The sequence below is a fragment of the Ovis canadensis genome, chromosome 21 (assembly GCF_042477335.2).
Source record: "Ovis canadensis isolate MfBH-ARS-UI-01 breed Bighorn chromosome 21, ARS-UI_OviCan_v2, whole genome shotgun sequence".
Lineage (NCBI taxonomy): Eukaryota > Metazoa > Chordata > Mammalia > Artiodactyla > Bovidae > Ovis > Ovis canadensis.
In genome coordinates, this window is record NC_091265.1 from 21474179 (window position 1) to 21546267 (window position 72089).

At 41.5% G+C, this 72089-nt stretch overlaps 1 protein-coding gene and 1 pseudogene across 1 annotated transcript; both read left to right on the top strand.

The window, feature by feature from the left end:
* Positions 1 to 25193: 25193 nt before the first annotated feature.
* LOC138427100 (tripartite motif-containing protein 64-like) lies at positions 25194 to 30360 on the top strand. The gene is made up of 6 exons (XM_069566378.1): positions 25194 to 25604; positions 26101 to 26196; positions 26859 to 27102; positions 27896 to 27905; positions 29188 to 29285; positions 29861 to 30360. Exons 1-6 carry the CDS (start codon positions 25194 to 25196, stop codon positions 30358 to 30360), a joined length of 1359 nt encoding a protein of 452 aa, XP_069422479.1.
* A 6478-nt stretch (positions 30361 to 36838) lies between these two features.
* Positions 36839 to 44070, top strand: LOC138427268 (tripartite motif-containing protein 43B-like; annotated as a pseudogene).
* The last annotated feature ends 28019 nt before the right edge of the window (positions 44071 to 72089 follow it).

The window sequence follows — 72089 nt, forward strand, 5'->3', positions numbered from 1 at the left end:
AGTGGGTTGCCATTTCCTTCTCCAATGCATGAAAGTGAAAAGCGCAAGTGAAGTCACCTAGTCGTGTCCGACTGTTCACGACCCCATGGACTGCAGCCTACCAGGCTCCTCCATCCATGGGATTTTCCAGGCAAGAGTACTGGAGTGGGGTGCCATTGCCTTCAGGGAAACTTTATTTGGCTGCACTTGTTTAGACGCACTGAGAGGGTTAAATTTATGTGTCAACTTCACTGTGAGTTGAGATGCCCAGATCACAGGTCAAAGATTAAGATTAAGGAGAATCTGTAAGGGAACTCCTGGAAGAGATTAGCATTGAAATCAGTAATTGAGTTAAGACATCAGTTCTCACCAATGCGGGTGGGCATCACTTTATCCTCTGGGGGCTTGAATGGAAGAAGGGCAACTGTTCTCCCTCTCTCTCTTCTTGGTCATGAATACTGGAGCTTCGAGCTCCTGAACCTGGAAACTCCAGTACATACACAAGTGGCTCCCTGGTTCTTAGAACCTTTAGTTTTGACTTAGAGCTACACCATCACTTCCATTGCTTTTCAATGTTACGATTAGGTCTGAATTATATCACAGCCTTTTCTAGTTCTCTAGGCAACAGATAGAAGTGGCATGGCTATCAGTTCAGTTCAGTCACTCAGTCGTGTCCAAATCTTTGCCACCCCATGGACTGCAGAATGCCAGGCTTCCCTGTCCATCATCAACTCCCAAAGCCTACTCAAACTCATGTCCACAGAGTTGGTAATGTGATTCAACCATCTCATCTTCTGTCATCCCCTTCTCCTCCTGCCTTCAATCTTTCCCAGCATCAAGGTCTTTTCCAAGGAGTCAGTTCTTTGCATCAGGTGGCCAAAGTATTGGAGCTTCCGCTTGAGTATCAGTCCTTCCAATGAACATTCAGGACTGATTTCCTTAGGATCGACTGGTTGGATCTCCTTGCAGTCCAAGGGACTCTCAAGAGTCTCCAACACCACAGTGGGACTATAGAGTCTGTAATCATGTCAGCTTCTTCTGAAACTATGTGTGTGTCTGTACCAGGTGAATCTTGAACAACACATGGTTCAACTCCTCAGGGTCACTTAGACGAGTATTTATTTTTTTTAACAGTAGTTAAAAAAATCATATGTAGTTGGCTGAATCTGAGGATGATGAACAGAAGATAGGGAGAGCTGACTGTGAGTTATATGTAATACATAACATATATTTCTTTTACATTTGAACATTCTGATGTCTGGGCAAGCTACCCTTGACTTTTCTAATAGGAGGAGAGACTGGAACTGTAATGGGAATTATCAACCTATTCTGATATGACCAACTACCCAAACTGATATAAATCTAGAATGTGGTATGGAAGTAAAAATCCATGTCAATTTTTTTTTTTTTTTTACTATTTTAGCATTTTACTGAAAGGACTTTGAATGTCTGGTCACAATTCAATTATATCTCCTCTTATATCTTTCCTATAATCACTCCTATAATTGATTATATCGATTATAACTCCTCCTCCATGACAGGTATGGAATGGTGAGAAGCAGTCTCAATCTTGTTGGCAGTGTGCAAAACATCTTATAGAACTGAGGACCTCACCTTTGGCAGTGAAGGACACACAAAGGCAAGAAACTGTGACTTATACACTGACTGGTAGAAGCATAAAGAATACCCATGCCCAAGGTCATGGCCCGAGTCAGCAGGGAGAACCCTGCAGAGAGCTCTTCATTCCAATAGTTCCTCAGATGCTGTGTTACCCTCTGTGTGTATTAATCCACTGAACAGCCTAAGAAATGAGCAAGGAGGTAAGAGTTGCCCCAGGAGGCTTACATGGTGGCCCAGATGGCAAAGAATCTACCTATTGTGCAGGAGACTGGGGTTCAAGCCCTAGATTGCAAAGGTCCCCTGGAAAAGGGAATGGCTACCCACTTCAGTATTCTTCTCTGGAGAATCCCATGAACAGAAGAGCCTGGCAGGCTACAGTCCATGGGGCCCTAAAGAGTTGGACATGATTGAGTAACTAAGCGCACATGCACACACAGAGAGAACAATATATCATGCAGGATAGCAGCTGGTTTTCCATGAGCATCTCTTTACTTATCTTTTAATTAATTTTTATTGAGCAGATTTGCATTACAATGTCATGTTAGTTTCTTGCCTAACAATGAAATAAGTCATATCGATCCGTTTATCCACTCTCGTTTTAGATTTCCTTCCTGTTTAGATCACCAAGAAGATAACTTTCTTCCTGACAGTTTCTTTACAACTATCTTCCCAGGGGTAACTGCAACATGTGGGTGGCCAGCATGCATCCAGGTGTCATATCAGATTCTAGAAGCACATGTCCAACCCCTCCCAGAGTCTACGTTTCCCCTGCAAACCCCACCCCCGAGGATCGCTGTTCCTTTTCACATCCACATTGAGCACACGTCTGAAACCATGCTGTTTTCCCTTCACGATGTCCCCATGTTTTAGATTTCAGTTTCCAAGCACGCAGAAGAAAGCTTCTGATGGAGCCAGTGCTCTAGGCAGGGACAGTATAGCTGTGTAAAATGGGCACCACGTGATGCCCTCACCACAGGGAGGACAGGGCTGAAGCTAAGCCACATGGCCCTGGGACATCCGGAGTCTCTCAGAATCTCCAACAGCGGAGCCAGAAGCTCGGCAAGTTTCTCTTGCAGGCAAATACCCTGAGGTCTGCAAACCTCCTGATGGGCAGGATGACGCTGGTGCGTTAAACTGGTCAGCCCCGTGGGATGTCGGAGCAGCTTCTCTTTGACAGCCTGGACAGGAGGTTTCCCGCACAGACTGAAGTGCCTGAGCTGGGAGCAGCGGCTCAGGGCAGACAAGATGGCCTCCACCCGGGAGTCCTTGATCCCACAGAGACCTGAGTCCAGTCAGTCCTGGAGGGTGGCTGCAACTTTCTCCAGCAGAACGTGGAGGCGCTCAGGTCTAAAGTCAGTCATGGTGACCCTACTCAGATCCACGCCCTTTAGCTGACTGATGTTTGGGTTCTGGGACTGGTGGATTGAGTCTGATTCTGTCAGCCAGAAGTTGGTTATTGACAGGTCGTTCAAGGGGGCACCTGGGGAGAAACCAAATAATTAGTTCTTGGAAACTGGGGTGCTAGGTTGCACACACTCGATGGACAAATGGTTTGCACAGAACTAACATTGGCCTGACCATCAATTCAGGATCAATATACTGATTGTCAAGTCTCATTCTAGGCTGAGTACTGTCACCTTCACTGCAGGATTAAGCCACATCACAGAATCTGGAAGGTATACTCTCCTCATCTATCAAGTAGAGTACAACACACCCCACCTCCTTATGAGGATGAATGAAGGTCATGGAATCACTAGAATAGTGAGAGCCAGAGAGAGTCTCCATCGAGTTTGGACATCACTGAATATTAGTGTTGGGAGATGAGATTTAAAAATGATTTCAGCTAAGGCTTCCTTCAGTCGAGGTTGAGCTCTAGATGCCTATATCTCTGGCCAGAGTGGCTCTAGGGAGACATGCATAAGAAACCAATTTACACAAGATCCCACAGCATGAAATGTGATGCCAGACCAAAGGGGCTTACATACATCCCTGCATCGTCTTCAACTTTCTGTCACTCTTTATTATCCTTTTCTCTCAGCTTGATTAACATCATCTCCAATATCATGCTTTTCCCATATGTTAATTAACAGGTCCACTGCGGGCACAAACCTGTGGAGCATAGAGCTTCTCTTCAAGGATACTTGGATCTGATGTAGTTTCCTCACTTCAGTGTCATTTGTAACTTACCTAATTTTATCATTTCAACATAGACAACTCCACAAAAAGAGGGAATTACAAACTCTGGGATGCAAACATCCCAGTCAATCCTCTGTATCTCCCCAGCAGGGTATCTCACAAGAGCCATGAGACCAGTTCATCCCCCTACCCCCTACATTAGTGTGGTTATGGGATGCCACACTTTAGGAGAGTGCAAGAAAGGAGAGGGCACTTTTGAAATTCTAGGATTGTGTTCAGTGTTACCCAGCTTGTGGTCCACTCTCACCTGAGCATGTGGTTCAGACATCCTTCAGGGAGGGAGGGAGACTCCAGATGGAGAACCAGGAGGTGGCCCAGCCTCAGGAACTGAGAGGTAATTTGGACAAAGTGATCCTGCTCCTGCTTCGTGAAGGCAGTCAGGTAGATGGGAGAGAGGCAGAGTCTTTGCAAATTATTCATCTTCCCCAGAAAAGGAGCAAAAGTGGCCAGCATGACAGATGCAAGGGCCGATTCCCACTTACCTGGACACAGTCCAGCTGCACCATGCTCAGGACCTTCACAGTGCCATCCACAGGCATAGCGACAGTCTTCAGCTTCTTGCTGCACAGGTGGATGGAAGATTTACTCTGCTCCACCCACCTGAGGATGTAGGTGAGGAAGTTGTCCAGGGTCACTTTTCTTCAGGCAAAGATCTATAAAAACCTTCAGTGGAGCCAACTGCTGCTTCATGGTTGAGCTCTGCTCAGCACTGGTGCCATTTGTGAGCCTGAGCACCAGACCACATGCTCCAGAAGTTCTAGCCAGTATGTCATACACCAGCACCCTCAGTTTGCACCTCCTAAAGAAAGGAGACTAATTGGGATGCACTCAAATCTTCACAGAATTTTTTTAAAAATCACAATTTGACAACAGCCTGCCCACCTCTGCTGTAACTTAACATTCCTGATGTCGTCTGCTGCCTTGCCCCCTACCTCTCTGCCTCACCTTCCTCCATTTCCCTTTGCCCTCTTATCCTTTCTCTTTCTCCACTTTAGTAACTGATGCATGACTTTGAGGAGGTAGGGAATGTTCTTTCACGCTCCCATTCACTAAAGGCACTCATAGGTTTCCAGAAGGCATTTCCCTTAGCAAGTGAAGGCTTCTTAATTGCCATCTTCAGAACCCTCTCCACCCACTTGCCCTCAACCCAGCTGTCTCCTCTGGGACACCCAATATTTTATCAAAGTGCCTTGATCACACTCACCTGGAACGAACCTTCTGGGCCATCAGGACATCACGTGCTTCCAGCACTGCTTGTAGGGGTCCCACATGAGGCAGGGCAATGAGGCCCCCCAGAGGCAGGCAGACAAAGGGAAAGCCTTGCACCACTGCCTCAGGGTCTCGATGTGTCATCCCATGGAATGCCTCCATGAAGAAGGGTGGGAAGAGCTCCCTGGGCAGATTCTCCAAAGCAGAAAAGGCCAAAGTGTCATTCCTCAGCAGGTCCTTTCCTGCCAGATCCAGGAGTCTGGGTGGGTTCCAGACATTCGTCCTGACTCTACAAGAAAAGGAGTCCTGTGGAAACTGCTGAGGAACAAGGCATCCATGTCAGGCCAAGCAGGTGCACACCTAAGACAACCTCCCAACCTTTCAGAAGGACTTACTAGGTCCAAGGTCACTGCTCTGGCAGGGGTGGAAGTGCCTCAGTTAGCCCATATGACACTGTGAGCAAAGAGGAAAAAAGACAATCACTAGCCTGTTCAGTTCCATTCATTGCTTTGCATGATGCAGTTCCCACTAGAAAGTGGGTACCTAGAATCTTGAGAGTTAACTCCAGTCTTTATTTGAGGAAGAGCTGCAAATCATCCTTAGAGCCCTACATTAATGGGCAAATGACAGTCATGTAGACCAGCACAGCCGCTAACCTCAGTTACTCTCAACATGAATGCCATTGTGTTCAAAATATCTTAAATTTCATTAAATAAAATTCTAAATGGATGTTTTTCATTAAAAATATCTCCTTAGTAAAGTCATTTAAAATTGATATCACCTAAAGCACAAATGCCTCAGAATAAATGGAGTAGCCATCATGGTCAATAACAGAGTCCGAAATGCAGTACTTGGATGCAATCTCAAACACGACAGAATGATCTCTGTTTGTTTCCAAGGCAAACTATTCAATATCACAGTAATCCAAATCTATGCCCCAACCAGTAAGGCTGAAGAAGCTGAAGCTGAACGGTTCTATGAAGACCTACAAGACTTTTTAGAACTAACACCCCCAAAAAGATGTCCTTTTCATTATAGGGGACAGGAATGCAAAAGTAGGAAGTCAAGAAACACCTGGAATAACAGGCAAATTTGGCCTTGGAATGCAGAAAGAAGCAAGGCAAAGACTAATAGAGTTTTGCCAAGAAAATGCACTGGTCATAGCAAACACCCTCTTTCAACAACACAAGAGAAGACTCTACACATGGACATTACCAGGTGATCAACACTGAAATCAGATTGATTATATTCTCTGCAGCAAAAGATGTAGAAGCTCTATACAGTCAACAAAAACAAGACCAGGAGCTGACTGTGGCTCAGATCATGAACTACTTACTACCAAATTCAGACGTAAACTGAAGAGAGTAGAGAAAACCGCTAGACCATTCAGGTATGACCTAAATCAAATGCCTTATGATTATACAGTGGAAGTGAGAAATAGATTTAAGGGCCTAGATCTGATAGATAGAGTGCCTGATGAACTATGGACTGAGGTTCGTGACATTGTACAGGAGACAGGGATCAAGACCATCTCCATGGAAAAGAAATGCAAAAAAAGCAAAATGGCTGTCTGGGGAAGCCTTACAAATAGCTGTGAAAAGAAGAGAAGTGAAAAGCCAAGGAGAAAAGGAAAGATATAAGCACCTGAATACAGAGTTCCAAAGAATAGCAAGAAGAGATAAGAAAGCCTTCTTCAGTGATCAATGCAAAGAAATAGAGGAAAAGAACAGAATGGGGAAGACTAGAGATCTCCTCAAGAAAATTAGAGATACCAAGGGAACATTTCATGCAAAGATGGGCTCGATAAAGGACAGAAATGGTCTGGACCTAACAGAAACAGAAGATATTAAGAAGAGGTGGAAAGAATACACAGAAGAACTGTACAAAAAAGACCTTCATAACCAAGATAATCACGATGGTGTGATCACTCATCTCGAGCCAAACATCCTGGAATGTGAAGTAAAGTGGGCCTTGGAAAACATTGCTACAAACAAAGCTAGCGGAAGTGATGGAATTCCAGTAGAGCTATTTCAAATCCTGAAAGATGATACTGTCTAAGTGCTGCACTCAGTATGCCAGCAAATTTGGAAAACTCAGCAGTGGCCACAGGACTGGAAAAGGTCAGTTTTCATTCCAATTCTAAAGGCAATGCCAAAGAATGCTCACTATTGCACAATTGCACTCATCTCACATGCTAGTAAAGTAATGCTCAAAATTCTCCAAGCTAGGCTTCAGCAATATGTGAACTGTGAACTTCCTGATGTTCAAGCTGGTTTTAGAAAAGGCAGAGGAACCAGAGATCAAATTGCCAACATCCGCTGGATCATGGAAAAAGCAAGAGAGTTCCAGAAAAAACATCTATTTCTGCTTTATTGACTATGCCAAAGCCTTTGACTGTGTGGATCACAATAAACTGTGGAAAATTCTCAAAGAGATGGGAATACCAGACAACCTGACTTTCCTCTTGAGAAATCTATATGCAGGTCAGGAAGCAATAGTTAGAACTGGACATGGAACAACAGACTGGTTCCAAATAGGAAAAGGAGTATGTCAAGGCTGTACATTGTCACCCTGCTTATTTAACTTCTATGCAGAGTACATCATGAGAAACACTGGACTGGAAGAAACACAAGCCGGAATCAAGATTGTGGGAGAAATATCAATAACCTCAGATATGCAGATGACACCACCCTTATGGCAGAAAGTGAAGAGGAACTAAAAAGTCTCTTGATGAAAGTGAAAGTGGAGAGTGAAAAAGTTGGCTTAAAGCTCAACATTCAGAAAACAAAGATCATGGCATCTGGTCCCATCACTTCATGGGAAATAGATGGGGAAACAGTGGAAACAGTGTCAGACTTAATTTTTTGGGCTCCAAAATCATTGCAGATGGTGATTGCAGTTATGAAATTAAAAGACGCTTACTCCTTGGAAGAAAAGTTATGACCAACCTAGATAGCATATTCAAAAGCAGAGACATTACTTTGCCGACTAAGGTCCGTCTAGTCAAGGCTATAGTTTTTCCTGTGGTCATGTATGAATGTGAGAGTTGGACTGTGAAGAAGGCTGAGCACCTAAGAATTGATGCTTTTGAACTATGGTGTTGGAGAAGACTCTTGAGAGTCCCTTGGACTGCAAGGAGATCCAACCAGTCCACTCTGAAGGAGATCAGCCCTGGGATTCCTTTGGAAGAAATGATGCTGAAGCTGAAACTCCAGTACTTTGGCCACCTCATGCAAAGAGTTGACTCATTGGAAAAGACTCTGATGCTGGGAGGGATTGGGGGCAGGAGGAGAAGGGGACGACAGAGGAAAAGATGGCTGGATGGCATCATGGACTCAATTAACATGAGTTTGAGTGAACTCCGGGAGTTGGTGATGGACAGGGAGGCCTGATGTGCTGCGATTCATGGGGTCACAAAGAGTTGGACACGACTGAGCGACCGAACTGAACTGAATATATATATTTATATATACATTTTTTTTTCTGTAATGATTTCTTAGAATAATTTGTTATTGCCAAGCCAGGATAAAGTGACTTATGGATGGTTCCTTAGAGGGAGTGACCTCAGGGACTAGAGATGGTGTGTGAAAGAGAGGAATATGAAATGCTGCAGAACTGACCTTTAGGAACAGCTGGAGGTGGCCCCGCACATGGTGAAGAAGTATCTGATGAGATGGGGCTGTGGGTCTGCAGATTTCTGGGGCCGAGGAGCAGAGAGGGCCTCTCAGAGCCACGTTCTCCCAAGAGGGGAGGGCAAGGAGCATTCCTCATGGAGGTCTGGCCCGAGGACTCTGCTAGGGACTCTAGAGCCACTTCATGAACAATAAGTACCAAGTCCTATTATATTTTGAAAATTACTTTCCTTCCTCTGGACACTTCCTAAATATGAAGTGGAAAACTTGCTCTTTTGATGGTATATGGTTGGGAAGATCCCCTGGAGGAGAGTATGGCATCTCACTCCAGTATTCTTGCCTGGAGAATCCTGTGGACAGAAGAGATTGGTGGGCTACAGTCCATGGGTCACAAAGATTCAGACACGACTGAGTGACTAAGCACACATGCTGTTAGTTTCCCTCATTTGTAGTTTCCTCTCCTGCTTCTTCTCTTCTCCTCTCAAACCTTTTCTGTGCTCTGGTTACCCATGATCAAGGGCACTTTAGAAATTTGAAAATAGGTTTCAGAAATGTCGATAACTGGCATCACTAGTTTGTGTCTGTATGATTTTCTATAATTTCACCTTCCTTTATGAAATGCATTGATTTATTTTTTAAAGGGTGGATAAGTTGTCTTAAAGCTCAACATTCAGAAAACAAAGATCATGGCACCCAGTCCCATCACTTCATGGGAAATAGATGGGGAAACAGTGGAAACTGTGTCAAACTTTATTTTTTGGGCTCCAAAATCACTGCAGATGGTGACTGCAGCCATGAAATTAAGACACTTACTCCTTGGAAGAAAAGTTATGACCAACCTAGATAGCATATTTAAAAAGCAGAGACATTACTTTGCCGACTAAGGTCCATCTAGTCAAGGCTATGGTTTTTCCAGCAGTCATGTATGAATGTGAGAATTGGACCATGAATAAGGCTGAGCACCGAAGAACTGATGCTTTTGAACTGTGGTGTTGGAGAAGACTCTTGAGAGTCCCTTGAACTGCAAGGAGATCCAACCAGTCCATTCTGAAGGAGATCAGCCCTGGGATTTCTTTGGAAGGAATGAGGCTAAAGCTGAAACTCCAGTACTTTGGCCACCTCATGTGAAGAGTTGACTCATTGGAAAAGACTCTGATGCTGGGAGGGATTAGGGGCAGGAGGAGAAGGGGACGACAGAGGATGAGATGGCTGGATGGCATCACTGACTTGATGAACATGAATCTGAGTGAACTCCAGGTGATGGTGATGGATAGAGAGGCCTGGCGTGCTGTGATTCATGGGGTCACAGAGTCGGACAAGACTGAGTGACTGAACTGACTGACTGATGTTAGCTGTATAAACTTGTATAAATTTTTAAATAAAAATGATATATCTTGGATACTGTATGCTCATTACTCTACATCTTGTCTGCTCCTTTGATTTCTAAGGTAACCTGATGTCAAAATCACCTTGCTCTGTGTACCCAGCTTAGTGGGATAAGGCAGAATTGGAGTTCTCATTTCCCTGCTGTACATATTACTTCAAGTCTCAGTTTGAACATCTCTTTTTCATGATGTTATTTATAAAGCTTCTGAACTAGATGACAGCATCTTGTTGGGTTGACTCAGAGCATCTTACATATTTCTTTGGAAAATTCACAACCTAATATTGGTCATCCCATCTAGTTTCCCCTCTGTTAGAAGGTTTGTGTCTGCAACATGTACAGATAAATCCTAAATAAGTAACATAAACCTACCTGCTTGAAATAAATCTGTTTTAATAAGTTAATAGGTGTACTACCTCAAAACAAAAAGATGTTTCACTAATATTAAAATGCTTATTATTTATGCAGTTCAGTCTCTCATTTGTGTCTGACTCTTTGCGATCCCATGAACCGCAGCATGCCAGGCCTCCCCGTCCATCACCAACTGCGGAGTCTAGCCAAACCCATGTCCATTGAGTAAGCGATGCCATCCAACTATCTCATCCTCTGTCATCCCCTTCTCCTCCTTCCCTCAATCTTTCCCAGCACCAGGGTCTTTTCAAATGAGTCAGTTCATTGCATCAGGTGGCCGAGTAATGGAGTTTCAGCTTCAGCATCAGTCCTTCCAATGAACACCCAGGACTGATTTCCTTTAGGATGGACTGGCTGGATCTCCTTCCAGTCCACGGGACTCTCAAGAATCTTCTCCAACACCACAGTTCGAAAACATCAGTTCTTTGATGCTGAGCTTTCTTTATAGTCCAACTCTCACATCCATACATGACTACTGGAAAAACCATAGCCTTGACTAGATGGACCTGTGTTGACAAAGTAATGTCTCTGCTTTTTAATATGCTATCTAGGTTGGTCATAACTTTCCTTCCAAGGAGTAAGCGTCTTTTAATTTCGTGGTTGCAATCACAATCTGCAGTGATTTTGGAGACGAGAAAAATAAAGTCTGACACTGTTTCCACTATGTTCTCCATCTATTTGCCATTAAGTGATGGGACCAGATGTCATGATCTTAGTTATGTGAATGTTGAGCTTTAAGTCAACTTTTTAACTCATCTCTTTCACTTTCATCAAGAGGCTCTTTAGTTCCTCTTCACTTTCTGCCATAAGGGTGGTGTCATCGGCATATCTGAGGTTATTGATATTTCTCCCAGCAATCTTGATTCCAGCTTGTGCTTCCTCCAGCCCAGCATTTCTCATGATGTACTCTGCATAGAAGTTAAATAAGCAGGGTGACAATATACAGCCTTGATGTACTCCTTTTCCTATTGGAATCAGTCTGTTGTTCCATGTCCACTTCTAACTGTTGCCTCCTGACCTGCATACAGGTTTCTCAAGAGACTGGTCAGGTGGTCTGGTATTCCCATCTCCTTCAGAATTTTCCACAGTTTTTTGTGATCCACACAGTCAAAGGCTTTGGCATAATCAATAAAGCAGAAATGGATGTTTTTCTGGAACTCTCTTGCTTTTTCCATGATCCAACGGATGTTGGCAATTTGATCTCTGGTTCCTCTACTTTTTCTAAAACCAGCTTGAACATTCAGAAGTTCATGGTCCACATATTGCTGAAGCCTAACTTGAAGAATTTTGAGCATTACTTTACTAGCATGTGAGATGAGGGCAATTGTGGGGCAGGCCTGGTGTGCTGCAGTCCATGGGGTCGAAAAGAGTTGGGCACAATGAGCGACTGAACTGAACTGATGCTGAAGTTGAAGCTCCAATACTTTGGCCATCTCATGCAAAGAGTCAACTCTGGAAAAGACCCTGATGCTGGGAAAGATTGAAGGCAAAAGGGGAATGAAGCAGGAGAGAACGAGATGGTTAGATAGCATCACCGACTCAACGGACATGAATTTGAGCAAATTCTGGGAGATAGTGGAGGACAGAGCAGCCTGGTGTGCTACAGTCCATGGGGTTGCCAAGAATTGGACACAACTTAGTGAATGAACAACAACAACATGTCATGGACAGTCTGGTAATCAGGCAGTTAACTTCTTCTGTCAAGTGGGAATTTTAGTTTCTACGAAACTGCCCAAAGCATATGGCTCAGAATATTATTTATAGTCTTTGAAGAGGAACTAAAGGCCCTTGACTTTGCTTAATGACTAAACTATTATTGTTTCATCTTGTTTCATTGTTTTTCCTATGTTTCTAGATTTTCTCACTTCTTTGATTAAATTTATTTTTTGACTAAAGTTTCTCTAGAGACAAAAGGTGGGCTAAGGACATTGGAGGCAGAAGGAAAAAGGAGCCTAGGGTCCTGCTCTGTTTCAGTAGCAGATGAGAGAGGCAAGTACCTCTTAGAGTCAGGCCAGTGGAAGCAGACAAGAGAAAAATTAGAAAGATACTCTAAGAGTGATGCAAATTTATCTGGTGTTTATGCATGAGAAAAAGGTTTGATGAAACATTTTCAGGTGAATATGTATGACATTCATAAACACTATGATGAAACATAAAGAGAAGCTCTTTTTAATTTTTTTAAATTTCTTTGTTTTAATTGGAGGCTAATGACTTTACAATATTGTAGTGGTGAATGAGTCAGCGCTGCTCTCCATGTACCAGTCTATCAATGAACCCAGAATTTAATCCAAGAGCCATCACTGGGCTGAGGGACAGACTCAACCATTTCCAAGATAATGTAGTCCATTGGTGGAACCACACATCCCTGTCCTTCGAGCATGGGTTTGCATTGGCAATCTTAACCACTGTGTTCAGTTCAGTTCAGTCACTCTGATGCACTTCCCTGGTAGCTCAAATGGTAAAGAATCTGCCTGCAATTCTGGAGACCTGGGTTCGATTCCTGGGTTGGGAAGATCCCCTGGAGGAGAGCATGGCAACCCACTCCACTATTCTTGCCTGGAGAATCCACATGGATAGAGGAGCCTGGCAGGCTATAGTCCCATGGGGTCTCAAAGAGTGAGACACAACTGATCGTCTTAGCACAACAAACAGTAACTTGAATAAGGTTCTTCACATTTAAAAAGATTTCCCCTAAACATTTCTCAGTAATTAAATTTGTTACAATGAACAGTACAATTGATATGCGAATAAAAATAACTAAGTATGCATAGCAATTTTTATGAACAAGAAAATAATACAAGTTGGTGACTGAAGGAAAACTATGTAGAGCCAGACCTGGAGGACAACTGGAAGAGGGGAGAACCAGACCTCCTACGTGACAGGGAGTGAAAGGCAGAAAATCACTAGAAGGGAATCTCTTCTAAGGAGGTGCATATAAGTTTTTCTTTTCAGGGTAAATTTTCTCAACTACCATCTCATAATAATCCTGACAATGTGATGACCAGGTATTTCAGTCTAGGAATAGTCACTTTCTCCCCCAACCCAAAGACGCAGTGGAGGTGACTCATGTTACTAAGGACTTGCAGCGATGCACAGGTCATGACCTTCCTTGTGGCCTGAAAAGTAACCAGAGAGAAGTAGCCATGATCCCCCTTCCCCTTTATAATCTCAGAGTTTTTAGGAATTGTCTAGTGGGGTTAGATACCACTTCTTCAGCAGATATGCCGGTAGTGCCTGAATCTGATATTTTTTCCAGTCAGAACTGTCCAGGAAGTCTTTGTCTGTTTTTTGGTTTTTACTGTTTGTTTTTTTTTTTAATCTAGGAAAATTCTACAGGGAGTCACTCTATTATGTCAAAGACAACTGCCACTTTGAAATTGAGTTTTACTGGATTCTTCTCTTGTTTTCACAGTGCTAAGTTTCCTAAAATAACAAGCTCACCAACTCCGATCACAGGCTGTTAGACAATGTGAGAAGTTGAAGGTGTAGACATGACCATCAAGATGCATCTTCGCATCTGAAGGGTCTAACTAGTTTGCTGCGGGAGCGACCAAGGGGAAAGCTGTCTAGAAAACATCACTGGGTGCAGAACGTAGTGGGTTCCTGGGACTGAGGTCCAGGTGTGGATCTGGTTTCTTGGATAAGAAAGGTGGCACACAGACATTCAGTTCCTTACAGTGTCAAGGATGGCATTCTTCATATTCTTTGAACCATCCTTCACATGTTTTCTCCTTACACAGAGAAACTTCTGGGCAGGATTGGTGTGTTCCTTGATACTGAAGGTAGAGGTTTCACTTTCTCTGTGTTGCCAAGTGTCCCCTTATACTCAGCTCAGTCATCCAGTTTCTATGTCAGGCCTTATTTTTAAACTGGACACAGACTTTGAGGAATAAAACAAGAAACAATGAAATTAAATAAATAAAACTAATGCTACTAAATAAATCTCTTTCTGTATATCATTTTCTTGAGAAATTCTATGTGAAATACTTTAGGATGTTATTGCTGGCTTATTTTTGTGAATATAAGATTTTGATAAGCAGCACAGGACAGTGCAGTTACAGAGGGTGATGGTCCTTCCCTGGCTGGAGTGGTCTCAGACCCCTCTGATCCTGTGTCCTATCCCATCCCTTGAATCAGGAGTGCAGGGAGTGGGCATGGAGAATGGAATTACAGGACCAGAGGTTCAGCAGGCTTGCACAGTGAGGCATAGCCAAAAATTAGGTAGAATATCAACTGAAATGTGGGGGAAATACTGGGAGCAGCTTTAGCAAAGGAGTCAGAGCCCTGGGTGTGGTGGGCGGGAAAGGGAGGGCAGTGATTCCAATCAGTCTTTCCCAGTACTCCTGGTCTCACCAGATACACACACACACACACACACACACACACACACACAAATATACATACACATGCACACGCACACAGATCACACTTGTGGATTCTTCTCCTGGTTGCACCTGAATCATGGAACGATGTGGTCCAGAATTTCTGCAGAGTTTATGCTTCTTAGGCCAAGGGAACCACAGAAAATTCTTGTAACCTATCTTGTGGCCAGAACTCTCAGCCTTGTCATCTGTCATTTGTCTGGTATCTAAGGATCCCACAGCCCAAACCGGAAGTCAGAGTACGTGGGATTTATTGAAAAGCAGCTGGGAGGATGACTAGAGTCAGCATGGCTGTCAGCAGCATTTGCAGATACTATGTAAATTATCAACTAAAAAGGATGGTAATCTGTACTGTTCTATTGTTATTATTTAGGTCTTGTAGAATAAAGCTGGGCTTCTCACATAGCTCAGTTGGTAAAGAATCCACCTGCAGTGCAAGAGACTATGGTTCAATTCCTGGGTCAGGAAGATTGGATGGAGAAGGGATAGGATACCCACTCCAGCATTCTCGGGCTTCCCTTGTGGCTCAGCTGGTAAAGTTAACCATTTTTTCTAGATACAGAATGAATGTTAACACTTTAGCTTTTACTTGGCATAAAAATTTAATTCCCTCAAGATGGCTTTGAATTTACCTATGAGAAAATTGGCGTTTGGTTGCTAACATGAGTTAATTCTGCATCCAGTGTGAGGGTTGTTGTTTAAAGAAAGAAATAACGAACAAAAATATATCACTGGATATATAAATATATATCACAGTGTTTATTTGTTATATTTTAAAATACAAAACATTTTGTTTCATTTACCTTTCTATTTTCTTCAGAAAATATGTAGCTACGTGTTTAAGGCCATCTATGGAAAGACATTGAGTGACTCAAGGTTAAGTGTCATCATGTAGATCCTGGGCAGGTGAAGATCAAGTTCAACAGAAAGGTAGGCACCGTTCCTGGTCCCCCAGCCAGGTACCTGAGAGACCCTGGTTCCAACAATTCCAGCTGTAGGCTCAGTGGTAATGAGGAACGTCACCTCTCCTGGAGCAAAGCATGGAGACGCCCACTTCTCTGAAGCCCCCTGGACAGAACACGGTAACAAGTAAGAGGAGCCAGAGGACTGGGGACGCAGCTCTTTCAGCTGCAGGGTCTCAGACACCTGCTTCCAGGGCCTGGTGGCAGGAGAGACTTCCATTTTCCCAAGGACTGGATCTCAAGGGGGTCTGAGGAAAAGCCTTCTGCTCCATTAGCTCTGGAAAATCCTCAGGAGTAGCCAAGGCCCAGGGACCAGGAGGAAGTTTAGGGATTAAAAATAGTGGTTCTCAAGGAGCTCACAAAATTCCCCAGGGTGGAGAAAACCCTGTGGTACCGAGGAATCCTGGCAGCTTCTGAAGGGACTGGACCCAGGAGGGAGGTGATCTCCTGTCCACCCAAGGCCAATCTGCCCACAGTGGTGCTGGGCCCCAGTAGACTCGGTCCTGGACTCAAGGGGTGGCTGCCCGCTGGGACCTTCCTTCAGGGCAGGAAGGGACCCTGCAGACCTTTGAGGGGCTGACACCAGGCTCTGTATTCTTGTCCCTGCCTCCATGGACACTGAATCTCTGACAGTCCAATGTGGTTTTGTTCAGAGAGGGAGATTTTCCCTGAGGCCCCAGCCTGGTTCGTGTACCTGGCACATCTGGTAAAGCAGGGGTGAGGCTCTGCTCAGCCCAGAGTCCCCCCTGGAGGATGTGCAGAAGGGGGCAGTGGGCTGCAGGGGTCCCATCGCTGCTCTTTACATTGAGTCTATGCCCCTCACCTCCAGGGCCTGCACCCCCAGGGGAACCGGGGAGCTCCACTCCTGGAGAGAGGAGGCAGAAGAACTAGGAAGGGCTCCAGGACTGAGAGGTCAAGAACTCCTGCCCTTCACTGAGAGAGAAGCTGCAGACAAGGAAAGGGAGACCGAGAAGCCTGAGAGGTGAGCCCCTGACCCCTGCTTTCCTCCTGCTGCTGCCCCACACCTGTCCTTTCACAGTGAAGGGGTCAGAAGTGCAGGCTGGGCTGGTTGTGAGAAGGAAGGTCTAATGATGTGGAGCAGCTGGCTCTCGCAGCCAAAGAGGCAGAAATATCTCTCGGGCTGAGTTGCTAGATCCTAGGATTCAGTTCTATTTCTAGAGAAAAAGGACGAAGCTGTCTGGCAGTGTGAGCAGTGCCTCACACTCTTCTCCATGAGTTTTTTCAATCAAAAGTTATGTTTAGATTTGCCAAGAGAAAAGAAATCCACTTAACATTTTGTGGGTATGAATGAACTGTAAGCCAGTCACTTTAGAAACACTAAATCTAATCTTAAACTAGATCTTAAACTACTGGAGTTTTATTCCCAGTTCCTGAATGGATAGGTGAGGCAATAAATATAGATTTATTATTTTAACCAATGCCATCTTCTTCCTTTAGAAAATTCAGAATTTAAGGCTATATTCATTTAGTATTTATATTTTTTAAAAAAAGAAGCTTATTTTGTACTGTAGTACCAGTCCATCCTAAGGGAGATCAGTCCTGGGTGTTCATTGGAAGGACTGATGTTGAAACTGAAACTCCAATACTCTGGCCACCTGATGCAAAGAACTCACTCATTTGAAAAGACCCTGGTGCTGGGAAAGTTCGAGGGCAGGAGTAGGGGACGACAGAGGATGAGATGATTGGATGGCATCACCTACTCAATGGACATCGGTTTGAGTGGACTCTGGGAGTTGGTATGGACAGGGAGGCCTGGCATGTTAGGGTTAATGGGGTCGCAAAGAGTCAGACATGACTGAACAACTAATCTGAACTGAACAACTAATTTACAATTTTGGAGTAAAATGTACAATGTAGTAAACAATGCACAATGTAGTAAACAATGTACAGTGGTTCCTTGATGGTCTGGTGGTTAATAATCGCCCTGCCAATGCAGGGGACAGGGTTCCATTCCTGCTCTGGGAATATCCCACATGCCTCGGAGCAACTAAGCTCATGTGCCACAACTACTGAGCCAGCACTCCAGAGCCTGTGTGCTGAAATAAGAGGAGTCACTGTAGTGAGAAGCCCAAGCACCACAACAAAGAGTAGCCCCCATTCATTGCAACTAGAGAAAGCAGGTTCACAGCAATGAAGCCAAAATAAAAATACCTTTAGGAAAAAAAAAACGCTGTGATAGTTTCAGGTGAAAAGCAAAAGGACTCAGCCATGCATATATATGCATCCATTCTCCTCCAAACCTCCCTCCCATTCCGTCAGCCACATAACAATTAAGCAGAATTCCATGTGCTATATAGTAGGTGCCCGATCTGTATATTTATAAAGAATAAAGTATTTCACTAAGGCATCAAAGAGTAAGATGAACCCTCAAAACTCTACTATTTCCATACATATTAACACAACTTCATGTGGTAAAGAAACTGCCTGCCTATGCAGGATACCTCAGTTTTGATCCCTGGACTGGGAAGATCCCTTGGAGGAGGAAATGGCAACCTACTGTACTCCTACCTGGAAAATCCCATGGACAGAAGAACCAGACAAGCTGTAGTCCATGGGGTCACAAAGACTCAGACATGACTCAGCATGCACTCATGCACTTGTGTGATACTAATTTTCCATGAGAACCAAAAATGAAGCTAGCCAAGGATATTTAGAAAAGTTTAATGAGATGGCGCTAGCTTTAAACACATTTTAAAATAAACAAAAATTACAAAAGCAGTCCCACAATGGTACATGAATCCCCAAATAGTTTAGTAATCTCTGCACTAAGATACTTACCCGGATCATGGACAAATGCATAGCATAGTACAAATAAATCAAATGTATGACAAAAAGCATGATTCTCTCACAACCAGGAGCATAAGAAATGGATTGGAACAGAAACCAGAGATATTTAAACGTGGCCAAGAAAATTAGTGCCACTGAGTCATAGGAGGCTAGTTTTAAGGAAAAGCTAATGCAGATCAAGGAGTTTTAAATTTTTAATTTCTAATGATTGAGATAAGAAAATCTCATTGCCAGCTAAAAGTGCAAAAATACATATAGAACTGTTACTGCCCACATGCCATCTCCGTTCCAAAGATAAGGAAGGGCCAACTCCTCACTTCAGAGAGAAGGAAGAAAGACGTCAGAAGCTTGACAGTGTTGCTAAAGGAGACTTCTCTACATCCAGTCAATCATATCTTCCCCTCCGCAGTTCACTGCAGGAGTCCTGAGGGACGAGATCACTCACAGAGAAACGGGGACTCACAGACTCCTGGGACCTCACACCTAGGGGACGTCACACCTATGGCAGGCAGAGAATCCAATGGACGGAAGAGCCTGGTGGACTTCAGTCCAGAGGGTGGTAAAGAGTCAGACACGACTGAAGTGACTGAGCACGCACACACATTTACTGCATACAAGTTAAATAACTGTACTCCCTTCCCAATGTGGAACTGGTCTGCTGTTCCATGTCTGGTTCTAACTCTTCCTTCTTGATTTGCATAGCAGGTGTTTCAGGAGACAAGTAAGGTGGTCTCGTACTCCAGGCTCATTAAGAATTGTCCACGATTTGTTGTGATCCACACACTCAAAGCTTTAGTGTAGTCAGTGAAGCACAAGTGGATGTTTTTCTAGAATTTCTTTGCTTTCTCCATGATCCAACAAATGTTGGCAATTGGATATCGGGTTCCTCTGCCTCTTTGAAATCTAGCTTGTACCTCTGGGAGTTCTTGGTCCATGTACTGCTGAAGTCTAGCATGAAGGATTTTGAGCATAAACTTGCTAGCATGTAAAATGAGGGCAATTATAGGATAGTTTGAACCTTCTTTACCATTGCCCCTCATTGGAATGAAAAGTGACCTTTCCCAGTCCTGTGGCCTCTACTGAGCTTTCCAAATTTGATGAAATATGGAGTGCAACAGTTTAATGGCATTGTCTTTTAGGAATTAAATAGCTCAGCTGGAATTCCGTCACCTCCACTAGTTTGTTGTGATACTTTCTAAAACCAACTTTACTTCATATTGCAGGATCTTTGGCTCTAGGTTAGTGACCACACCATCGTGGCTATCCAGGTCATTAAGAACCTTCTTGTATAGTTCTTCTGTGTATTCTTGCCATGTCTTCTTAATCCCTTCTGCTTCTGTTCAGTCCTTAATGTTTGTGTTTATCATTGCTACCCTTGCATGAAACAGTCCTTGATATCTCCAATTTTTGGAAGAGATTGCAAGTCTTTCCATTCCATTGCTTACCTCTGTTTTTTGCATTGTTCATTTAAGAAGGCTGTCTTATTTCTCCTTGCTAGTCTCTGGAACTCTGTGTTCAGTTGAACATATCTTTCCTTTTCACCCTTGCTTTGATTTTTCTTCTTTCCTCAGCTATTTGTTAAACCTCCTCAGACAACCACTTTGCTTTCTGGCATTTACTTTTTCTTTGGGATGGTTTTGGCCACTGCCTCCTGTACTATGTTACTAACTTTCCTCCATGGTTCTTCAGGCATTCCGTCTGTCAAATCTAATACATTGAGTCTACTCACGACTTTCAGTGTATGATCATAAGGGATTTGATTTAGCTCACACCTGAAGGTCCTAGAGGTTTTCCCTACTTTCTTCAATTTAAGCCTGAATTTTGCAATAAGAACTCATGATCTGAGCAGCAGTCAACTCTAGGTCTTATTTTTGCTGACTGCTGTATAGAGATTCTCCACCTTTGGTTGCAAAAAATAATAATAATAATAAAAAAAAATAATAATAATCAATCTGATTGTGGTATTGATCAAAATGCACTCTATGCATGGTGATGTCCATACCTACGGTCATCTCTTGAGTCTTTGACACGGGTGTTTGCTATGACCAGTTTAGTCTCTTGACAAGACTCTGTTAGCCTTTGCCCTGCTTCATTTCATACTGCAAGGCCAAACTTGACTGATAGTGCAGGTTTCTTTTGACTTCATACGTTTGCAATCCAATATCTTATGATTAAAAAGATATCTTTCTTTTAACGTCAGTTCTAGAAGATGCTGTAAGTCTTCATAGAATTGGTCAGCTTCAGTTTCTTTCACATCAGTGGTTGGAGCACAGACTTGGATTTCTGCAGTGTTGAATTGTTTGCCTTGGAAAAAGAAAACTGAAATAATATTGTCATTTTTGTGATTGCACACAAGTACTAAAGGAAATTAAGAGCCTCTTGATGAAAGTGAAATAGGAGAGTGAAAAAGCTGGCTTAAAACTCAACATACAAAAAATTAAGATCATGGCATCTAGTCCCGTCACTTAATGGCAGATAGATGGGGGAATAATGGAAACACTGAAAGACTTTATTTTGCAGGGCTCCAAAATCACTGCAGATGGTGACTGCAGCCATGAAATTAAAGAACACTTGCTCCTTGGAAGAAAAGTTATGGCTAACCTAGACAGCATATTAAAAAGCAGAGATATTACTTTGCCAACAAAGATCTGTCTAGTCAAAGCTATGGGTTTTCCAGTAGTCATTTATGGATGTGAGAGTTGGACCATAAAGAAAGATGAGTGCCAAAGAATTGATGCTTTTGAACGATGGTGTTGCAGAGGATTCTTGAGAGCCCCTTGGACTGCAAGGAGTCCAACCTGTCCATCCTAAAGGAGATCAGTCCTGAATATACATTGGAAGGACTGACGCTGAAACTGAAACTCCAATACTTGGCCACTTGATGCAAAGAAATGACTCATTGGAAAAGACTCTGATGCTGGGAAAGATTGAAGGCAAGAAGAGAAGGGGAGGACACAAGATGAGCTGTTTGGATGGCATCATTGACTCGATGGACATAAGTTTGAGCAGGTTCCAAGAGGTGGTGATGGACAGGAAGCATAGCATGCTGCCATCCATGGGGTGGACTAACAAAGAGTTAGACATGACTGAGCCACTGAACTGAACTGCATTTCAGACTCTTGTTGACCATGAGAGCTACTCCATTTCTTCTAAGGGATTCTTGCCCAAAGTAATAGATACACTGGTCATCTGAAATTAGAACTATGATGCAGTTCATTAAATGGAGATATTCACATCTGGGGAGTTTATTTATTGTCCAAACAGCAACTTCATGGATTACAACTATAAATTCAAAATGTGACTTTTTAGCAGAGATTGGATTGTGACACTTGGATTAAGTAGGTTTCAAAGGACTTCAATCATTGGCATCTAAAAATGTTTTCAACTCTGGGAAAATCTAATCATGTGCACCTATACCTTTTCACAGGACTGATAACACTATCACTTGGAAGATATGGGCGTGGTCTTCAAAGACTATATAAAGCTTCTCTTGAAGATCCACACTCACTTTTCTCCAGAGTCCAGAGCTGTCAGGACTGGAGTTGGCTGCATTGTGGAGACTTCAGGAAGTCTCTGCCAGCAGAGGTGAACCCCTAAAGCTGAACTGAATCGTGCAGAGTTACCTACAGCATAGGAGTAGAACATTTCATCAACTGTACCCAGTGGTGAGTTCTAATCAAAGTCAATGAAATTCTGCTATGTTCACTTAGGAATGAAACTTTAATGGTGATTATGGACAGAAATGTATTTTTTTTCCTATGAGTAATATCTGTATGTATGCAATGCATCAAGTATTTATTCCCTCTGAGATCTGCAAAAATAGTAATGTCTTTTATCGATACGACGTCAAGTAATTTCATTATAAAATGTGGGTAAAAATAGAGAATTAGTAAATATTGTTTAGAAGATTAAAAGAGTTAATCCATATAAAAGGAGTTAATCTAATGGCAAGCTGACTCTTTATCATGGAGCCACTGTGGAAGCCCATTTAGTTCTTCTATTGTTTTAATGCTATCATGATTCCCAGTGTCATTAGCATAAAAGTGATCTTATTCATAAAGAATTCTTGGTCAGTTTCTAGCCCACTCTACACATGGCTTCTTTATACTTTCTTCCTGTTCATCAGCTATCTCCTCATTTGATGCACATATTTATAAATGCGTAAGTATTTATAAAACACATAGTTCTTAGTTCAGTCACTCAGTCGTGTCCAACTCTTTGCGACCCCATGAATCGTAGCATGACACGCCTCCCTATTCATCACCAACTCCCGGAGTTCACTCAGACTCACGTCCATCTAGTCCGCGATGCCATCCAGCCATCTCATCCTCTGTCATCCCCTTCTCCTCATGCCCCCAATCCCTCCCAGCATCAGAGACTTTTCCAATGAGTCAACTCTTCACATGAGGTGGCCAAAGTACTGGAGTTTCAGTTTTAGCATCATTCCTTCCAAAGAAATCCCAGGGTTGATCTCCTTCAGAATGGACTGGTTGTATCTCCTTGCAGTCCAAGGGACTCTCAAGAGTCTTCTCCAACACCACAGTTCAAGAGCATCAATTCTTAGGCACTCAGCTTTATTCACAGTCCAACTCTCACATCCATACATGACCACTGGAAAAACCATAGCCTTGACTAGACAGACCTTAGTCGGCAAAGTAATGTCTCTGCTTTGGAATATGCTATCTAGGTTGGTCATAACTTTTCTTCCAAGGAGTAAGCGTCTTTTAATTTCATGGCTGCAATCACCATCTGCAGTGATTTTGGAGCCCCCCAAAATAAAGTCTGACACCGTTTCCACTGTTTCCCCATCTATTTCCCATGAAGTGATGGGACCGGATGCCATGATCTTCGTTTTCTGAATGTTGAGCTTTAAGCCAACTTTTTCGCTCTCCTCTTTCACTTTCATCAAGAGGCTTTTTAGCTCCTCTTCACTTTCTGCCATAAGGGTGGTGTCTTAGTACTCCTAAAATATTCAACATAATGAATACATTTGATAGTCTTTACACAGATGAATATGAGTTAAATGGTTAAATTAATCAGAAAACCTTCTTGAAATGGTCACATTTGCTATCATTTTAAAGACATCACTTTGCAGTCCATAAATGAAAAGTGCTGAAAATAGATCCAATCAACCAAAAGGGACTCCAAAGAAATGGAATGGGCAAAGAAGGAAACATCAAAAAACAAAAAATTTGATGTTGCTTCCACTAACCAGATATTTGGAATTTCCAGTGTAGAGCAGAAATCCTTGTGTATATTCAAACTTATTTCTGTGGTTATAGTAAACAATGAATAGTCAAATTGGTTCAGACAGTAAAGTGTCTGCCTTCAATTCAGGAGACCTGGGTTCAATCTCTGGGCTGGGACGATCTCCTGGAGAAGGAAATGGCAACCCACTCCAGTATTCTTGCCTGGGAAATCCCATGGACAGAGGAGCCTTGTAGGCTACAGTCTGTGGGGTTGCATAGAGTTGAACACAACTGAGTGACTTCACTTTCACTTTCTTTAGTGAACAATTGATTCTTTTTTTACAAATTACTGTTATAGTGGGAACATTCACCAGTTCAAAATATGAACTAGCAATGACATAGTTATTTTTTTTCTTTTTGTCTTGAAAGGAATAGTTTTGTTAATTTAAGTTGTAAGTAAACACTGACAAGTTAACAGTTTCAGAATGTCAAAGTTAAAGAAAACATTAATTATATTAAGTTTAAATTATTCATAAACAACTTTATTTGGCTTTAGAAAAGCATATATGTCACTTCAAAGGCAGAAGGCATAGAGAACATTAATGAAGAGACAAAGTGTGTGTTAGTGTGGGTTGTAAGTAGGGGAAAATGGAGAGAGAGAGAGACAGATTGAAATTATATATATGCTTTTGTACCAATCAGCTGACAAAAGTTACTCTGGAGTCATCCTAATATTTATCCTGAGGTTAATAAACAAACAAAAAATAGTTGCAAGTGGCTCTCTTATCTAATTTCATCCTTTTTATTATAGCAAGAATACAACCTGTCTGTGGTCACCATTTCCTGGTTTGTACTGTGTTTCTGCTTAGTCATTGAGTCATGTCCAACTCTTCGCAACCCCATGGACTGTAGCCCATCAGGCTCCACTGTCCATGGGCATTCCCAGGCAAGAGTACTGGGACTGGTGGACATTCCTTTCTCCAGGGGATCTTCCCAACCCAGGCCTCCAACCCACATTTCCTATTTCTCCTAAATTGTAGGCAGATTCTTTACCCACTGAGCCATTGAGGAAGTCTAGGTGCAATAATGGTAAAGAACCCACCTGGCAATCCAGGTCACTTAAGAGGCATGGGTTCAATCCATGGTAGCAAACATCCCCTGGAGGTGGGCACAGCAACCTACTCCAGTATTCTTGCCTTGAGAATCACATGAACAGAGCCTGGTGGGCTACAGTCCATACAGTCACAAAGAGTTGGACACGACTGAGCGACGAAGCATGTAGGTTTGTGTTGGGGTTTAGCAAATATGGAAATTAGACAAAGTTCAAGACAGGACTGTGCCAAAGGCTTTGTTTTCCCTGATCAAGGCAGAAGAAAGACTTTCTCTTACCATTTCTATTTCTATCTTTAATTTTCAGAAACATGGATTCAGACACACTAGAAGCCTTCCAGAATGAACTCACCTGCTCCATCTGCATGAACTGCTTCCTGGACCCCGTCACCATAGACTGTGGGCACAGCTTCTGCCGTCCCTGTCTGAGCCTTTGCTGGGAGGAAGACTGGATTCCAAAGAGCTGCCCTGAGTGCAGGGGAATATCAGCAAAGACCCAGTTCACAACCAATATCGTCCTCAAGAGGCTGGCTTCCCTTGCCAGACAAGCCAGAGCTGACCACGACCACAGCTCTGAGGAGCAGATCTGTGTGACACACCAGGAAGCCAAAGGCCTCTTCTGTGAGGCTGACCAGACCCTGCTCTGTGGGCCCTGCTCTGAACGCCCCGAGCACACAGCTCACAGCCACAGGCCAATACACAGGGCTGCTGAGGAGTCCCGGGTAGGTGATGCCTCTCGAGCAGTTTGGGATCTAGAGGCTCCTAAGTCAGAGAGGAGGATGAGGATGTGATGATGGTGATGGGGGCGGAGATAGTGGAGGTGGGAGTTCTGAATGTGGATCCTCACATATAATGTGTCCTTTCAGTGTTGTTGCCCAATTGTCCACACGTGTGGAAATGCAGCATCCTGGGGCGGGTGGCAGCACCAGGGACAGAGGCTTCTGATGGGAGCTTGAGGCTTTCCTAATCAAGCTATATAAGTATGTGAGTCTCAGTTTCTTAGGGATTGGATTTCATGATCTGTAACATTTCCCCAGTTCTGTAGCATGCACCTTTGTCACTATCATCTTGGTGTTAGATTCAGATTAATGTGGGAAAATATGACCACAGTATTCTAGCTCAAGTTTTCTGTGTAACCAACAAGCGCCTTTGTTCAGGAATAAGGGGATGAAATTTACAGTGTCATCTTCTGTGTCTAAATCCCTGGGTATTTTGTAGGAGAAACTTCTAAAGAGAATGGGCTCTTTATGGAAAATCAGAGAAGAAATGCAAACTATTCTGCACCAGGAAGCTAAAAAAACTAGGTCATTTAAGGTAAGAATAAAAACGCTCCTATTTATTTCTATAGATAATGATATAATTCCAGCTTTTAGGTCTATTTACATTCCCATTAAAGAATATTGATCTCTTCCCTTGAAAAAGCATGGTTTCAAATGACCATGGTAATCACAATTGGAACAGGACAATACATGCTAGCTAGTTCAAGGAATACTAGTACACGGGAAAACCTTGGCATGAAAAGTGTTCCTAGGCCAAATTTTGAGGATTTGAATAAAACTCAGAAATGAAGTATAAGACAACACTGCACTGTTACTCTGAGTAGAGGAGAGGAGTATAGAAGTACCTAGATGGAAAAGAGAGCAACTTTTAAAACTATACAAAATGGAGTTTACCCCATTAAATATATTTAGAAAAATAAGGGCAAGGAACAAGAGAAAAACATGATCCAAATTAAAGAGGAAATAATTGACAGAGTAAGAACCCTGAAGAATCCTTCTAAGGGGAGAGCTTGGAACCCCTCAGATGGCTTGATTCAAACAGGGCCAGAGACTAGGAACTCAGAGAAACCATGGACAGGAAGATACTTGAGGCCAACAGTTTGTCAAGAACATTCTTGATGACATCAAGGAAATAATATTTGAAATTTTCTTTTGAATGTGAGCATAAGCAATACTTTGAGTCCACTATCCCCACAGGACTATGTGGCCTTAAGGAAGGAGATGATTACAGCTGAATATCGGAGGATGCCTCTGTCGCTCCTGGAAGAGGAGCAACTGCATCTGGAGGCCCTGGAGCGAGAGGCCAAGGAGATTTGTGAACAACTTGAGGACAGTGTGTTCAGAATGACTCAGTACAGAGCAAGTCTGAAAGAAATGTACAGAGAGCTGACTGGGATGTGCTGCAAGCCGGACGGGGAGCTGCTCCAGGTGAGAAAGGAGGGCCCATCCTCAGAGACAGAAACACTCTTTTAGACGAGTTGCTGTGACACTGGAATGTTCCCTGCTTAAACTTACTCTCAGCGGAGGGATGGTGCTCCTTGACGCCCTTTATTGTATTAGTCCAGTCCCCTAGTTCAACATATTCTGGTAATTTTTGGAAGATTTTTGTCCATGTCTTAGCTAAGGACTGTCAGTGTGATCAGGAGTACTATCCAGACAGATGATCTAAAATCAGCAAAATTCTGTGACCAGCGGAAAGTTAACTTTCTGGGGGTAAATCTCAGTATGTGTTCCCCTAAACCTTTGTCACTCCCCGTTATCCCAAATTTTCCACAGACACTGAAGCTTCACCTGTTCTCTAGGCAAGGTTGTTACAACCAGTCATCAGTTTCACTCTGTAGTTAAATACGGTGCCCTGTTTTTGCTGTTGCTTTGTTAAATGGTGAGCTCTGCCCTTGAGAACAGCACTGGCAGAGGGTGACACTGGAATCCTAGATGCTGCTGTATCATTACGCAGACCCTTCTGACCTCCTTCCTTCCATAATGTGCCCTGAGGAAGCCCCCCATGTTTTAGCTTAGGCTGTGTTATTAGGATGCCTGCTGAGTATTCCTTAGAAGATAATTTAAAAAACAATATCTTATTGAACAAAGAATAGAGAAGAAGATGCAAAACGACAGAAGTCTCATGATTAACATGATCTTTGTTTTTCTTTGCAGGTCTTGGCAAATGTATTGGAAATGTGAGTATACACTAAATTTTCATTTCTGGAACAGTTGTTACCTTTTTGATGAAGTAGATGCACGGTACCATGGGAGATTGTTTTCAAGTCCCTGAATTCTGGGATACAGGATTCTTTATACAAAATGCCTTAGTATTTGCAGTTAACTTAAAAGAATATTGCTATACACTTTGTCATCTCTAGGTGACTTATAACAACTAACACATGCAATGTAAATTAAATGCATTGTAAATAGTTTCCTGGTATGTGGCATTTTCAAGTTTTACTTTCTGGAATTTTTTTCTGAATATTTTCCATTCAGAACCAGGACTAAGGATGGGGGAATGGATAGGCTGGGAATCCGAGGTTGACATATATACACAGCTGCGTTTAAAATATATTTAAAATCGTTGGTCCAAGAAGTACCTCCCATGAAATAAATAAATGTATAAATAAACAAGTACATAAATAACTGAGAATTTATAAATCGAATCCATGTGTAAATCCATAGGTGCAGCACCCTCATATACAGATGACCAATATTGTCTTTTCGGCTGTTTTCTATTTTATTTCAAAAGAATTTCAGTCCTTGGCCTCAGAAGTTTCCTTTTCATTTGGCTGAAATACAATATACCTGAAAACATTCTGACATTCTGGGCTTTATTTTACCCACTCACCCCATCCTTTCCAACCTCATCACATTGAACTTAGTGAAGGGATTTTCTAAGATATCACAGAGGAAGCACCTATGCTAAAGAGTTGGAAAGTGGGAAAGCCAAAGAGGCAAATTCCCAAAGAATGAGAAAAGAACTGTCCTTTTGTTTTGAGGAGTAGCAGTGACTCAGCTTGTTCCATCATTGCAAGGTCCCTTATAGGCAGAACCTCAGAGGGTGTGACTTTCTGCTCCCCACTGAGAATGTAGACTTTTTGGACCAAAATAACCAGGTTGGAATTGGAGTCCCTTGCTTCGCTGACACGAGCAAACAGGTCTGGCTCTCTTCCTTGTAGACACTGAATGTATCCTTGATGACTACTTACTGACTGAAGTCTCAAAGGCTTAGCCTAAATTTTCTGTCTGTAAAATGCCCAGTATCTTTGCATTAGCTGATATGGAATAGAGGAAGGGAATGAGGTTCAATGAGTTGAAAACTAGAATAATATCTGATGGGGAAGTTGAAATTTGATATAATTTATATTTAGGAAAAAAATCTGGTAATTTCTTTATATTCCAAACTGTGTAGAATATATTGTATATGCAATTAACCAAAAACAATTCTAACAAAATTTCCTGGGTTAAAACTGCTTTTTTTGTAATGGTCATGTGATTAGCCTTTGGCCTTGACTTGTATCTATGTCATTTGTTACAGGACTGACTTGGCAGAGATGCAGAAGCCTCAGCCAGTGAACCCAGAGCTCACTTGCTGGCCTGTCACTGGAATCCTAGACACACTGAACAACTTCAGAGGTGAGGGTCAGCCCTATGGTGATCAGGACTGCACTTCATTAGAGCTTCCTGGGAAGGAGCCTCCTTTTAATGTTATTTTATTTTTATCTGAAATGATATTATATGACTCTCCCAAGTTGTTGCATCTTTTCTGCCTGTATATTTGGATTGCAAAGATCAAGACTGCACTTTCCAACCTATAGTTTAATGAAAATGCAAAGTCACTTACATATTTTTAGTTACATCTGACATAGACCAAAAGAGAGCAATCACGTTGCTCATATGGTTATAAAGAAATAGAATATTCAGTTTTCAGAGTGATCATCAAGAGACTGATTAAATCAAGACTTCATACAGTTCATGATATATCTGTCTTCTTTTTTGATATGATTTAAGGTGTTTCTATATGCCATATATAGTAGTAACTTTTCCTTTTTGTAGAAGAACAATCTGAACTCACTTTGCTGTCTTTGTTTTGGGTTTCCTTGGAGGAGGGAAAATGAAAAAAAAATCTCAGTGGGTAGGGAACCTCTGCCTTCTGCCTCTCAGAGACATGGAAATCCCACTTGCTAACCTGATTTCTGCTCTTTCTGCAGTGGATAACATTCTGAGTCAGACAATGACCATTCACCACATGAGCCTTTCTGAGGATGGTGATGATGCAAGTTTGATGTTCAGAGATGAGCACCACGGAGCATCCAGACAGCCTCAGATTGTGGAGAGTGTCATGTCCTGGGGAGCTCGGGCCTTCACCTCCGGGAGGCATTACTGGGAGCTGGACGTGACATACTCCTCCAGCTGGATTCTGGGCATCTGCAAAGATATCTTGATAACTGATACTAATATCAGTATTTATTCTGAAGAAGCATGTGTTCTATTTTCCAAGAAGGTGAACAATCATTATAGCCTCTTCACCAATGCCCCACCCTACATTCAGTATGTGAAAAGGCCTCTGGGTAGGATTGGGATGTTTCTGGATTATGACAATGGAATTGTGAGCTTCTACGATGTTTGCAGAGGATCCCTCATATACAGTTTCCTTCCTTCCCCCTTTTCCTTCCCTCTGAAGCCTTTCCTTTGTCTTAGGTCTCCATGATTTGTCAAATTCTGTGACCATTATTTTTACCTCCTCTGAGGTAATTATTCTGCAAAAACTCATGTGAGGCCACAGGATAATAATCCCTGACTATCTCTGAGCACACTGTAATTTAATGAAGCATAGTGACTGTATGTTATATGTATAAAATGGCATGACCATGTTGAATGTATAAATTTGTTAATTAAATTTTTTTCTAATAAAAATTTATTATGGAATATTTCATAAAATATAATCAATTGCTTTTCTTTTTAAAATAATAGTTCTATTAACATAAAAGTTACATACCATAACAATTACGCCATTTAAAGTACATAATTCAGTGTTTTTTTAGTAATATTCAAAAATTTGTGAAACAAGAACTGTCTAATTTCAGAACATATCCATCACTCCAAAAACAAATCAATGCACATATTTACTCCCCATATCCCTTCCCCCATCTTGTTAGCCCCTTAATCCAGTTTTATTTTTCATGATTTTTTCTATTATATAGCTTCAATTAAACGGGTTCACACAATTTATGACTTTTTATATCTGGTTACTTTCACTTAATGCTTTCAAGGTTCATCTATATTGTAAGTAATGTGCTTTACTTGCATAAATGAACCAGACTGGGGTGCAGGAATGAAGTGGTATACTTATTTATATCAGGTTAGTAAACAAAAGGAATGGTGCTTAGTGTATAGTTCAAATCATGGTGGAACTTGTGATATCCACTCAGTGGGGGCTTCTTGGGCTTTCCAAGGAATTATATAAATCTTTTGACCTAGCAACATTACCTCTAGCATTCTTTCCAATAGAAATTATTACAAACAAGGATACATGGACCAAAGACTGTATTACATAGCATTTTCAATAACTAAATCAGTAAATAGAAAATCAATCAGAATTTCTGAAATATGGGATATCATTGAACAAAATATCTTACATATTAAACTATGTAAGTGACAATAGTTTGCACTTAGTCTCCGATCTCTTGTATATTTTTTAACTAGTTAATATTCTAAAGCAGTTGACTCCATATGACAGCAAAAAATACTGAAAAACAATTCACCATACTGAATGTTATAAGGTTAAAAATAGAAATCCACTGAAATCAGTCAAGTTCACAAACAGTAATCTTAGTGGACAAAATTTTAATTTCTTTCTCTTGCATCCAGAAATGTGTATGATCAGATTTGATCAATTTATTGAGTTCCAGACTATCTACCTAGTACACTTACTCCGTGCGGTCTTCATAATAAACTTATAATAGAACAATGAGGTATTTTTATATTTGGTAAATTCTTTGGCAGGGCTACATGACAGCGGGGAAGTGAAGGCAGCAGCCAGGTTGAAACATGCCCACAGGGTCACCCGGTCTATGATTATTCACACAAGCACTAAAGTAATCCAAGGGCTATCATGAAGGGAGTTTGCAGACATAAGTCTCTCATCCTGATTCTAAACTAGAGAGCTTACACTGAGCAGCCAACTTTTTTAAAGTATATTTTTAATCGGAGCGTGTATATATATACATATCCCCTCTCCCTTAAGCCTCATTCCCACCTGCCCCACAGCAGGGGCAGACTTTTCATTGAACATGCACTTACAGGCCTAATGTCATCCACTTCTGAGAACTCTGGGATAACACAGTCACCAAACTCTTGCACTGAGGAGATCCAGAGTACCCGTGTGTTCCAAAGAGGAAACTGTATACTTGTGTCTGGTGCCCTGATTTTTGTGACTGCTGCAATTTGTAAATACAGAAAAACAGAGAAATAATATAAAGTCATCTTTATGTCAGCATTCCTAAAAACACTTTATGACTAATTTGAAACACAAAATATTGTAGAAATTAACCTATACTGCCACACTTCACTTACCAAAGAAGGGTGCTAGGGAAATTGGTTAAGAATAGAAAAATAATGACCTGGGGATGCTTATAACAATTGTGGGCCCCCCTAAGACAGTGGTTGTGCTTTTGCAATTCAAGATCATTTTCATTTTTTAAAAACTTTTAATTTTGCATTGGAGTATAGCTGATTAACAAACAATGTTGTGATAGTCTCCAGTGAACAGCAAAAGGACTCAGCCATACATATACATGTATCCATTGTCCCACAAACCCTCTTCCCATCCAGGCTGCCACATATCATTGAGCAAGGTTCCATGTACTATATAGTAGGTCCTTGTTGGTTATCCATTTTAAATAGAGCAGTGTATACCTGTCCATCCCAAACTCCCAGACTATCCCTCTTCCTCCCATTCTTCCCCCAACATCCATAAGTTCATTCTCTAAGTCTATGAATCGTCAAGATCATTTTTAAATGCACATTCATAAACATTTAGGAGCATCAACAGCTTGCCTGCATGCATGCTCAGTCATTTCAGTTGTGTCTGACCCTATGGGCTGTAGCCCTCCAGACTCCTCAGTCCATGGAATTTTCCTGGCAAGTATACTGGAGTGAGTTGCCATTTCCTTCTCCAGTGGATCTTTCTAACCCAGGGGCCAAATCCGTGTCTCCTGTGTGCCCTGCATTGCAGGTGGATTCTCTACCACTGAGCCACCTCAGAAGCCATCAGCTCCTTAAAATACATATAAATAGTACAGATGTCTTGAAAGAGGTAAAAGCACGGTCCTGATTCCCACTCTTCTCAAAAATTCTGCCCTCTCCAGCTGACTGTCAAATGGGAAATATATCAGGACAGAAAGGTGAGGATATGTGTTATTTCTTCAAAATATGTCTTTGTCCTAATTTTCCAACTGTGGTCACTAATGTTTCTGTTTTATACCAGAGCAACCTTTTAATGTCATTGGCCTGAAGGTGTGTCTGAGCTGGGGCCTTCCTCTACTGTCCTGCATGAGCTGGGTGGGGAGCACCAGGCAGAAACCCCTGTGCTGTTGTTGCTGGGGGGCACTGGAGTGCTCGATCTGGAGTGTGAGGGTGAGGAGCAAGAGATGTTTCCATTCTGCAGTGGTGAACACAGGAGTTCTTACATTACAGTGTTCCTTTAAAATGCAAAAATGAATGAATTGGTAAAATAAAGCTCCTCCTCCATGACAGAACATATTTGAATGAACCTCAAGAAACAGATTTCCAAGTTTTCCAAGACATTAGCTAAACTCTCTAAGTGATGAAATAATCTTTCCAACTTTTTTGGTAAGTTAAAAATGAAAATGATTAATATTCAGAAAGTCGAATATCATTATATTTCAGGGTGGGTTTGTAGTACAGTCAGTGATTCTTGATGAGCAGATGTTTGCAGAGACATGTATGTAGACAAGCCAAGGTGTTAAAGCAATCTTATCTTGTTTCAGAGAATCTCATCATCTGTATTAACCCCACTTGAAGACTGATGAAATTCAATCATTTGGAACAAATGGGTGGGGTTTAGAGATTCATTATAAGGAGACTCCAGGAGCCAAAGTTTTCTTCAGTACTGAGAGGCAGTGTTTGGAGCTCACCTGGATCTTGACACTTTAGTAAGCTATCATGACCACATTGGAACTCTTGATCCCTAAGCCAACTTTACATTATTCTCCAGGATGAACGGTTTCTACATCTGCTTAGGCGCATACACAGTTCATCACAAAGCAGCTCCTGGGACTCTCTTGAGGAAGGAGGGGAAAAAAACACAAAATTTATTGATTTTAACAGAAAGCTGAGGTTGTTTCATTGAAGTAACTGTGTGTGTCAACTTAGTACAATTATTGTATTTCTATATTGTCTAAATGGCATACACGTTGGAATTAATGGTGACTAATTTTAGTTCTCTAATTTCATTCATCTTAGTTATTCCTATGCATTACAAGGACTCAGAAAGTGGTATAGATCCTAAAAATAATTTTTAGAGCTATTTATCTCCATGTGTAGTATCTACAATGGTCTACTTTAAAAATGGAGTATGCCTGTATACACAGGAGAGATAATATTGTCCACTATTGTATTCTATTGAACTATGTAAGGAATGCAATAGTTTGAGAAAAAAATATTATTTTAAAGTGAAATAAATCATTTCTCTTCAGAAACGTAAGTTTTTATGGCTGAAATTTTAAAGAAACTAGGAAGTAATTTAGCCGGCAGAAAAGTGACACTTGAGATGTCTGAGGAATTTCTGTACTTAACTAGTACAGACACAAGGATCCAATATTTTAGCAAAGTCAATTTTAAGAGTATGATTTATTTTTTGGTGCTGATTATCACCATTACATGCAAACTGCATCTTACCACAAGATGAAAGGGGCGTCTGATAGTAATTTTAAAGACTTGGAAGATGTAACCCTATGGTTTCATTTTTGGTTTGATTAATGAGTATGATACTGATTAAACAGGAAGGGAAAGGCAGCCAATCAGTATATGTTACAATTCATGAAGGGCTTCCCTGGTGGCTCAGAGGTTAAGGATCCGCCTGTGCCGGGGTCCAGCCCCTGTTGATCCAGGGTAATTTGAAGTGAGGACAGAGTCAGAGTCCTAGGAAAGAACTTATTTAATTACAGATAAAAAGAGATTAGAAAAGAATAGTGTAGTAGGAAAATTTAGTGGAGAAAAAGAGGCTGAATAACTTGGTTTACATGGAAAACCAATAAAACTCCAAGACAAGGAATTTGCACCATCTATGTAGGCCACCAGTGCCTACTTCAATAGCGTAGGGTGCCCCGCCTTGGGCTCCCTCTAGCATGGGTCTTAGAAGCCAGGGCAAGTAAGTAGACATGGCGAGCCTCCACACTCCAGATGGGAATTCAGCCAGAAAAGAAGAGAATGAGAAAAGACCACACGGGGGAAACCAGTCTTTCCAGGAACTGGTCTGTTTTCTTTATTTTTCAGGTTCGCTTATATACTTTTTGTTATACATAGGAATGAATACAGAGTCACGTGGGGTCAGCAGACCTGACCTTTATCAAAATCAGGTGCTTCATATAAAAGGTCTTAGAGGTTTTATATCATCTTCTGGCCAGAGGGCCTACTAACATTGTATGACCCTTTCTTTCTGATAACGGTCAGTCAACCAGAAAACTTATTTTTTTCCAGGGGTGATTTTTTTCTTAAACCAGGCACCACCCTCCGAAGGTACCAGATAAAGTTGCATTCCTATAGGGTGAGGGTGTAGTGGGTTACAATTAAGAAAGGAATTTACTTAGCCTAAGGTTTAACATGATTAATCTTAAAGGTTAATACTTATTTCTCCTATATGCTAGTTATATATTCATTAACGTGTATAAGGGCAGGGGATTTAGCAGCAAACATTGGCCCAATAAATGAAAAACTCTTCACCAATATAATCCCTAGTCAACCCACTATACTAATAATTTCTAACTTCCCAAAAGAATCTGTCTTTGGAAAGTTTTAAAACATTTTGTGCCTCTCACAGTTGGGAGGCTGTGAACAATCACATGTGGCTGGACGAACCTGTTCAGGCAGGCTAGATAACCTTCAGAGGAGTTTGTAAGTTGAAACACCCTAGTCACTCCCAGGAATTTTTATTAACTGGAGCTGTAGGTTAACTCCTTCTCCGAGAGAGGTGGTGGGGGATAGCCCCCTGTAAAGTCAGAGATATAGGTGAGACCATAAGGCAGTAAAGTAGGCAGACACTGGTTTTGGGGGGTAGATGCTCGGGAACAGGGGGTTTCCTGAGGCTCGATCCCGCCTTTGCGTATGCAGCACCTCCTTCCTCATGACCTTTGCCATTGTCGAAGTTCCTCACACTGGCTCCCGGCACGCCTCCAACACAGGAGACCTGGGTTCAATCCCTGGTTTGGGTAGATTCCTTGGAGGAAGGTACAGCCATCCGCTGAAGTATTCTTGTCTGGAGAATCCTGGTGGGCTACAGTCCACAGGGACCCAAAGAGTCAGACACGATTGAAGCAACTGAGCAGGCATGCACCCACAATTAAATACAGTGAGTTTATGTCAATAGTTTCTGTTACATAGGATCCTATTTGACAAAATTTACTTTCATCTTCATTAACTCTGAATGTATTCAGAAAGTGTTTTGGAGAGAAAAAAAGTGATAGTGGATGTGAATTTAGATTGAGATAAAACAAAGGACATCCAATCACAGCAATACTGACAATCACAGGAAATAATAAAATACAAGCTTAGTCAAATATCTTGTGCTAAATCAATGACTGGCATGGAGTATTGTGATTGATTGTGTAGGGCAATCAAGACCCATAACAAGAGCTATAAATTACGTCTAACTCCTAAAGCTCATGCTACTTAGAGGAAAATAAGACCTCAACAAAATTGAAGTTCTCCTCTAGGTAGAGGAAAAGGGGACAGGAAGTAGATACTGTTTGTTTGGTGGTCGAGAAAATTTCCTGCAGCTCTTGAGAGCTCTCTTTGTGTCTCAGTTTTCCATTTGTGTCAAAGCAAACTCCAATCTCTTCTGTTCCCAATAGAGTTCCTCAGTTGAGTCATCCCCCAAGTCTAATTTGCTTGTTTCTTTGTGTCTTGGGGAAAGAGGAATAAACTCCTGATGTTCTTCCCTCAGGAAAATGGACTCAGAAATCCCAGAAGCCTTCCAGAAGGAGCTCACCTGCCTCATCTGCCTGAATTTCCTTCTAGACCCAGTCACCATAGTCTGTGGGCACAGCTTCTGTAGGTCCTGTCTTTGTCTTTTCTGGGAACAAGCCAAAGTCCCTGCCAGCTGTCCAGGTGTGAACAACGATCAGAACAGACAAACCTCAAAACCAGTGTTCTTCTGAAGATTCTGGCGTCCACTGTTAGAAAAGCCAATCTCAGGCAATTCCTGAAGTATGAGGAACATCTGTGTGGGACCCAGAAGCAGACAAAGATGATCTTCTGTGAAGCCGACAAGAGCTTGCTCTGTTTGGTTTGCTCTCAAGGTCAGGAGCACAAGACTCACAGACATTGTCCCGCTGAAGAGGCTGCTGAGGAATCCTGAGTGAGTGATGCCCCTGAGAGCACTTAGGAAGCTTGGGGATGGTACACCTAAGAGACTAAAAGAATATGATGAAGATGATGCTGACTGAAACTTCTCTTTACTGAGTGCCAGGACAAATCTAGTTAGCAGTGATACAGTTATGGAGAAAATGCCATAGCACACCTGCCTTTAAGGAACTTGTATCCACTGGCTCGCTTATGAAGTCAATTTGTTGTAAAGTCATGTCTGACTTTGTGACTTCATGGACTGCAGCCCACCAGGCTCTTCAGTCCATGGCATTTCCCAGGCAAGAACACTGGAGTGAGTTGCCATTTCCTTCTCCAGGGGATCTTCCTGACCCAGGGGTTGAACCCACATCTCCTGCATTGGCATTTGGATTCCTTACTGCTGAGAAACCAGGAAACCCCCTGATTATTTGGATTACACATTATTATGCTCAACACTCTGTAAAGCCTTCATTTTGAGAAAAGTCTTTGACTCCAATATCTACAAGCATAAAAAGTCTTTTTCATTGGGTCCTGGTTTCCTAACCCTGGACAAAGAAGGAAGATTCAGTACATGGGAATTAACAGGGGACAAACATCACTAGAACCAAACTCTGATACAAGATCCCACAGTATCTGAAAGTTAGCTATCTTTAAAAAAAACCTTGTTCCTTTCCCTAAAATGATGATTCCCTGGGTGTGGTTCTGTCATATGGAATCTCTTGAAATTGATCATTAGTGAGGAAGAAAAGGGAAATGTGGTGATCTGTTATGGCCTTGCTAATCTTCCTCCAGTTCCTGTATCTGACATTCCCTAGTACATGCCCTTGTTTGGGGTCTGAAACCTCAGTATTTTCTGGCACTAAAAGTCAGTTATTTTACAGGAGAAGCTGGCAAACCAAATGAGATCTTTATGGGAAAAGATACACGATGTTGAAAGAAACCTCAAAAAATATGGTGAAGGAACTGACACTTGGGTGGTAAATAGGAGAATGCATTTCTCTTTGAAAAAGATCGAGGCAGACATGCTGGAAACTTGTCCCTTAATAGTTTGAGGTGAAATAATCATGTGCTAAAAAATTCAGAGAATGGGTGGAACACTATTTAGAATAATATTCCATGTACCATTTCAACCTACATTTCCAAGCCTCCTGGGCTTTTTGGAATCTAATGCATCAGGAACTACAGCAGAAGATCCATGAGAAGAATGCGGCACAAGTGCCGAGATGGAGGCACAGGATGGGACGAGGACGACTCCGCACCAGGGATTCAGGATCTCAGGGGAAACTTCCCAGGTTTAAGACCAGTTCTCATTCTGAAGGTCAAGGGGGCATTTAAAAATTCATGGGTTATTTCAGGCACAGATTTCTGTAAAAGTCATACATTCTAGAAAGTAAGGGACATATTATTGAGAAACACAGGTGTTTTCAAACTGATTAGTACCTGAGCTCAGGTGGATACAAAGGAAATTGAACAGTAATTTAAGAGGTGTGAGTATCATGGTGAAGAGTAACAGCTCATTATCTAGAGAGTAAGCAGAAAATGTGACAAGTTAAAGAAAAACCTCAGGAGGGAAAGGAATAAAGAGACACAGATAAAGAGTGAGAGAGTGAATTCAATACTGGGAAGGAATATGCAATGGAATGAGAATGAATGACCTTCTAAACATTGCGGGTAGGAGCCTGTGACCTTACAGAACGTGTTTGTAGAGAAAAGGAATGAAAGAAATGACTGGGAGGATGAGCATCTGTTTGAGGGCAGTAGATGAAAATCTGAAGATCGTTCCTTAGGATACCCACCCTGAGGATAAAATGGAGCATAGCTACTCAGAGAGAAGTCAGGCTATGGTGTTTGGGAGGTTTGAGATGAGACATCAGTTTACTTCCTAATGTTGAAATCAGGATCCTGCACATGATGCATGAATCACCCATCGATTTCAATTGCTTACATGGGTCTTTCAGATTTGATAGGAGGCATATGAAAGAAATGACCCATGAAAAGATCTTCTCCAGATGTTTCAGAAACATGTATGAAATGGATGGAAGTTATTTGAGAAAAGGGTGGGTTTGAATCTTGACCTAGTCAAAAACCATGAAAAACAAGTGAAGGAAAGAGGAATAAGTTTGATTTCTAAGAAGAAGGAAGACACGAGTTTAAGATGAGTGTAGCTTCTTGGGAGACAGAATGAGTCAGCGCAAACTAAATGCTGTTGAAACCCCTCTCCCACCAGTTTTACGTGAATGGATACGAAGACATGATTAGGAAAACCTATCAGATGGTAACTCCAATTATTCAGGAGGGAGAAAATTACTAAAACAGGTTTATTACAAAAGAAGGCCAAAAGATTTGTAAGCCAATCAGAAAAAAACAAAAGGAACTGAGTGGAAAGAAGATGGGAGCTCGTATACACCCGTAGTGGATTCATGTCAATGTATGACAAAACCAATACAGTATTGTAAAGTAAAATAAACCAAAAATAAAATTTAAAAAAAGCAACAACAACAAAAATAAAAAAGAAGATAGATCTCGAAGTAATATACAAAGAATTCAAGAAAATGTCCTATAAACCAAATGTGGAGCTGCTCCAGGTAAGGATCGAGGACTGAAAAATGTATTATCTGAAGCTTACACCTTTGATGCCCATTAGATGGTACCAGGGGTCTATTTTTTCATCTCCTGCATCCTAAGGTGGGAGTCTCTCCTAGTGGGAAATATAATAGAGAAAGTGAAACTCATGTAAATCATGATTGAGCAACCTTTGCAGAATTGTGATGATGGCGACTCCTCAGGGAATATTCCCTTCTCAAAATCTCCTTTTGTAATTTTATTGTGTAAAATCCAGAAAGGAACAACTTTTGTACTGCCATTCAATGTTTTGATCTCCAGTTGGGCAATGGGAGAAATTTTAGATATATTCATAAATTTTCACCTCCTGTTGGAATATTCCAGGTCTGAGTTGCCTTTAGTTTGGGGCACATTAAACTTTTAGGACAAGCCCTAGGAAACATCAATTTACAGAGAGCTGAGGGTTATCCAGTCACTACCCTTGTGCTTTTTCTCTCTTCTTCTCCCTTGAAATTTCTTAATTTATCAAGAATTTGGATTCTCTCAACAAGCTGTGCTAATTTCCTTTGGGGAGAAAAAAGACAATAGGTGTCCTGACTGTTTTCTCATGGTGATGATAAGAACTTTTCTAATGTTTTCCCCAACCCAAATACTGGTTGGCTATTTATGAAGAAGGCTAGTCTTATGTTTCCTTATTTTATTTTTGACAGGAATTGGGAGACAAACTGAAATGGTAAGTCTGATCTTGCGATGCTGCTGATGGCACTGTGAGGGCTGTGTAAGAGATCAAGCTGCATTTAACAAAGGGAACACATAATGTGCCAGACAATACTGCATTGCTTGTGTGTATATGGATCTATGGGGCTTCCCAGGTGGCGCTAGTGGTAAAGAACTCTCCTGCCAATGCAGAAGACACAAGAGATGCAGGTTCGATTTCTGAGTTGGGAAGATCCCCTGGAGCAAGGCATGGCAACCCACTCCAGTATTCTTGCCTGGAGAATCCCATGGACAGAGAAACCTGGAGGGCTACAGTCCATAAGGTCACACAGAATTGGACACAACTTAAAACGCACGTATCTGTGTCTGTTTTGTTGAATAGGATTTCCTGTTACACTTGAATTGAAGTAATTAATAGCATATTTTGCTCCTGTGGCTGAGGGAGGTATGTGTTGCCATGCCCAATGCAAACTTTTCCAAAAGTCCAGTTTTTACTAATTTAAATTCCAAGATCATAAACATGTTGAAGCTCAAGGACTAGTATTTCCAGGCTTTAGGTGAGAAAGATAAGTACCTCTGGGAAATGAAGCTGAAAACAGATCATGAGAAATATGAGAAAAAAATTTTCCTAAGGATAGCCTGATCCTATACCATGCTTGTGGAGAAAAGGATTTAGATGAAGAATGTTGAGCTGAAAGATGCTGTCTTATCGTAAAGGCTGTGTTTAAGAAGCCCTGGGCAGCAGAAGGATGAACCGCATCTTCCTCTTACAGGAGTGAGTCAGCACAGCTGCACGTGCCACAGCCTCTGCTCCCAGAACTCCCTGCGCGCCCCATGGCCGGGCTGATGGACTCGCTCAGCCGCTTCCGGAGTATCACCCCACTGGTGTGTCTGCCCTGTAGGGTCCCTCAGTGTTTGTTTCTGTAGACAGTCTTTCCCTTTTCATCTCTCAGCTTGTGCAGAGCAGCCTGCAAATAGGCACATACAGACATGTGTAGTCACAGAGTCACTAAAATCCTCTACAGAATACACACAGGCTGGTGCAGGGACTGATGCAATTCATGCCTCATCAATTACTTATAAATTTGAATAATCTGTATAATGAAGAAAAGGACATACTCCAAAATGGATCCTGGATCCCTAGAAATATCATCACCTACCATGTCAGTTGTTCACTGAAACCTGGTTATTAATCGAGGATATTCCAGTTTGAGTTTAAGTGCATTTACATAGAGAAAGTTTCTTAGCAATCGAATGTATGATATGTTTTCACATTGATATAACCTGAAAAAACATATAAGCCTCAAAAAAAAGTATGGAAACCACAAAGAAGCAAATGGTTGGTGGACGGACCCTACAGAGCTCCATGATAAGTCTTGGCAGGAAGTGAAAGACTAGACCTTAGGCTGGAACCGCAGATCAAAGGCAGAAAAAAGCCTATAAGGAAATCACTTTTAAGAAGCCATACTTAGGTTTTGTTTCCTCAATGTCCATTTGCTAATTAAACTGAAATGGAAGAATGATCACCAATTCTCTATTCTACTACGTATTTTTTTTTTCCCCTTGAGCAGGAGTAATGGAGGTGGAGGTAAGATATATTGTCATGGTCTTGGAGATGATCAATGCTTATTGTCCAGTCTTTTAGATGAAATAAAAAGTACCCAGCCAGAAGCAGACATGACCTCCCTATTGTTTATAATCTCTGAGTTTTTAAGCAGTTTTTTCCATGGTAACTAATGATCTATTTCCTTGCAGATTTCCTGGCAATGTTTGAATCCAATGTTTTCCAGTTAAAACTATGTTTCTAATAACCTTAAGACTTTTCACCCAGTGAGACCCTAGATAAACCCTCCTCTCTCATAGATCATTTTATTTTAACACTAATTTTGACTGGCGTATTCTCTCATCTCTCCACAGTCACTTTTTCTCTCAGTAATGAAGTAAGCAGTCAGCGCATCAGGCTGTTCGATGACGCAAGAAGTCTGAAGTATGAACACGACAGTCCCCATGCGTCTTCGGGTGGTGGAACATGGGAGTATCTTGCTGCTTGGGGAGCCCAGAGCTCCGTCTCTGGCAAACAGTACTGGGAGATGCGCGTGGACAGCTCTTGGGACTGGGCTGTAGGCGTCTGTAAGGATTCCTGGGTAAGGAAGGACGCCGGCATACTGGACGAGTCCAACAGGGACAACTTTCTCCTTGTGTGTGTGAAGCAGGATGACCGTTACCAACTCTGGACCACTGCCCCCACCACGCCTCTGTACAGAGAGAGACCTCTGGGCAGGGCTGGGGTGTTCCTAGATTGTGACCGTGGGAGTGTAAGTTTTGTGGATGCTGCCAAGCACTCCCTCCTTTGGAGTACGATGCTGGCGTGTGCACTTTCCCTGTCAGGCCCTTCATCTGCACTGGCCACAGGTGAGGATCTGAGTCACGGCCCAGATGGGATACTCAGGACTCCTTCTCTGGCGGGGCCCTTGTCCAGTGCTGCAAAAGAATACTTCATTGTCTTTAGGCTCTTTCTACTCTAATGGACTCTCCTTTTTATATTATAAAGCAGGTGTTAACTGCCAACTTTTCTTGGTTTCTACTATCATCTTGACAGTGAAATCTTCCCTTATAGCTGTTTGTCTGGATTATATGAAATGGTTATTCACCTGCACTGTGAGCTTGCTGGACTCAACAAAATATGACCATGTGCTTCCCATTTCCTGCCCCCCAGGGCTTAAACAGCATGGAGAGACTTGGTCTCTAATCAGATTCAGGTCAGCCCCCAACCTACTCCTCCTCCCTCGAACACTACTTGGTCCCACACATCTATTCACACTCTGGGAGAAAACTGATTCGCAGGGAAATCTCCACTGACCCTGGAGACTGGGATAAGCATTTCTTTCAGAGAATCCAGAATTAGCAGGTCCTTTTTTTCTACAATAATAAAAATAAAGTGTTTCATGGGGGGCACTGGACAAATCTTGGCCTGAATAAAAAAATAAACAATTAACTAATAAATAAATAAAACTCCTTATTTGGAAAGGAGTTTTACAGTGAAAGTTAGGGACTAGAGTCTAAAAGCTTAAGTTTTCAAGATTTGAAAGTGGATGTCAAAACCGAATTAGATTACACACATTGAGCTTAAGTGTATTTGTATGTTGGAGGCTCTGTTAAGCATAGATATTATAAGTATGGGGGTGATTGTGTGCATTGCAATCATACTGGTAGTATGTTACTCTTTTTTATTATTTTAATTTAGAATTATCACCTGGGCATTAAGGATGGGATTGTATGGCAAGGAGCATGTCTGTTCCCATTTTCCAATCATACAATAGAGCATTTCTTTTAATTTAAATATTTTTGCCCCACACTGAATTACATATTCACCATTGTATTTCTAACACTAAAGATACTTTCTAAATATGTATTGGTAAGTTTTTCAATGCTAGTTAGTTAACCTTACTCTCTAGCTCATGTTGAAATGTTGCTGAAACCAGTACCCAAGAAACCAAGCACCACACTCGGAGAGTTGGAGAACTCAGATTTATTACACCAGCGGGTGCAGAGTTAACACTCCAAGCTCTGAGCCCCAGACAAAGGGATTACAGAGTTTTTATAGACAGAGTAGTGGGCAACACTAGCTGCTAATAGGCTGGTTTTAAAGAAGGGTTTCACGTGAGGGAACAATGGTCAACATGGGGAGGGGGATGTCTGACCTGGACAGCCATGATTAAGCAGGATTGCAGGGGCTGGGTGATTGCAAGGAGCAGGACAAGGGTGAGTGGGATAAACTCCAGTTCCTAGTATTGAAGTCCCCACTTTCTGAGACCATGTGACCTATGTGATCTAGACTTTGCAAGGGGCAAGCTCAGTTACAGAGGCAGAAGGAGAAGGAGGTCAGGTAAAATTTTAACTTTTCAACTTCAATAAATGCTACTACATTTTAGTAGCAAGAGTCTCCTATATTACCTGCTATTTGAAATAAAAAGAATCATGTCTTTGTGCTAATTTTACAAATTTCATATTGAGCAGAGAAGCAAATTATATAATTTGCAGCATGGTTTTCCAAATACATTCAGCATTTCAACCACTTAGAATTCATTTAAGTACAGATATTTCCTCATAGTCATGAGAAAGAAAGTGTGTTTTTATATTTACCGCAATACCAAAAGCACCTGCAAGAATCTAGAAGGTTAAAAAAAAAAAAGTACTTAATTTTATTTTTTTCAATGGCTGTTTCAAGTTATTTTACTTGGAATACACAGAAAAAAATCCACAAGTGAGCAGTTGTGTTCTATGGTTATGTCTTTTAAAAATGTTTTATATTTACAATTTTCTTTCCTAATTAAAAGCATCAGCTGCAGATACAAGCTGCTAAAAACATGAGACATTACAAACCCATTAAAAGACAGCTTTCCAAACATGATTCAATGGACACGAGTTTGAGCAAACTCCAGAAGACAGTGAAGGATGGGGAAGCCTGGCGTGCTGCAGTCCACGGGGTCGAGTCCGACATCACAGGTGAACAAAACAATAATGCCAAACATATTGGGTTGGCCAAAAAATTCGTTCAGGCTTTTCCATAAGCTGTCTTGAAAAAACCCAAATGAACTTTTTGGCCAACCCAATCCTTATTTAAAAAAAAAAAAAAAAAAACCACCTTTAAGGAAACAAAAACAATGCAGCAAACAGATTTATCCACTGTGTCAGGCAGCCCTTTCCAATTTCCCTGTCTGTATTCCCAGTAAGTTGGACAAGGAGTGATGACCCCAGAGGGGGGACCTTGGCCTCCCTCATGGTAACTGTCAGGACCCAACAAGGTGGGGAGGCAGCTATGGGTCTGTGACAGAGCATGACACCTCCTGGACCGGCACCTCCAGAACCGCAGGCCCTGAGGGCCACCCCAACCAGTCAGAAGAAGTGGGAGGCACACACAAAAGGTCCGACTAGCTTTCAATGGTTCACCTCCCCACAGGAATCTTTCTGCCGCTTCATCACATTCCTGTAAAGTTTTGGAGTTTTATTATCTGTTTTTCCTAAGCACTTAGTGAAGGGAACGGCTACCTACTCCAGTATCCTGGCCTGGAGAATTCCATGGGCAGAGGAGCCTGGTGGGCTACAGTCCATGGGATCGCAAAGAGTCGGACATGACTGAGCAAATTTCATTTCACTTTAGCTGTATGAGACTAGCTGTAATGGCTCCCTGGGGGCTTGCTTGCTGTCTGTCTTAAATTCTTATGATTAAAAAAATGTGAGGCACTGAATTTAGACTCACCGGGTGGTATTTACGACAGCTTTACATAACTGAAAGGTGAAGGGGAGGCTCAAAGTTCACACAAATGCACGCATGCAGATACACTTGGGTTGACCTCTGTGAAGCTAGAGTGGAATATTAAATATCAAATACTGAATTTGGGGCGGGGGGTGGGGCATCCCAGGTGGCTCAGTGGTAAAGAATCCATTTGCCAATGCAGGACACATGGGTTTGATCTCTGGATCAGGAAGATCACCTGGAGAAGGAAGTAGCAACCCACTCCAGTATTCTTCCTGAAAAATTCCACAGGACCCTCGAGGGCTACAGTCCATAGGATCACAAAAAGTTGGACACAACTGAGTGGCTGAGCACACAGGCACACACTGAATTTCCAGCTGTAGACTTAAGAGCTTGTCCCTAACTTTACATGTAACAGATAACAGAATGGTCACTACAAGCACCTTAATATCAAGACAGATGTTAAATGTTAAGGTTCTTATTTAAACTGCTCTACATACAAAATGCCCTAGAAGCAAAGGCTTAAACATAGAGAGATAAACATGATGTAGAGTGTACCCGACCTCCTTGTACTGGCTCTGGAAGAAGGAGAAGAGCACACACAGGTAAAAAAGCCACACACTCAGAGGTGGTAGGAGCTGAGAGCAAGGCTGTGCTCTGGACTGACCCTCTCCAGTGAACTTTTCAGTTCCCTATAGGTGTCTGTTTCCTTCCTTTATATACCCACTCACCAGGTTGGTGACGATGAAGGCCCACAGCTCCCAGTCATTCAGTTCAGTTCAGTTCAGTTCACTCGCTCAGTAGTGTCCGACTCTTTGTGACCTTATGAATCGCAGCACAGCCAGGCCTCCCTGTCCATCACCAACTCCCGGAGTTTACTCAGATTCATGTGCATTGAGTCGGTGATGTCATCCAGCCATCTCATCTTCTGTCCTCACTATCTCCTCCTGGCCACAATCCCTCCCAGCATCAGAGTCTTTTCCAATGAGTCAACTCTTTGCATGAGGTGGCCAAAGTATTGGAGTTTCATCCTCAGCATCAGTCCTTCCAGGACTTCCCAAGACTGGTCTCCTTTAGGATGGACTGGTTGGATCTCCCTGAAGACCAAGGGACTTGCAAGAGTCTTCACCAACACCACAGTTCAAAAGCATCCATTCTTTGGCGCTCAGCTTTTGAACAGTCCAACTCTCACATCCATACATGACTACTGGAAAAGCCATAGCCTTGACTAGTTGGACATTTGTTGGCAAATATCTCTGCTTTTGAATATGCTATCTAGGTTGGTCATAACTTTCCTTTCAAGGAGTAAGTGTCTTTTAATTTCATGGCTGCAATCACCATCTGCAGTGATTTTGGAGCCCAGAAAAATAAAGTCTGACGCTATTCCCACCATTTCCTCCTCTATTTTCCATGAAGTAATGGGACCAGATGCCATGATCTTCATTTTCTGAATGTTGAGCTTTAAGCCAACTTTTTGCCTCTCCTCTCTCACTTTCATCAAGAGGCTTTTGAGTTCCTCTTCACTTTCTGCCATAAGGGTGGTGTCATCTGCATATCTGAGGTTATTGATATTTCTTCTGGCAATCTTGATTCCAGCTTGTGTTTCTTCTAGTCCAGCGTTTCTCATGATGTACTCTGCATATAAGTTAAATAAGCAGGGTGACAATATACAGCCTTGACATACTCCTTTTCCTATTGGAACCAGTCTGTTGTTCCATGTCCAGTTCTAACTGTTGTTTCCTGACCTGCATATAGGTTTCTCAAGAGGCAGGTCAGGTGGTCAGGTATTCCCATCTCTTTCAGAATTTTCCACAGTTTTTTGTGATCCACAAAGTCAAAGGCTTTGGCATAATCAATAAAGCAGAAGTAGATATTTTTCTGGAACTCTCTTGAGTTTTTCATGATCCAGCAGATGTTGGCAATTTGATCTTTGGTTCCTCTGCCTTTCCTAAAACCAGCTTGAACATCTGGAAGTTCATGGTTCACATATTGCTGAAGCTTGGCTTGGAAAATTTTGAGCATTACTTTACTAGGTAAAGAGAAACCCAAATGAGATGGTAGGTGTTGCGAGAGGGCATCAGAGGGCAGACAAACTGAAACCATAATCACAGAAAACTAGCCAATATGATCACATGGACCACAGCCTTGTCTAACTCGATGAAACTAAGCCATGCCATGTGGGGCCACACAAGACAGACAGATTGTGGTGGAGAGGTCTGACAGAATGTGGTCCACTGGAGAAAGTAATGGCAAACCACTTCAGTATTCTTGCCTTGAGAACTCCATGAATAGTATGAAAAGGTAAAATGGTATGATCCTGAAAGAGGAACTCCCCAGGTTGGTAGGTGCCCAATATACTACTGGAGATCAGTGGAGAAATAACTCCAGAAAGAATAAAGGGAAGGAGCCAAAGCAAAAACAATACCCAGCTGTGGATGTGGCTGGTGATAGAAGCAAGGTCCAGTGCTGTAAAGAGCAATATTGCATAGGAACCTGGAGTGTTAGGTCCATGAATCATGGCAAATAAGTGTTCAAACAGGAGATGTCAAGAGTGAACGACTACATTCTAGGAATCAGTGAACTGAAATGGACTGGAATGGGTGAATTTAACTCAGATGACCATTATATCTACTACTGTGGGCAGGAATCCCTTAGAAGAAATGGAGTAGCCATCATGGTCAACAAAAAAGATTGCAGTCCTTGGATGCACTCTCAAAAATGACAGAATGATCTCTGTTCATTTCCAAGGCAAACTATTCAATATCACAGTGATCCAAGCCTATGCCCCAACCAGTAACACTGAAGAAGCTGAAGCTGAAATGTTCTATGAAGACCTGCAAAACCTTTTAGAACTAATACCCAAAAAAGAAGTCCTTTTCATTATAGGGGACTGGAATGCAAAAGTAGGAAGTCAAGAAACACCTGGAGTAACAGGCAAATTAGGCCTTGGAGTACTGAATGAAGTAGGGCAAAGACTAACAGAGTTTTGCCAAGAAAATGCACTGGTCATAGCAAACACCCTCTTCCAACAACACAAGAGAAGACTCTACACACGGACATCACCAGATTGTCAATACCAAAGTCAGATTGATTATATTCTTTGCAGCCAAAGATGGAGAAGCTCTATAAGACCAGGAGCTGACTGCGGCTCAGATCATGAACTCCTTATTGCCAAATTCAAACTTAACTTGAAGAAAGCAGGGAAAACCTCTAGACCATTCACGTATGACCTAAATCAAATCCCTTATGATTATACAGTGGAAGCGAGAAATAGATTTAACAGACTAAATCTGATAGACAGAGTACCTGATGAACTATGGACAGAGGTTTGTGACATTGTATAGGAGACAGGAATCAAGACTATCCCCGTGGAAAAGAAATGCAAAATAGCAAAATGGCTGTCTGAGGAGGCCTTACAAATAGCTTTGAAAAGAAGAGAAGTGAAAAACAGGAGAAAAGGAAAGATATTCCCATTTGAATGCAGAGTTCCAAAGAACAGCAAGGAGAAATAAGAAAGCCTTCCTCAGCAATCAACGCAAAGAAATAGAGGAAAACAACACAATGGAAAAGACTAGAGAAAGACTTTGGGAAAATGGGAAAGACTTCAAGAAAATTAGAGATACCAAGGGAACATTTCAGGCAAAGATGGGCTCTGTAAAGGACAGAAATTGTATGGTCCTAACAGAAGCAGAAGATATTAAGAAGAGGTGGCTAGAATACACCAAAGAACTGTACAAAAAAGATCTTCATGACCCAGATAATCACGATGCTGTGATCACTCACCTAGAGCCAGACATCCTGGAATGTGGAGTCAAGTGGGCCTTAGAAAACTAAGAGCAAAGCTAGTGGAGGTGATGGAATTCCAGTTGAGCTATTTCAAACCCTGAAAGATGATGCTGTGCAAGTGCTGCACTCAACATGCCAGCAAATTTGGAAAACGCAGCAGTGGCCACAGGACTGGAAAAGGTCAGTTTTCATTCCAATCCCAAAGAAAGGCAATGCCAAAGAATGCTCAAACTACCGCACAATTGCACTCACCTCACACGCTAGTAAAGTAATGCTCAAAATTCTCCCAGTCACTGATGAGCCTCAAAGATTTGGTGAACTGGGCTTCAGTGCTGTCCATGCCATTGGCAGAGACACAGGCCAGGCCTGGCAGGGTACGCAGCTGAGCTGTGTGGCTAGGAGGGTGGGAAGGTGGGGGTGGTGTTGCTGAAGCAGCCAACAGACCTGGGAGATCTCCTGCAGCCCAGTGGCCCGTATCCTCTGCCCAGCCTGCACCTGCAGGTGTAGTCATGCACGATTATTTGGAAGGAGGACAGGATGGGCTGCAATCCAGCATTTTAAGCTCCAGTGGCATTTTAAGCATTTTAAGCTCCAGCCGCATGAAGACAAGTCTGTGTGCTTCTGTGCCTTCTCTCAGTAGCTGGCTCCCGTGGAATGCATCACAGTCTCCATCTGACAAATGCGCACGCGTGCTCCTTGGCTAACGGGTGGAAGAGGTCAGCGGGTTTGCTGGATCAGCAGGATCGGCAGGATCTCTCCAGCGCAGTGTGGAGATGGTCTAGACTCACTGCTGTTGCTGCTTCATGCTCTTTACCTGCCTGGCATCAGGAGCACCTACCTGGAGCACCAGGAAGAAGATACACAGAGACTTTCTGAGTGGGGTTCCCTTGAGGATCCTCTACTATCTGCCCATGGAGAGTCAACAATGGGTGGACTTCCTGCAACAGCAGCCGCATCCCTTGCTGAGCGGGAACAGCACCGTTTGCATAAATCACTGTTGCCCCTCAAAAGGAGTTCCTGCCTCAGTGATTTTCTTATCTACTTTTTCTCATGTGTCCTTGTGAATACACTGTAACTCATGCTAATGTCTGGGCTGCAGACCACATTACTCAGTTTATTTCTTATCTTTCTAAGTCCTGTTTGCCCCTAGTATCCTAAGCTCACTATCTCTTAAAAAAGCTTCTAGCTATAGTGTCTCTAAAAATTCCTAACTTCTATAAGCTAAGTAAAATATGCTAACTTTACAACATTCCTTAAATCTTTAACTTCTAACTATTTTAGTTATTTCTAAGCCCTAAATTCAGTAAACAAAATTTGCCATAAACATTTTCCTTACAAAAGGCTTCAGATAGCAATCCCTCCCATGGCCTCAAGCTGCGGCCTATGTGCTCATCATAGAACACTCTTAAAAAAATTTCAATGGTTAACTTTATGAATTATTCTCTGAGCACAGCTGCAGAAGGCTTTGTGCCTTCTCACGCTCCTCTCAAGAACAACAAGCACCTTAATATTCCTTTTCAGTCAACTCAGCCGAGGAGAGGAAAACACAAGTCAGAATTACAAGGCCTAACTCCTTCATCCCGGGTCCATGCCTGCAGAATGAGGAGAGGGGTCTGGAGCCGTGCCTCCATTTTGTCAGTAATGCCTAATATGGCTCCCAACAGGCAACACACTCCAGTATTCTTGCCTGGAGAACTTCATGGAAGAGGAGCCTGGTGGGTTACAGTCCATGGGGTCACAAAGGGTTGGACACCACTGAACAACTCACACTTTCTGAAAAACAAAATGGCGGTTTGGTACAAAATTAAATATCTTGCTACTGTGAAATTCCATAATCATGTTCTTTTATGTTTGCCAAAATCAGGTGAATCCACTTAGAAAAACTGGAGTCCCTTACATATAGCAGCTTTGCTCATGACTACAAAACTGGAAAGCAATCAAGATGTCTTTAGGTAGATGAATGGATAAAGAAACTCTGGTACATCCAGACCATGGAACAGTATTTACTGCTAAAAAGAAATGAGTGAGCAAGCTAGCAAGAGACATGGAGTACAGTTGAATGCATATCACTAAGTGAAAGAAGTTAATCTGAAAAGGATACATACTTCATGAATGCAACTATCAGACATTTTGAAAAAGAAAATATAGAGAGAGTGAAATGATCTTTCGTTAACAGCAGTTAAGGTTGGAGGACTGATGAATAGGTGATCACAAAAGATTTCTAGGGCATATAGCAATTTCATGTGTTGTACAGGTGGGTACCTGTCACTATCACTTCAGTTCAGTCTCAGTCATGTCTGATTCTTTGTGACCCCATGAACCGCAGTACACCAGGCCTCCCTGTCCATCACCAACTTCCGGAGTCCACACAAATCCATGTCCATTGAGTCGGTGATGCCATCCAACCATCTCATCCTCTGTCGTCCCCTTCTCCTCCTGCCCCCAATCCCTCCCAGCATCAGAGTCTTTTCCAATGAGTCAACTCTTCGCATGCAGTGGCCAAAGTACTGGAGTTTCAGCTTTAGCATCATTACTTCCAAAGAAATCCCAGGGCTGATCCCCTTTAGAATGGACTGGTTGGATCTCCTTGCAGTCCAAGGGACTCTCAAGAGTCTTCTCCAACACCACACTTCAAAAGCATCATTTCTTCGGTGCTCAACTTTCTTTACAGTCCAACTGTTACATTCATACATGACCACTGGAAAAACCATAGCCTTGACTAGACAGACCTTTGTTGGCAAAGTAATGTCTCTGCTTTTAATGTATTATCTAGGTTAGTCATAACTTTCCTTCCAAGGAGTAAGCATCTTTTAATTTCATGGCTGCAATCACAATCTGCAGTGATTTTGGAGCCCAGAAAAATAAAGTCTGACACTATTTCCACTGTTTCCCCTTCTATTTCCCATGAAGTGATGCAACCAGATGCCATGGTCTTAGTTTTCGGAATGTTGAGCTTTAAACCAACTCTTTCACTCTCCTCTTTCACTTTCATCAAAAGGCTTTTGAGTTCCTCTTCACTTTCTGCTATAAGGGTGGTGTCATCTGCATATCTGAGATTATTGATATTTCTCTGGCAATCTTGATTCCAGCTTGTGCTTCTTCCAGCCCAGCATTTCTCATTATGTACTCTGCATATAAGTTAAATAGGCAGGGTGACAATATACAGCCTTCACGTACTCCTTTTCCTATTTGGAACCAGTCAGTTATTCCATGTCCAGTTCTAGCTGTTGCTTCCTGACCTGCATACAGGTTTCTCAAGAGGCGGGTCAGGTGGTCTGGTATTCCCATCTCTTTCAGAATTTTCCAGTTTATTGTGATCCACACAACATGTCACTATACATCAGTGTAAAATTAGTTGAATCAACAACACCAAGAGTGAACACTAATGTAAAATCATGAACTTTGTGTGACAATGAAGTATGAGTGTAGGTTCCTCAATTGTATTAAATACAGCACTCTGATACATTATGTGACAATGGGGGAAACTGTGTGTGTGCTTTTGTTTTGAGGAGGCAGAATATATATGGGAACTCTGTACTCTGCTCAGATTTAATGTGAACATAATCTTATTTCAAAGAGTAACACTCCACTGGATTCCAGGGAATAGCTACCTTCTTCTTTTTTATTAATTTATTTTTAATTGGAGGATGATTGCTTTACAGATTATATTGGTTTCCTCTGTACAACAATGTGAATCAGCTATAAGTATATAGAGAAGCATCCAGGTGGCCATGGACTGAATGTACAGTTGAGATGATAATTGATATGATGCATCTAACAACAGAGGTGCCCTTGAAGATGAAGACAAGTGTAACATGTGAATGTAAGGGTCAAAGACTTGAAGGGCTCAATATTTCTTTTCAGATAACATTAATAGACAGACACTTACTCCTTGGAAGGAAAGTTATGACCAACCTGGATAGCATATTAAAAAGCAGAGACATTACTTGGTCAACAAAGGTCCGTCTAGTCAAGGCTATGGTTTTTCCAGTAGTCATGTATGGTTGTGAGAGTTGGAAAGCTGAGCACAGAAGAATTGATGCTTTTGAACTGTAATGTTGGAGAAGACTCTTGTGAGTCCCTTGGACTGCAAGGAGATCCAAACAGTCCATCCTAAAGGAGATCAGTCCTGGGTGTTCATTGGAAGGACTGATGTTGAAGCTGAAACTCCATACTTTGGTCATCTGATGTGAAGAGCTGACTCATTTGAAAAGACCCTGATGCAGGGTAGGACTGGGGCAGGAGGAGAAGGGGAAGACAGAGTATGAGACGGCTGGATGACATCACCAACTCGATGCACATGAGTTTGGGTAAACTCCGGGAGTTGGTGATGGACAGGTAAGCCTGGCATGCTGTGATTCATGGGGTTGCAAAGAGTCGGACATGACTGAGCGACTGGACTGAACTGAAATGCAGTTTATTTTTTTTGGCTCCAAAATCACTGTGGATGGTGGCAGCAGCCACAGAATTAAAAGAAGCTTGCTTCTTGGAAGAACAGCTGTGACAAATAAAGACAGCATATTAAAAAGCAGAGATATCACTTTGTTGACAAAACTTCATATAGTCAAAGCCGTGATTTTTCCAGTGGACATGTATGGATGTGAGAGTTGGACCATAAAGAAGGCTGAGCACTGAAAAATTGATGCTTTCAAAGTGTAGTGCTGAAGAAGACTTTTGAGAGTCCCTTGGAGAGCAAGGGGATCAAATCAGTCAATCCTAAAGGAAATCAGTCCTGAATATTCATTGGAAGGACTGATGCCGAAGTTTCAATACTCTGGCCACCTGATGGCAACAGCCAACTCATTGGAAAAGACCCTGATGCTGGGAAAGATTGAGGGCAAGAAGAGAAGGGGGCATCAGAGTGTGAGGTGGTTGGATGGCATCACCAACTCAATGGACATGGGTTTGAGAAAACTCCAGGAGATAGTGCAGGACAGGGAAGCCTGGATTGCTGCAGTCAAGGAGTTCCAGAGAGTCAGACACAACTGGGTAACTGAACAACAACAAAATACAATTGTATAAAATAAGACAGGGACTCTTTGGTTTGGTAGAGATATAAAGACAAAAATATATATTTCATCAGAGACTCATAGATATGAACAGATAAGTTATCAATAGAAAACTGCCCTTATGGAGAAGTATGAAGGTACTTTAGGAGCTGGCAAGGCAACCACTTCTCTGCATGTGTCTCTTGCACTCATATACAAATTAGGCTTCTTACCACCCTCTCATGGAGCAAGTGGAGAAAAAAATGACAACACACAGTGTATCTACCCCCAAAAAAAGGTTGTTATGTTCAGCGTTCTATGTTTTTCTATTAAAACTCACTCCCATTCATCCCTAATAAAATAATTCATTACCTTTAATCTTTGCTTAAATACAAATTTCCTTTCTGAGAATTCGAATAATTGCCTTTTGTCTTCTCTTTTACATGAACATCCTTGACCTTAATTAAGTGACCTTAATGTAAAGGGACAGAGAAGGCAATGGCAACCTACTCCAGTACTCTTGCCTGGAAAATCCCATGGATGGAGGAGTCTGGTGGGCTGCAGTCCATGGGGTCTCGAAGAGTTGGACAGGACTGAGCGACTTCACTTTCAATTTTCACTTTCATGCATTGGAGAAGGAAATGGCAACGCACTCCAGTATTCTTGCCTGGAGAATCCCAGGGACGGGGGAGCGTGATGGGCTCCCGTCTATGGGTCGCACAGAGTCGGACACGACTGAAGAGACTTAGCAGCAGCAGCAGCAATGTAAAAGGAATCCATTTCTTCACGAGCAGATCAATATATAACCAACCATATCAGATTGACTGTACTACCAATGTATGGCTATATTACCATGTATGGATGTGAGAGTTGGAGTATAAAGAAAGTTGGAATATAAAGAAAGCTGATTGCAGAAGAATTGATACTTTTGAACTGTGGTATTGGAGAAAACTCTAGAGAGTCTGTTGGACTGGAAAAATATCCAACCAATCCATCGTAAAGGAAATCAGCCCTGAATATTCATCGGAAGGACTGATGGTGAAGCTGAAATTCCAATATTTTGGCCACCTGATGCGAAGAACGGACTCATTGGAAAAGACCACAAAGCTGGGAAAGATTGAGGGAGGGAGGAGAAAGGGATGATGGAGGATGAGATGGTTGGATGGCATCACTGATGCGAAGGACATGAATTTGAGTAGGCTCCAGGAGTTGGTGATGGACAGGCAAGCCTGGTGTGCTGTGGTCCATGGAGTCACAGAGAGTTGGACATGACTGAGCAACTGAACTGAACTGATACTACTGAAGTTTTTCACATTTGGAAACATGTAGATTCCAAACTAAAATGAAAACCAGTGCTGGCCCTTCGCTGGTGATCCAGTGTCTAAGACTCCTTACTCCCAGTGCAGGGTGTCAGGGTTCAATCCCCCTCAGGGAGCTAGATCCCACAGGCCACAGCAAAGTGCTCACATGCCAGGACTAGTAGTTCATGGATGGTGACTAAGTGTTTGCATGCCTCAACTAAGTTTCCCACACATCTCCAACTAAGAACCAGAACATACAAATAAATAAATGAAATTTAAAAATAGATACTTAAAAATAATAGTGCTGTCTAATACAGTGTGCTTCAAAATAAACTACTGAAATTAATCAACATTCCCATTTCATATCAGACTGAGTGAAGAATTTCCTTTGCTTTCTTGTATTTGGTGTCACCAATGTTATGTTTTGAGAGTCATCACCAGTATCTGGGTTATTATTGGACAGCTCAGAGACCTAGCCCCATCATTTCCTGAAGAAATATTACACTCCACATTCAACAACAGTTTCTCAATCAAGTTCTAGGCATCATGCCAAATGTAAAAACTATCTGTATAGGATTTCCCATCCCAAAATTCATATTTTAGTTTTACACCATGGAAATCATAAGTTAGCAGAATCATTCATTTTCATTTACAAATTTCAAACACTGGAAGATGTAATTCTCTAGCTCCACAGTGAGCTGAAAGCGATTACAATTTTTTTTAAATAATTGGGAGTACTTCATCTGCTTCAGAAATTCTGAAGTCTGCTGAGTGTTAATATATATGTAAAGAAACAAGAATTCCAGTACTCAGGACTCTTTAATCACGGTAAGACTAAAGAATTGTTCTCATCCATTCTGGTAGGAAAATCTATCCAATCAAGTCAGGAGTCCTGTGCTCTCTGGATGGGTCAGCACCTGTAACTTTCAGAGTTTCTCAGGGTTCAGACAACTCAGAACATCTCTGAACAGGGGAAAAAAAAAAACAAAAACATTGCTTTTGAGATGCCTGGCTATCAGGATCCTTGAAGTCTCTCCTTTGATTAGGTTACTACAGTTCCCTCAGATAAACCCAATTCAAGCCCTTCCTCATCTCCATTAACATCCACTGCCAAAGTCCTCCAGGGCTGGTTCATTCTCACCATTGATTTTTATAATAAATATCCATTCTGTTCTCATATTGAGTGTCTCACATTCTACTCCAATTCCCTCCATATTTTATTATACTTTAATAAGGTAGCTGAATATGCATCTTTCCATGTTGTGATAGTTTCTGTCACATGATCTAGGATCTACTAACAGGTCATGTTTAGAATAGACTTTTTAATCCCTTCAGTTCTAATCATTTCTTACCACTGTATAGCATACATCAAAATATGAAAACTTATTGAGGATAATTTGAGAACTAGAGAAACAGAGTATCCAAATTCTGTCATCCTAGGTTAATTTAATTCTGATTATATGGTGAGTAAAAATGAGTAATTCATTTTTAAAAATCCATGGGAATTGTTGAAAGCAACTGGATTAAACCTGAGGTGGTCTAAGATATATGTAGCATGATATGATTACTTATTAGATCAAAGAATGCTTGATAATATCAGACTTCATGATTTTTTGAAACTGGCTCCACCTAGTTTCAAATGTAATTATACTTTCCATCTAATGATTAAGTGACAAACAATAGAATATGATTGGAAAAATGAAATCAATGAAATATTTACTTTTAAAAACAGTGAAAAGATATGGCTTAATATTTGATATATATTTTTACTTATTGGTGCACACAGCCAAAACTGAAATCATGTACAGAAATATATGTGGGAAGTTTTAAAAATCTTGGAAATGTTTTTAAAAAGTTTCATCTGTCTACATATATTTTTAATATAAATTTACTTATTTTAATTGTAGGCTAATTACTTTACAATATTGTATTGGTTTTGCCGTACATCAACATGAATCTGCCATGGGTGTACACGTGTTCCCCATGCTGAACCCCCCTCCCACCTCCCTCCCTGTACCATCCCTCTGGGTCATCCCAGTGCACCAGCCCCAAGCATCCTATATCATGCATCGAACCTGGACTGGCGATTCGTGTCATATATGATATTATACATGTTTCAATGCCATTCTCTCAAACCATCCCACCCTCTCCTTTTCCCACAGAGTCCAAAAGACTGTTCTATACATCTGTGTCTCTTTTGCCTCTATATATTTTATAATATTTTGGTAACGAGAATGAACTACTCCTGAAAACACCACTATTTTTATTAGAATAACCCATCACATTCATAACCTTCATATAAATATTGTTCAGAGGTCTATAGTTCTAATTAGTTTTAATATGTTATTATAAAAATTAATTAAGGGAATCAATAAATGTTGCATTTTTATGATTATAATATCAAATTCAGACTGCATTTTAGCAGATTCAGTATTATTGAAAATAAATAACTTCCAATATATTAACAAAGATTATAAATTTCTTTAGAAAGCAAATAAATTAATAATTAACCTATTATTATGAAGTATTAAACATTATTAAACTATTAATTTGGAAAATCTTTAAGAAAGATAATATCCAGTTTTAATGACAGTAAAAATGTATACCCTCACATACTTTGGTATGTTTTTGCGAGTTTAACAAAGGAAGTTTTCATTTTATGCATTAAAATTCTTAAAAAAATATGTTTGCCTCTGACCCGATAATCATAGCCCTCGAAAAAAATTTTGAGGAATTCATTGGACCAAACTAGTCAAATCTGAAATCTTACTTTAACAGTTTCTCTCCCCACTGCATATAACTACCTACAAAGCAAAGTAAAGAAAAACACACACACACGAGGTTTTTATTTCCCCCAGCAAAACAGGAGACCTCAGATTTGAGGGCAATAACTTTTCATTGTGTTAGATGAGGTAATGAGATCAATGTCCCCCTTACTGCCTCCCAAATTCATGTCCGAATCCCAACAGCCAGTACCTCTAAAAATGACCTGTTTTAGAAATAAAGTCTTTGCTGATGTCAGGATGAGACCAGGGTAGAGAGTGGATCCGAAATCTGCTGATTGGTGTCCTGATAAGAGAAAAAAGAGGGATGTTTTAGATGCAGCGAGAAAGGTCATATGAAGAGGCAGAATTTAAGTTAGTTTGTCATAATTTAAGAATTCCAGGAGCCACCAGACACTGAAAGGGACAGACAAATCCCTTTAGAGCCTTTGGAAGGAGTATCCAGAACTGTCAGAGAATACACTGATTTTAAGCCACCCCATGTGGGTTCATGTGCTGTGGGAGCCCTAGGAAACTGATAAACATGGTGACCTCCATGGACAGTGGCTAGCCCTTCATTTTTGCTACCCTCTTTTCTGTGCCTTCAAGTACAGCACTTAGTACCCAAACATGAGGCAGCAGGGCTGTGAGACTCTGGCCTCTAACAGTAATATGAAACGTCTGTGTGTGTATGTGTGTGTGTTAGTCACTCAGCTGTGTCCAACTCTTTGTGGCCCCATGGATTGTAGCCCATCAGCGTCCTCTGTCCATGGGATTCTCCAGGCAAGAATACTGTAGTGGGTTGCCATTTCCTTGTGCAGGGGATCTTCCCGACCCAGGGATCAAACCCAGCCCTCCTGCATCAAAGGCAGATGCTTTACCCTCTGACCTACTAGGGAAGCCCAACTGCCAATTTAATCATTTAGCTCTATCCTAACTTCTTTCATGCACTGATACCTGTACTATGAAGTTCTTAACCTAGTACAGAAAATATTGGCCTTCCCAGGTGGTGCTAGCAGCGCTAAAGAGCCCACCTGCCAATGCAGATGGTGTCAGGGACTCAGGTTCCATTCCTGGGTCAGGAAGATCCCCTGCAGGAGGGCATGGAAACCCACTCCAGTGTTCTGGCCTGGAGAATCCCATGAGAGAGGAGCCTGGCGGGCTATGGTCCTGAGGTCCCAAAGAGTCAGAGGAATGAAGCAAATCAGCATGCAGGCATGCACACAGACAGATATTAATCAATCTATCTAAAATGATAAGATCTTGACTCTAGTCCAAGGATGTACATGTTACTCTTTTTGAGTAACATACAGACACTACAGCACTGAATTCTATCTCTTCTCCCTTCTCACGTGACTTTATGGAAATTATGGGTACTACTTATACAATACTTTTCCCTATGTTTTATCATTTCATGCTAAGGGGAAATAAACTTCTGCCTATCCCTTCTGAAATACAGAAGAAGTTTTGGTGTAAATTTATATTTCCATCATTTCATCAGAATAATTCAATTGCATATACTATAAATGGATTACAGTAACCACAAAGGAGAATCATTCATCTTTAACATTTTTCTTGCAGATGGAACTATTTAAAAGGCATCATTTTTTGAGATGCACGTCACAAAATATTATTGATTCAATCAAATATTATGGGCAGTAGTTAACCCATTTCTTATTTTCTTCCACACACACACACTCAGAGTCATACACATACACACCCATGTATGCCAATAAAATATTGTGGAGAAAATCTTTTATTCAGTTTCATCCAAATACTTCTGCTTTCCCAGGTGCTAATACTAAGAAAGTGATGTTTTTCAAAACAAACAAAAGTCATTAGTTGGGTGTTATGTTCACCGACTGGATAATTTGTGTGGTGTGTTTCTCTTACTCTTCCTAGCTAATGATTTCTTTCTTTCTGTCAGTACCTTTAATTCTTGGGAGAAAATGTTGGCTGTATGTTAGTCTGTTACAAATTAAAGACCCATTGTTGGTGTTCTTAATATTTAATTTGTAAGGACTGGCCTTAGTTCACAAGACACAGGAGACACTGGACATCAGAACTGCTACTTCTCAGGAGGACTCTCCAGACTCAGCTGCTCCTTTGCTGTCTGTTTCACTTTATGCCACAGGACAGGACCCAGGGCAGACATGCGATCGTTATCTAGATATTAAAGGGAGTCACTGCTTTCTAAGAAATAGAAATAATTGACTCAGAATGCTCTGGGCGGACGATGTTCCAAGTCCAGTGATCTCCCTGACATATCTGCTAAATCTGTGGGACTCATCTTTTCTTGGACAAGAAAATTCTCCCAACTTCACAGAATCCATTCAGGTTCTGGAACATATTCTAGACCTAAGTTAGCTGCAATTATTTTGAGCTTACCTAAATTCAGATAAAAAAGAAATCTTTCTTTAATTTCAGTTATTTAAAAGAACAAAAATGTCTTCTAAGCACATAAAATTAAAAGTATTGGCTATTACAATTTTCATCTTGTCCCTTTACTGCTTTTCCAGAGTCTTGGTTCTCACTCCGAGATGGTCCTTGGCTCTCTCCCAAAGTCCCATCTGCTCTTTCCACAAACAGAGATTCCCATTCTTTTAAGGCCTAAAAACATCTAGGAATATATAAGGTAATGAGGTAAGAATGATTAAACTACTTAATATCATAAATCAGTAAGAGAAAAAAATTAATGTTTGTGTCCATGATTACCATTAAAGTTTCATTTTCAACTGAACATAGCACAAATTCATCGTACCTGGATCAGAACTCACCTCAGTACTGTTACAGAAATCTCTCTCTTGTTCAGTAAGTAACTTTGTTAAATTCAGTTCAGGGTTTAGGTGCTCATCTCCTGGTGGCAAAAACTTTCAAAAGTCTCCACAGTGCAGTCAATTCCAAACTCAACAGCTCTGGGCTCTGGAGAAGAAAAAGCTTGGCTCCTTGCTGTATGCTTTATATGATCTCCAAAGGTCATGCCCAACTCCTCCAAGTGATAGGGTTATCAACCCTGCAAAAAGGTATAGGTGCACATGATTCAATATTTCAAGAGTTGTAAATGCAGCCAGAGGACAACAATTGAACTCAAACCTTTTGAAACCTGCTTAATCCAACTGTCATAATCCAGTCTAAGGTAAAAAGTCAGAGGTTGACTGCACATTCTTAATTTTTGAATTTGCTGTTTGGAAAATAATTGAACTTGGCAATTATGAATTCATATCTCCATTTATAAAGTTGTATTATAGTCCTGATTACTGTGACACGTGACCACTCAATATTTTTGGTAACCTGTCTGAATTTGCCTGCATTACTTTCTTGATATTTTGTCAGAAAGAGTTCTTCACATTCCATTCTTCAACCTGGAGCAGTCAAGCTCCCCAGTAATACCACTTACTACTCTTGCTTTCTGCTGTTTCATGGATGTTCTCAAACTCTTGAGAACTAAAATTCTCTTAAATTTCATGCTTTTCATTCAGTTTTCCAAGAAATTCTTCCCCCTGAGGATTTAATATTTGCTTTTTTGTTGTTCTGTTTTGGTTTTTATTACACACCATTGCTTTCTCTCTGTCTATAACTGCACACACTGAACACACAATAGCTGTTAGTGGTTATTCTCTTAGACTTTGGCCTTTTAGTCATTCCCTGCACGTCATCTCATACTTTATCATCCTATTATTCAATATGTATGCATATTTGAAATATTGATACTAGGTTGTGAAGTTAATGATTATGGCATAATCGTACACTACAGGGTAGACTAAAAGAATCAAAGACAATCTGTTAAACAAATGATATTGTCTGTGAAGTTTGGGCAATTATCTCTTAAGAGCTCCTTTATTTAGACTCTGTTTACATTCTATTCCTGAAAGCATTTTCCAGCTTATCAAAGAGGGCCATGATGCTCTACTCAGGGAAAGATATTAGACAGGAAGTTTTATTTAGCCATTTTTAAATATTTTTGAAGTATCATTGATTTACAATGTTGTGTTAGTTTCAGTCGTACAACATAGTGATATATATATATATGTTTCAGTTGATATATATATATCATTACGTATTTCATATATAGTAATGCGTATATGTCAATCTCAGTCTCCTAATTAATCCCTCCCCCTTCCTAGCTCTTAAGATATTTTTTAGTAAGTTATCTTTTCCTACATCTGTGACTCTATTTTGTAAATAATTTTACTTGTACCATTTTTTTAGATTCCAATACCATGACACTGGCCTTTCTTTTTCTGACTTACTTCACACAATATGCCAGTCTCCAGGCATGTTGCTGCAAGTGGCATTTTGGATCTTTTTAATGGTGAACTAGTAGTATCCCATTGCATAGATATCTTTTTTATCCGTTCATCTGTCCATGGACATTTAGGTTCCTTCCAGGTCTTGACAGTTGTAAACAGCTTGTCAGTGAAGGTTTAGGTTCATGTATCCTTTTGAGCCACACTTTTCTCTGGATATATGCCCAGGAATGGGATTGCTGGATCATATGGTAGCTCTACTTTAGTTTCTTAAGGAATTTTAAGTGTTTTTCACAGTGGCCTTACCAATGTATATCCCCCTCAGCAGTGTAGGCAGATTCCCTTTCCTCCATATCCTCTCCAGAATTTACTGCTTGTTGTAACTCTGATGACCACCATTCTGATTGGTATGAGGTTATATCTCATTGTAGTTGTGATCTGTTTTTCTCCTGTAATTGTTTGGTGTTGAGAGACTTTTCATGTGCTGCTTGGCTGTTTGTATGTCTTCTTTGAAGAAATGTCTATTTAAGTTATCTGCCTATGTTTTAATTATTGTTTTAATATTGAACCACTTAAGCTCTTTGTAAATTTTTGGAGACAAATCCCTTGTTGGTTCCATCATTTTCAAATATTTTCTTCCATTCTGTGGGTTTTCTATTTGTTTGGTTTACAGTTTCCTTTTCTGTGGAAAATCTTTTGAGTTTAATTATGTCCCGTGTGTTTATTTTCTTTAAATTTCCTTTATTCTAGAAGAAGGGCAATCCACTCCAGGACTACTGCCTGGAAAATCCCATGGACAGAGGAGCCTGGTAGGCTACAGTGCATGCGGTCGCAAAGAGTCAGACACAACTGAGCGACTTCACTTTCACTTTCTTTCTATACAATTTATGGCAAAGAGAGTTCTGCCTATGTTTTCACCTAAGAGTTTTATAATATCTTACTTTTATGCCTTTAATACCTTACTTTCAGGTCTTTAATCCATTTCAGTTTATTCATGTGTATCGAACCAGTCAATCCAAAGGGAATAAACCCTGAATATTCATTCAAGGATTGATGTTGAAGATAAAGGTCCAATACTTTGGTCACCTGATGTAAAGAGCCAAATCATTTGGAAACACTTTGATGCTGGGAAAGGTTGAAGGCCAAAGGCCCAGAGAGCAGCAGAAAAGATAGTTAGATAGCATCACCAACTCAATGGACATGAATATGAACAAACTCTGGGAGATAGCAAACTCTGAAGGAGAGTGGAGCCTGCCATGCTACAGTTTATGGGATAGACCCCATTTAGTGCCTGAACAACAACAATGTTGTTAAAGAATGTTCTATTTCAGGTTTTCACATGAAGCTATCCTGTTCTCCCAGAACCATTTTTTGAACAGACTGTCTTTCCTCCCTTGTAAATAAAGGAAGGTAAATTTTCCCTGGTGGCTCAGAGGGTAAAGTGTCTGCCTGCAATGCAGGAGACCCGGGTTCGATCCCTGGGTAGGGAAGATCCCCTGAAGAAGGAAATGGCTACCCACTCCAATATTCTTGCCTGGAGAATCCCAAGAACAGAGGAGCCTGGTGGGCTACAGTCCACGGGGTTGCAAAGAGTTGGACACGACTGAGCAACTTCATTTCACTTCCACTTTTTAAACAATGGTTTAGGCTAATAAATATTTCTTTGTGTGTGTGTGTGTAAGCTAACTGATTTACTAACATTTTGAGACCAATATGTCTAATTGAGAACAAGGATCAGCTGGAAAAAAAATAAGCTTCACACACTGAAGAATATAAAGGTAAAGATTAAAAGACCCTAATGTCAGTCAAGTTTACATAAGGTGATATGATACCAAGATTTAAGGTACCAAGATTTCAGTTATTATCATTGTTACTACTACTAAGTCGCTTCAGTTGTGTCCAACTCTGTGCAACCCCATAGATGGCAGCCCACCAGGCTCCCCCGTCTCTGGGATTCTCCAGGCAAGAATACAGGAGTGGGTTGCCATTTCCTTCTCCAATGTATGAAAGTGAAAAGTCAAAGTGAAGTCACTCAGTCGTGTCCAACTCTTAGCGACCTCATGGACTGCAGCCTACCAGGTTCCTCTGTCCATGGGATTTTCCAGGCAAGCGTTAGCATTCCCATATTATTATTTATTGCAATTAAAAATGTCTACTAAAATGCCTCATTTATTGAGAAACAGAGTGCATATTCAGGTTATTTTCTGGGTAGGCAATCATTTGTAGTACACCAAAACTAAGAGAATATTTGTTTTTATACTTTTTATGCTTAATAGCATGTGACCTTGCCATAGATTTGTGGTGTATCAGACTGGCTAGGTAAATTGCAGGGATTTCAGAACACACTAACCACTTCCAGACACACACATCTCTTACAGCTATTCAAGCAAATATTCGACAAGGTGCTGCTGTGAAGGGATTTTGTAGGCGTAAATTCAACTAGGGTGACTATCCAGGTAAATCTGATGTAATCAATAGGCCTTTAAAGGAAGGTTGGAGACTCCTTGAAGAAAATTCCAAACAGGAAGTGAATCTACATGACTCCCATTGCCACAACAGCCTGTGAATAACACCTTTGTTGTGAACAAGTTAGCTTCCAGCTTGCTTTCAGTCTCACTCCTTGAGTAATTGCTCACTGTTCTTAGACTTGCTCAGCCAGTTTCCACAATCATCACATGAAGCTATTCTTTATAAATGTGAATTCTCCCCCTTGTTTTCTGTTTTTCCTTTTCTAGTGGCCACTGACTGATAGAAATCTGATAGATTGATCATCACTATTTGGGTAAATGTGACCATATAGTCCAGTGACTAACAATCCTTCTCTCACAAATATCAGGATAATCATTCCCCAAATATCCTTCTCCCATATGAGTTTTCTTATGAAAAGACAAATATTTGGTATACCACAAAAAATAGGTGTTATATATATATTGGAATATATATATGTATTAAAATATATATGTTCATTTTATATATATATATATATATAAGGAATTTGTATATGAACGAAACTCAATGGAATCTGAAAATACACTGGAACTTCTCCGTCTTCCAACAATCCCATTGCGTTATCCAGCTTCCTGCATGTCCCATTCCCAACATCAGCCTGAGCAGGGTGTCCAGGAAGTGACAGCACCTTAATGGAAAAATTTAAGAGATTTTTCTCTTGAGTCCCAGATTTTATTTCACTTAGTATCTTCCCATTTTGACTTCCCTGGTGGCTCAGCTGGTAAAGAATCTGCCTGCAATGTGGGAGGCATGGAGACCTGAGCTCAATATCTGGGTTGGGAAGATCCCCTGGAGAAGGGAATGACTGCCCACTCCAGTATTCTGACCTGGAGAATCCCATGGATTATGTTATATAGTCCATGGGGTCGAAAAGTCGGACACGACTGAGCGACCTTCACTTTCATCTTCCTATTTTAGCACAAACTCTGCAGAGTTAGAGTGTTGCAAGTGAATGGGATATATTAGGGTTCAATGATTATTGCCTTGGAAGAGCTCAGGAAATTTTAGAACGTTTCTTAAAAAAAGAGTTTATAGTTAGGTATGAAGTGTAGTAAGAAAGAAAAACGTAAATGACCTAGTCAAAAGACCAGGAGAGGGCGCTGTCAAGTCCTGGTAACAGAGCGGAACCCAACTAGAAGAAAGCGTTCTTTCCTGACAAGCCAATGAAAACACAAAGAATCTTTCCTTACCATAGCCTTTCCACTTCTTTTTCCTCTCTAAAGGAGAGCTTTTCTTAAACAATAGCAAAATATTATTTTTTGCTGTAGCTAATGAGGACGACCTCATGTATGGAGTTTCCAGGAAACCAGTCAGATTCCTGATTAATCCCTTATCATTTGTGTCCAGTATAAAAGAAAGGCCTGGCAGGGACATTGAGGGACTCATCTGGATAGAAGGAATTCTTGGCAGCATCCAAAAAATCAACACCTCTCCTTCAACATCCAGGAATACACCAACACTGCCTGCTCACAGGTTTTGCTGTGGAATGAAAAGCACATTGAATGGGGGCAGCGAGGGGGAGTCAAAAGACTGTGGGAAATGTTCTTTCTCACAGGTAAAAAATGTGTCTGGATTCAGTGTTCCATCTTTCTTACCTCTGAGTCCTTATCCAAGGCTGGAGCTCAGTCCCAGAAACACACTATGTCCTGCTCCCTCTGATGTTGTAGAGGTGAAGGTCTGGGCTCCTCCTGGAGCTACTAGTTAGAGCACTGAGAATTCAGAAATGCATCCTGATGGTCATGTCTACACCAGTAACTTCTCACATTGTCAGATAGCCTGTGAGTGTAGTTGGTTACTTTATTTTAGGAACTTTACACAGTTGAAACCAAGTAAGTGTCCAATAAAAGACAATTTTAAATGTCAAATTGTCTTTGACATAAGAGCTTCTTCCTAGAATCTACCTGGATAAGAAAAGCAGGCTTAGACTCACAGACAGTTCTTGCTGGAAAATGTCAGACTCAAGCCCTACAAGCAAAACTGCAGTAGAAGCTACATCTAACCCCAGAGACCAAACTTGCTAACATTTAGAGATTATCAAGGACTGTTTGTGTGTCTTTTGTTTGGTTTGATTACACACTATTGCCTTTGCTCTGGCTGTTACTGCACACACAATAGTGGATGGTGATGATTCCCCAAGACTCTGTTCCTTTTAGTCATTTCCTGCATATCGTGCATATGTTTTCTTTATTGGCATACACAATCTCATTCTCTCTTTGAAAAAAATTAACATTGAATAATTAATTCTAAATGCACAGTGTTTTGAAGTCATTAAAACACTTCTTACTTCTTTTTCATTTTTTTAATAAAGCTAATTTTTTAGAACAGTTAAACTTTACAGCAAAACTGAGCAAAGAAAGGGGATTTTGATATTCCTCCTTCCTCACACGTGCATAGCGACCCCCAACGAGCAAAATCCTGAAGCAAAGTGGAAACTTTGTGGCCTTTCAGTTCAATTCAGTTCAGTTCAGTCGCTCAGTCATGTCCGACTCTGTGACCCCATGAATCGCAGCACGCCAGGCCTCCCTGTTCATCACCATCTCCCGGAGCTCACTCAGACTCACGTCCATTGAGTCAGTGATGTCATCCAGTCATCAAGTTAAATAAGCAGGGTGACAATATACAGCCGTGACGTAACACTTTTCCTATTTGGAAACAGTCTGTTGTTCCATGTCCAGTTCTAACTGTTGCTTCCTGACTTGCATACAGATTTCTCAAGAGGCAGGTCAGGTGATCTGGTATTCCTATCTCTTTCAGAATTTTCCGCAGCTTATTGTGATCCACACAGTCAAAGGCTTTGGCATAGTCAATAAAGCAGAAATAGATGTTTGTGCCTTTGCAGACTGGCTTTGCTTACTTCAGTTCAGTTCAGTCACTCAGTCGTGCCCAACTCTTTGCGACCCCATGAATCGCAGCACGCCAGGCCTCCCTGTCCATCACCAACTCCTGGAGTTCACCCAAACTCATGTCCATCGAGTCAGTGATGCCATCCAGCCATCTCATCCTCTGTTGTCCCCTTCTCCTCCTGGCTCCACTCACTCCCTACATCAGAGTCTTTTCCAATGAGTTACCTCTTTGCATGGGGTGGCCAAAATATTGGAGTTTCAGCTTCAGCATCATTCCTTCCAAAGAAGACCCAGCACTGATCCTCTTTACAATGGACTGGTTGGATTTGATTACTTACTTATAAACAATTAGGCTTCCTTCCTGTCTTCCTGTGGTTCGATAGGTCCTTTCTTTTGAGCACTGAATAACATTCCAGGGTCTGTCAACATCCGCTGGATCATGGAAAAAGCAAGAGAGTTCCAGAAAAACATCTATTTCTGCTTTATTGATTATGCCAAAGCCTTTGACTGTGTGGATCACAATAAACTGTGGAAAATTCTCAAAGAGATGGGAATACCAGACCACCTGATCTGCCTCTTGAGAAACCTGTATGCAGGTCAGGAGGCAACAGTTAGAACAGGACATGGAACAACAGACTGGTTCCAAATAGGAAAAGTGTTATGTCAAGCCTGTATATTGTCACCCTGCTTATTTAACTTATATGCAGAGTACATCAGGAGAAACGCTGGGCTGGAAGAGGCACAAGCTGGAATCAAGATTGCCGGGAGAAATATCAATAACCTCAGATATGCAGATGACACCACCCTTATGGCAGAAAGTGAAGAGGAACTAAAAAGCCTCCTGATGAAAGTGAAAGAGGAGAGTGAAAAAGTTGGCTTAAAGCTCAACATTCCGAAAACGAAGATCATGGCATCCGGTCCCATCACTTCATGGGAAAAAGATGGGGAAACAGTGGAAATAGTGTCAGACTTTATTATTTTGGGCTCCAAAATCACTGCAGATGGTGACTGCAGCCATGAAATTAAAAGATGCTTACTCCTTGGAAGAAAAGTTATGACCAACCTAGATAGCATATTCAAAAGCAGAGACATTACTTTACCAACAACGGTCCGTCTAGTCAAGGCTGTAGTTTTTCCAGTGGTCATGTATGGATGTGAGAATTGGACTGTGAAGAAAGCTGAGCCCCGAAGAATTGATGCTTTTGAACTGTGGTGTTGGAGAAGACTCTTGAGAGTCCCTTGGACTGCAGGGAGATCCAACCAATCCATTCTGAAGGGGATCAGCCCTGGGATTTCTTTGGAAGGAACGATGCTAAAGCTGAAACTCCAGTACTTTGGCCACCTCATGCGAAGAGTTGACTCATTGGAAAAGACTCTGATGCTGGGAGGGATTAGGGGCAGGAGGAGAAAGGGAGGACAGAGGATGAGATGGCTGGATGGCATCACTGACTCGATGGATGTGAGTCTGAGTAAACTCTGGCATTTGGTGATGGACAGGGAGGCCTGGCGTGCTGCGATTCATGGGGTCGCAAAGAGTCGGACACAACTGAGCGACTGATGCGCTCCTCCCGGCGGCGAGCGCGCTCGGCGGGGCGCGGAGAGAAGCCCCCCGCCGCCCCGCGATGGCTCGGAGCTCAGATCCGCGGCCTCAGACATCTCCTGGAGACGGGCCTCTCTCTGGGAAGGAGGAGGCTCCTTCCAGAAAGGATGCGAGAACCAGGTACAGACTAAGCTCACAAGAGCTCTGTCCCCAACAGTGATACGGAGCCAGAGGAGGGGCTGAGGTCGGGGTTTCCAGACCTGCAGGGTCAGAGAGTCCCCAGGGCCGCCCCTGCTCTTGCTCCCGCCCCTAGGGCCACCGAAATCTGCGCTGTAGGGCTTCAGTCTAGCGCCCTGAGGCCTTTGTATACTATCTTTGATTCAATATTTTTCTAGCACCGCTTACATTTTTTCTTCTAGATAACGTTTGTGTTTTTTATTCCTATTGTTTTTGTTCAAAGCCGAATCCCTCGGTATTTTAAAAGATAATACAAGAAATACAGTGAAAACGTTGTTTCTAAATTAAACAGATAAAAAAATACAAATTATAATTCTAATTAATGTACAAAAAGCCTACAGTATCACAAATTCATGAAAGAGGAAACTGGAGTTGTTTATAGTAAGACAGAAATGAATTTGCTCATTTTTATATATTCTAAAAATAATAATACTACATAATGAAAAAATAAAACTCCTGCGGAAATGCCCTCAACTTTTATATAACTCAAATTCATTTAATCCAATTACTGACTGTCATTTTTAAGTCATTTCACGCAAAACTTCTACTTGCCGTTACCCTCCCATGCACTCTCTCATCAAGTCATGTACAGCAAAGGGCTCTGGAGTTGTTGGTCTGTTAGAGAGACATAAACAGGCCACAACTTCATCCAAACAACTGTTTTCCCATCAATAGAATTCCTGAAACAGTCAGCTGATTTAAATTCCCTGTCTTAGACTGTATATTGTAGGTGATACCCAGATTAAATATTTTCAAGCTGTGTGCAAACACGAAAGAGGGCAGTAACTAGTAGTTTCAGTCTCCAGAGTAAGTGTTGCCAGATCTCTCCTGCTATTGATCAAGAAAGGATCTGCCCCTACACTAAGGTGGTTGTCAGTTTTCTGGGAACTGGCAGTGAGAATTTCAAGGAGACAGGACAGAGAAATTGGGAACACTGGGTCACAGCTGGGGAAGGAAAGGACTGGGACACACATCTGGAGTCTGTACACTTCCCTGGCGCATTAACTTCAACTGTTCCGCCTCTCCTGCCTCATTCTCATTACTACTTTCACTTCATCTTGGCTCCTGTATCAGTCACCCTTTGTATATTGTTACCCTATATATGCTTTGTATGGCTCTCTCAATGATAACACTTTCTATTAGTGATTACACTTACTGTTCAATCTTCAATCTCAAGAATGAAATACTATAAAGTCAAGAACCATAATTTTTAGGTTTGTATACTATGCAATTAGATATGCTTCAGTTCAGTCCCGTTCAGTCACTCAGTCGTTTCTGACTCTTTGCGACCTCATGAATCGCAGCACGCCAGGCCTCCCTGTCCATCACCATCTCCCGAGTTCACTAGACTCACGTCCATCGAGTCCGTGATGCCATCCAGCCATCTCATCCTCGGTTGTCCCCTTCTCCTCCTGCCCCCAATCCCTCCCAGCATCAGAGTCTTTTCCAATGAGTCAACTCTTCGCATGAGGTGGCCAAAGTACTGGAGCTTCAGCTTCAGCATCATTCCTTCCAAAGAAATCCCAGGGTTGATCTCCTTCAGAATGGACTGGTTGGATGTCTTTGCAGTCCAAGGGACTCTCAAGAGTCTTCTCCAACACCACAGGTCAAAAGTATCAATTCTTTGGCACTTAGCCTTCTTCACAGTCCAACTCTCACATCCATACATGACCACTGTTAAAAACATAGCCTTGACTAGATAGACCTTAGTCGGCAAAGTAATGTCTCTGCTTTTGAATATGCTATCTAGGTTGCTCATAACTTTTCTTCCAAGGAGTAAGCATCTTTTAATTTCATGGCTGCAGTCACAATCTGCAGTGATTTTGGAGCCCCCAAAAATAAAGTCTGACACTGTTTCCACTGTTTCCCCATCTATCTCCCATGAAGTGATGGGACCGGATGCCATGATCTTCGTTTTCTGAATATTGAGCTTTAAGCCAACTTTTTCACTCTCCTCTTTCACTTTCATCAAGAGGCTTTTTAGCTCCTCTTCACTTTCTGCCATAAGGGTGGTGTCATCTGCATATCTGAGGTTATTGATATTTCTCCCGGCAATCTTGATTCCAGCTTGTGCTTCTTCCAATCCAGCATTTCTCATGATGTACT

Bases quoted from the DNA above. Each gene is read 5' to 3' on its own strand.
- LOC138427100 (XM_069566378.1), top strand. From the start codon at position 25,194: ATGGATTCAGACACACTAGAAGCCTTCCAGAATGAACTCACCTGCTCC. The intron at 25,605-26,100 runs GTAGGTGATGCC...GGTATTTTGTAG, and splicing joins GGGCTGCTGAGGAGTCCCGG to GAGAAACTTCTAAAGAGAAT. The intron at 29,286-29,860 runs GTGAGGGTCAGC...CTCTTTCTGCAG, and splicing joins CACACTGAACAACTTCAGAG to TGGATAACATTCTGAGTCAG.